Genomic DNA, 72,089 nt, shown 5'->3' with positions numbered 1-72,089 from the left:
ATGTGCCATGACCTTAGACATGTATACAGGAAAATCAGTGGGTCATGTACAGTTGTTTGGAAGGGCCTCTTTTGTGCATTTTTTCTTGGCCTCTCACTCTCTCCCCCCCCCCCCCCCCCACATTTTATGTGTATATGTGATATATGAATGTGACCTAAAAAAATAGATTGATTACACAGCAGCCTCAGTCTTTTATTGATTCTGCCCTTCCTTTCTTGTCTGCATCCCTCCCTTCCTTTGCCTCACCCCCCTTTTTTTTCTCCCCATCCATCCTTCTGGAAGAAATTTACTGAGTAAATATGAAGAATTGGTGTGATCATCACCACCATTAGGCTTAATGAGTTTTTGGCTCGGTCCTTCCACAAGGCTGTTTTGCACTTCTGCAGAGCTGGTGCTGTGCGTGCAGATGGGCACTTGGCGAGCAGGAGTACATCCGATGTGCTTTGTTTCGCATACCTGTGTATTCGCATTGCACACGGAGACGTGGTTCCCAGCTCCCTGTCACAGGAAATGTCCTGCAACATATTAATCATAAACATCCTAAAAATTGGAACTGATCTCCTTAATATCCTATTTACTACTGCAATGGAAATATTTCCTAATAAAAGTATTCAAGTCTGCCAAACCAACATACTGATCTCCAGTGTAACGCATTGCTTTCCAAGTACTCTACAATTTTATGATACTAATGTCATGTCGCCAAACTTGGCCACCAAGCTTGCTCCAAAATGTTGAACTCCTAGCAAAAATGCTTTTATAATAACTCCCATTCCCTTGCCCAGACGAACTCTGAAATCTATGAACGTGTCCAAATTTATTATTAACTTTTTTTGTTGGTTCTCATTGAGTGCTCTAATATAGAATTATCCATGTTAAGGCTCCTCATCTTTTTAGTCTGTTTTGTTTAGTCTTTTGCTTATTTTGTTCTTTGCAAATTGTTTTGAGGCCAGGGGAAAGGCGAGTTAAGGATTCATATTCACAGTCCTTTTTTTCTGACCACTGTTTGTATTTTCTTAGCACAGTGAGTCAGTGTTTATGGGGATGGCATGTTTTTGCTTTACTGAGTGGATGTTTTGGTCATGCACGTGTAAGGCATTGATTTGCGGTGCCAATGCCTATTATTCCTCCTTTGTTCTTAATGCTCTGTATCCTAATTTAAATATAATTTTCTCCAGCTTATTTTGAACACAGTTGTAAGTGAAAGCAGCCCCAAACACACAAAATCCCTAGAAGCAAAATGGTGGTGTTTATAGGGAGGAGATATATGAATTTCTAAGTGTTTTGGGCACTGAGGTGGAGAAAAATTAAAGAATGGAGGGAAGGCAAAAGAGATAATTAAACTGTTTTTGTTAAAATTAAAGTTTTATGATTTTGCTTCACTACTGGAGTTTATTGTAAACTAGAGGCCCAGTGCATGAAAATCATGCACTCAGGGGTGTCCCTTAGCCCAGCCTGTGCACTCTTGCAGTCCAGGAGCCCTTGGGGGATGTCCGACTGATGGCTTAGGCCCAGCAGTTGGACATTCTTAGCGCTGCTGAGGAGGCAGGAGAGGCTCCTGCCACTGTGCTTGCCAGCCGTGAGCCCGGCTTCTGGCTAAGAGCGCTCTCCCTGTGGGAGTGCACTGACCATCAGGGTACAGCTCCTGCATTGAGCGTCTGCCCCTTGGTGGTCAGTGCATGTCATAGCGACCGATCGTTCCGCTGTTTGGTCAATTTGCATATTAGCCCTTTATTATATAGGATATGAACAGAGGCATATAATAAAATGTGCCATTTTCCTACTCAAAAAAATAGAGGTGCTGCTCCTCCTGCAGCACTGAAATTTCTGACCATGAGTATCACTCCCTCTAATCTCAGAGAGGCTGCATGCTTGGGAAAGACCACAAATAACTATTTTGGTCTGAAATCACTTTGGGGTATTGCAGTGTCTCCATGCTTATTTGCTATGCTTACTTGGAATTATTCACTAGAATAGTTCAAGGACAAGAAGTTTGATGAGAAAAAGAGTGACACATAAGGTTGGCTGGTGCAGGTGGTATTCGGTAGCTGGGGATCGACTGAGGCACTGACAACTGTTAGAGTTCTCAAAGAGGAGGGACTTAGAGAGGAAACAATGAAAAACTGCCTTACTCAAGATTTTGCCTGAGGCCAATTTTTCATGGATTTATATTCTTTTATATATCTTGCTTAGAGTTGAGTTGGCCCATTAGTCTATGTAAGACAGTGTAGAACTGAGTTTTTATGACATCAATGTAGAGATGCATTTCAAATTTTCAGTTTTCAAATGATCATTTATGAATTGATATAAACCTTCCTTGAAATTAACTATATTTTTGGTCCCTACTTATTCTGGTGATTTTACTACTTACTGAGAGAAATTTTCTCTTACTGATCCCCAAATTACTTATTTCTGTGCCAAAGAAGCACTTCTTGGCTTCAGTGTTCAACATGATGGATCTGCATTCACCCTCGCTAGACTTGTTTGTAATATTAACAGTTTGATAGAGTGTTATGCTTATGGATATGTGGCGACAAAGAAAACATGGACCACCTCAGTCTAAGAGGCTACCTCACACTGAGCGAGACAACGTCTAGGAATAGAATGCGAGCAAGGCATTGTGTACTGATAACAAGTGCATGGTGCAGGGAGTCACTGGAATGAATTCAGGGAGGGAGAAATCCTGGTGGGTTAGGCAGAAGAGGAAGGAGTCCTGGGGAAGTCGGCCCTGGGTTTACCTAAAATGTGCTCCTGACAGTGTCAGAAATAAAGGCTTTCATCTCAGCACAGTGTAATAATTCTTCTCTCTCGATGCAGTTGAGGTATACCCTTTCCTTTTGCTCAGATAACTTCCTTCATCCTGGTAACACATTTAACTCAAATCTCTTTTAAGATTTTATCTCTCCTGAGTGGAATTCAGTTTTCAAGTCTTTATCAGCCACTTCATCTCTTCAATCATTTGCTATGTTTAGGAGGACTCTCTCCTGGTTGCTTTTTCTTGAAGTGTGGTGCCAACAGAGGTGCACAGTAAGTACTATATGGGTTTTTGTACAGAAGAACATGATATGTTCTGTTTTATTTCCAATGCTCCTCTTTGATTATATCTTGAACTTTGATGTTCTTTTTTTAATATAGAGAAATATTGAGTTTGTTCTCAGGTTCTTCCCTGGGACTGAAAATTTTTATCTCAGAATGTACTATCTATTAAATATAGATTAGATTTGGCTTCTTACTTTTCTAAGTTTCAAAGTAGTGCAGTGTCATCTGAAATCTTAGAGCTTCCTTTGTGCACACTCTTTTGAGATTATTTATAACTAAATCAATTTCAGGATGTCTTCTTGCAGACCCTATTGATCCCCCCCCCCCCTTTTTTTTTCCAAAGAAATAGTCAGGTCTTTGGCCAAAACAAGAAAGGTAACCATTTATCTTCTTGTTAATGTCTCTCTAAGCCAGTCCCCAATCCATGACAAATCAGTCCTCTTCACAATCCTTCCCTCAAAATTAATTCAGAAGTATTCTTTGGTGTAGAAATTGGTCAAAGGCATTTCAAGAATCAGCGTCCAACATAGTACAGTGTGTCTAATAGTAAAATTGTGGTAAATATGAATTAAGCCTGACTGGAGAGACAGCTCAGCAGTTCTCAAGTTAAGGGGGCTTTTCATAAGGTAAGAGCTGGAAAATGCCAAATAAGTCAATGTTCTATCCTGACAGTTTCTAAAAGTTGACGGACCAAGACAACTATATTCCACACTTGTGACTGGGATAGAAATGAGAAGAAAGGAATGCTGAAAAGGTAAAATACCAGCTAAGAAAGGTCAAAAGCTCTCAGAAACTGATGGAGAAGGGATAGATGAGTATTATAAGACTGAAGGTATAGTAAAAGAGTAGCAAAATTTAGAAATATGTAGTACTTATCTCTTAAAGTATATATTTTTGTTGATTATTTAGTTTATTAATTTTGATTTTAAAACTGTGGGCCAATTTTTTAAAAAGGGATTAGAATGACAGTTTAAAATTTAAGTCACAATGTTAACCTATTCTAAATGGACCCATTTGGCATTCCCTGTGCAGTGAAGCCAGCAAGAAAGTGAGGATAAAATAGGAGGACTGAACAGTGGAGCGTGGGGTACCACAAAATTTACTGAGAAAACCTGCCTGTCCTTGCTATCTCTACGTGCTTAACCCATATTCACTTCACAGCATCTGAGGCTCCATCTTCACCCTCCTTTCAGGTAGTCTTGCTGTGGTTAACAACAGCGCCCTCTCTGTAACATATGTTGATCCAGGTCAGTTCGACCTGACAATGTATAGACGTGGGGGTTAGAATAAAGTGAAAGTGACAGTCACAAATTAGTATTTCGGTCCACTCTTCTGAAAGTGAAGGACATCTAAAACTCCATCAAGATCATCCTGGGCCCAAACACTAGACCCCTCTACCCTTCTCTCCGTGATGGAAGGAGATGTGACTTTGGGTGGTGGGTACACATTGCAGTATACAGGTGATGTGTCAGAATTGAACACTTGAAACCTATATAATCTTATTAATAGATGTCACCCCAGTAAATTTAATAAAAAAGATAACCTTGGGAGCAGTGCTTCCTGTGTGCTCTGTTGGACCATTCAGGACTACCTGTGGTTTTCCTCCTTTGCTGCTCAGAACAGTCACTGGGCCTGGAGGAGGACATAGTCATCCTTGCCACCTACCCAGAGGCCCCTGTTTCAGCCTGCCTATGTCTCCCAGCATCCGGTGTGATAGGAACCGTGCTAATTAGGTGCTGCTAACTGTTGTTGCCAAAGCAGAGTGTTGTTGTTTTAGTCCCCATGTAAGTTGCTGACATTTTCAAGTATTTATGAAGATTATTATGAAAATGGGCATGAATCCTTAGGGACTGAACCTCGGAACAATCCTGAGTTATCACTCATTAGCAAAATATAGCTTTATTGAGATACTAGAAGCCCGATGCATGAAATTGGTGCAAGAGTAGGCCTTCCTTCCCCTGGCTGCCGGCATCGGCTTCCCTCTGGCACCCAAGACCTGGGCTTCCCTCTGGCTGCTGGCAAGCACCTGGGACCCGGGCTTCCCTTGCAGCCCTGGCTTTGTCCAGAAGAATGTCTAGAACGACGTCCAGAATGACGTCTGGTCTAATTAGTATATTGCCCTTTTACTATTATAGATGATTCATATACCACACATTTCACCCATTTGAAATGTAGCATTCTAGTCTTTCCTTCTTAGTTTACCTTGGCTCCTTTCTCACTAGCATATTCACAGAGTTGTACAACAGTGTAAACACTCAATTTCAGATTGTGTCAGCATCCCAAAACGAAATCCTGCCCCTATTAGCCATCACTTCCTATGAATCAAGGACCCCCAGCAGAACGACTGGGAATGACTGGTCACTATGACACACACTGCCACCAGGGGGCAGATGCTCAATGCAGGAGCTGCCCCCTGGTGGTCAGTGCGCCCCCACAGGGGGAGCTCTGCTCAGCCACAAGCCAGGCTGATGGCTGCCAGTACAGCGGTGGTGGTGGGAGCCTCTCCTGCCTCCTCAGCAGCACTAAGGATGTCAGACTGCAGCTTAGGCCTGCTCCCCGCTGGCAAGTGGACATCCCCCTACGGCTCCCGGGCTGCCAGAGGGATGTCTGATTGCCAGCTTAGGCCCAATCCCCCGGGGAGCGGGCCTAAGCCAGCTGGTGGTCATTCCCCGAGGGGTCCCAGACTGCGAGAGGGCACAGGCCGGGCTGAGGTACTCCCCCCCCCAACCCCCCGAGTGCACAAATTTTTGTGCACCGGGCCTCTGGTTCATAATAACCAAAAAGTGAAAACAACCAAAATGTTCATTAACTTATGGATAAAGGGAATGTGGTTTATCTATACAATGGAATATTATTCAGCAATAAAAAGGAATGAAGTATAGATATATTCTACAATACAGGTGAACCTTGAAAACATTATTCTAAATTAAAAAACCAGTCACAAAAGAACACATATTGCATGATTCTTTTTATATGAAATGTCCAAAATGGGCAAATCTATAGAGATAAAAAGTAAATTAGTGATTGCCTAGGTCTGTGAATCAAGGAGAAATAGGAAGTGATGGCTAATAGGGGCAGGATTTCGTTTTGGGATGCTGACACAATCTGAAATTGAGTGTTTACACTGTTGTACAACTCTGTGAATATGCTAGTGAGAAAGGAGCCAAGGTAAACTAAGAAGGAAAGACTAGAATGCTACATTTCAAATGGGTGAAATGTGTGGTATATGAATCATCTATAATAGTAAAAGGGCAATATACTAATTAGACCAGACGTCATTCTGGACGTCGTTCTAGACATTCTTCTGGACAAAGCCAGGGCTGCAAGGGAAGCCCGGGTCCCAGGTGCTTGCCAGCAGCCAGAGGGAAGCCCAGGTCTTGGGTGCCAGAGGGAAGCCGATGCCGGCAGCCAGGGGAAGGAAGGCCTACTCTTGCACCAATTTCATGCATCGGGCTTCTAGTATCTCAATAAAGCTATATTTTGCTAATGAGTGATAACTCAGGATTGTTCCGAGGTTCAGTCCCTAAGGATTCATGCCCATTTTCATAAATACTTGAAAGTGTCAGCAACTTACATGGGGACTAAAACAACAACACTCTGCTTTGGCAACAACAGTTAGCAGCACCTAATTAGCATGGTTCCTATCACACCGGATGCTGGGAGACATAGGCAGGCTGAAACAGGGGCCTCTGGGTAGGTGGCAAGGATGACTATGTCCTCCTCCAGGCCCGGGTCAGTTTGCATATTACCCTTTTATTATATAGGATAGAGGCCTGGTGCACGGGTTGGGGCCGGCTGGTTTGCCCTGAAGGGTGTCCCGGATCAGGGTGGGGGTCCCGCTGAAGTGCCTGGCCAGTCTGAGTGAGGGGCTGAGGGACGTTTCCAGGCTGGTCACACCCCCTTCAGGGTGGGGGTCCCCACTGGGGTGCCGGGCCAGCCTGGGTGAAGGGCTGATGGCTGTTTGCAGGCTGGTCAAGCCCACTCCCCCCCCAGTGGGGACCCTCACCCCATGGAGGTTTGGCTAGCCTGGGTAAGGGGCTGATGGCTCTTTTCAGGCTGGCCACACCCTCTTTAGGGTGGGGGGTCCCCATTGGGTTGCCTGGCCAGTTTGGGTGAGGGGCTGATGGCTCTTTTCAGGCTGGCCACACCCCCTTTAGGGTGGGGGGTCCCCACTGGGTTGCCTGGCCAGTCTGGGTGAGGGGCTGAGGGTCGTTTTCAGGCTGGCCAAGCCCACCGGTGACAGAAGCTCCCAGCCTCTCCTTTTTTATTTATTTTTTATTCTGGGATTTATTTACCTTCTATAATTAAAACTTTGTCGCCTTCAGTGGAGCTCAGAGTCGGCCGCGGCAAGCGGGAAGCTTGGCTTCCTCCATCACTGGAGCAACCAAGCCTCCTGCTTGCTTCAGCTCTGTGGCCACGGCCAGCTGAAAGCAGGTATCTGGGGTTTATTTTTCTTCTATAATTGAAACTTTGTTGCCTTCAGTGGAGCTCAGAGCTGTCCGTGGCAGGTGGGAAGCTTGGCTTCTTCCATCACTGGAGCAACCAAGCCTCCTGCTCGCTCCAGCTCCATGGCTGCTAGCTGCCATCTTGGTTGGGTTAATTTGCATATAGTCACTCTGATTGGCTGGTGGGCGTGGCTTAAGGCATAGCAAAGGCACAGTCAATTTACATGTTTATCTTTTATTAGATTAGATAATGTCGTAAACATTTGTGCACATGTTTTTGTGTTGACAAAGCAACCAATAAAATTATGTACATGTTTCAGACTCCCTTGGTAATATACCTAGAAATAGAATTGCTGAGTCATATGGTAGCTGTAGGGTTAACTTTTTGAGTAACTGCCTGATGGTTTTACAAAGTGACTGCACATTTTACATTCCCATTAGCAATGTAAGAAGGTTTCACTTTCTCTATATCCTCATTAACACTTGTTTATTGTCTGCCTTCTATTACAGCCATCTGAGTGGCCGTGAAATGGTATCTCATTGTGGCTTTGATTTGCATTCCATTGATGACTAATGATGATGAGCCTCTTTTCATGAGTTTGTTGCCTATTTCTTTATCTTTTTTGGAGAATTATCTATTCAGAAACTTTGCCCATTTGTCAGTTGGGTTATTTATCTTTTAATTATTGAGTTGTAAGAGTTCTCTATATATTTTAAGTACAAGTCTCTTATCAGATCTATGATTTGAAAATATTTTTTCCTGTTTGTGGGTTGCCTTTTCAATTTCTTGATGATATCCTTTGAAGCACAAAAGCTTTTCATTTTTTATGAAGTCCAAATATTTTTTCTTTGTTGCTTGTTTTTTTTTCATGTCATATCCAAGAAGGCTTTAACTAACCCAAGATCACCAATATTTAATCCTATATTTTCTTCTAAGAGTCTTTTAGTTTTAGTTCTTAAATTTAGGTTTATGATACATTTTGAGTTAATTTTTGTATATGGTGTGAGGAAGGAGTTTAAACTTCATTTTTTTTTGTTGCATGTATCTATCCAGTTGTTAGCCCCATTTATTGAAAAGGCCATTTTATACCCATTGAAATGTCTTGGCATCCATGTTGAAAATCCCCAATCCATTATTCTTAAGCCAAACTTCTGTGCCTCTAGTCTCTTGCTTAAGGATGAAGGTGTTCCTCCTCACTCCTCTCCCAACCCCTACCCCAAGGAGGCTTCTCATTCCTCCTCTAAATACTAGACTCCTCATCAATCTACACTGGTAGGTCTCCAGATACTCAGATTTCCATATTACCTTCTAGCAAACACATCCAGATACATCCTGGTTAAAATGCTGTGTTCCTTACCCCCTAGCACACTGATCATTTTTTCTCTTGGTTCTCTAGTCTTTCCTTCTCAGTTTACCTTGGCTTCTTTCTCACTGTGCACACAATTTCAGTTCACTTCCTGATTTCTGTGCTGGCTCCCAAATCTGTAATTTCAGTCCAGACATTTACTCTGAGTTCCAGACCCATATTTCCTGGATGCCCAGGGTTGAAATCAAAGCCAACGCAAATAAACCTGAACTCATTGTTATCTCTTCTCCCCCAAAGCTGCTTCATCTCTTCAATACCCTATTTTGATTAATGTCACCACTACTCATGTATTCCTCACCTTGGAAATCCTGGAGTTATTATAGTCTCATCTCTGTTTCATCCCCTAGTCATCAAGTTCTGTTGATTCTACCTTGGGACTCTACTATCTGCTCCCTACTGTCCATCTTCTGCCTTCCTTATATCTTGATCATTTTCGTTTCTTTTTGCATTGGCCTACTTAAACTTCTTGCTCCTAGCTGTACATTTTCCAGCCTATTCTTCATGATGGTACAGAGTTATTTTTCTTAACATAAATCTTATTAATTTGTTCTTCCCCACAAACACTAAACTTTCATGGATTCTTATTGCCTTTCCAGCTAATTTCCTGCCACTTTCCTCCGTAATCCATAGCCTTTAGCCATATTAAGCTATTGCAATTTGCTGAATAGGTTCTTCTATTTTGTGCCTCTATTTTTTGTATATGCTCTCCGTGCTATCTAAACTACTTTGAATCCTTAAAAATGAGGTATCATGTTTTTCTTAACTTTTCCAGGAAGTTAATTACTCTCTCTTTTTGTACATTTCCCTGAGTGCTTACTGATATTATAGCAATTACTCCATTGAACAATTGTTTGATCATTCATAAGAAATAGAATATAAATCAGTTTTGAATCAATATCTATTACTTTAAGTATATGATAAATAATTTAATAATTGATGAATAATGAATTCTACGTTAGATTTTCCTATGGTTTAGTTTATGAGAGAACTGTGTTTTTTTTTTTTAATTTCACACATTTTATAGAAATTTGCTGAAAACACAAATTCAAGGGAATTATAATTTATTAGACAGATTTCTACCAGAGAAAAAGTGTTCTAGTGGGATTTTTTTTCCTCTCCCTTAGTAATGTGAGGTTTGGGCTTTCTCTCTCTCTCTCTCTCTCTCTTTCTCTTTTTAAATTTACAATATGATGAAATCTTCAGAATTTAAAATAAGACAGAAGCTGACCAAAGAAAAATTTTTAAGTTTATCTAAAAATTTATACAAGTTTTCAAAGGCCCACCCTGAGCTGAAATTATACCTCAGATATTCTATATAAGTAGTTTCATGACCTTTCCCTTCGTGCTGTTTAAAGTGTCATATAAAGCGGCTCTTTACGTTTGTTTCCTGATTTAGCATTGGCCATGATTTCTGAATGAGTCCCTATGGTCTGACATGTCTGAAACTGAATGTCCCTGGAAATCTTGAGCTGTCTTCCTCACATTTGGCATTGAAATGGAAGTAGATTATAAAGATGGGGCGTAGTACTGACAGAATAACTGTAAAAACTCTTCATGGCAATCCATGATGAAAAGTTATTGAATTTACACTAAATCTACCTAGAATTTATTCTCAGATGCTAACTGCCATACTTTGATTAACTATAGTTTATCTTTTTCTAGTGTTTTAGTTCAGAGCATTTTATGCCTATGGAGAGATGATAAAATTTTATTGCTTGTTTCATGGAATTTTTGGCAAATTCCAGGCTCATATTTAGTAATCAAGTTTTTTTTTTTTTGAGGAAGGAGATAAGTATTTAGTATCCTGAGTGCTTGAGGGTAGTTTTATTGGATTAACTTTCTTTTACATGTTGCATAAAATTTGGTTATCAGCTCTGTGTACAAGAAATTATGCTAAGCAAAATAAGCCAGTCAGAGAAAGATAAATATCACATGATCTCACTCATTTGTGGAATATAATGAACAACATAAACTGATGAACAAAAACAGATCCAGAGACAGAGAATCATTGATCAGACCGTCAAACCCCAGAAGGAAGGTAGGGGAGGGTGGGGGTAAGGGAGAGAGATCAACCAAAGGACTTGTATGCATGCATATAAGCCTAACCAATGGACACAGACACCAGTGGGGTGAGAGCATGAGTGGGGTGTGGGGGGCAATGGTGGGATAAGGACACATATTTAATACCTTAATCAATAAAGAGAGGAAAAAAAATAGACTAGCCATTTTTAGGCTTCATCAAAACAAACAGAAAAAGAAAATAATACACACTTGATTTTTAATTTTGACATGTATTAATAATAAATTTTACTATGTGTCTGACCTGTGCCAGGCATTGTGGTAGAAGTAAGGTATTGTACATGAACTTAATAATTCACAAACCAGAGAGTAAGAAAAGGGCATTAAGCAAATGAATTCTAGCATAAAGTGGTGAATGCTATAAAATTATTTTTAAGAAGAACTTCCAGGTAGTTGGCTAGGACCTCAAGTTAAAGAAGCCTCTACAGAGAAGGTGTCTTTGAGCTGGATCTTAAAAAGGATGAATTGGAATTTGTCAGGTCACAAAAGAGGAAGGTTATTTCATGCAGAGCGAATAGCATGCTCATAAGCTTGGATTTCTTATGAAAGAGATTGTTGTGGCTGCAAAATGTTAAATTACTACAGTGACTCCTTGTTTGTTGGAGCAAATCTAAATACTTCAACAAGGCATTCAAGAATATTCTATTTAACATCCTCAGCAAATGTATATCCATTATTAATTCTGCTCGCTTCCTACTGTAGTCCCTGAGTTTCAATGGCATGCTTTCCTTAATGTATTCCACATGTGTGTGGAGACTTTCTTGACAAATCTGACGCTATTCTGAGTCTTCCCTTATTTTGGATACCCCCTCATAGTTCTATAATTTCTTGACATGTGTACTTAACAATATGAGCTTCTGTGGGCAAAGACTATGTACCTTCTATTTCTATCATTTATACTGCTCAGCAAAGGGCCATTAACCACAGGAAATGTATAAATCCTTGAGGACTGCTATGGTAGCTCTAAACATATTTTTATAGATTTAAGCTCTACATTAATTTAAAAAATTATATTTATTGTTGAAAGTATTACAGATGTCCCCCTCACTCCCACCCTCCATTGACCTCCTCCCCCTCCTCCCCCTCCCCCCTCAGGCCTTCACTACACTATTGTCTGTGTCCATGGGTTATGCATATATGCATACAAATTCTTTGGTTAATCTCTTCCTGCCCCTCCCCGCTTTACATTACTTTTATTTAGTTTAATTTTCAAGGGCATTTGTGTTTTGTATATGCACACATAGGGAAGAGTTGTGCTGCCTACCTTTGAGACTTGTCCCTGCTGCTCATTTATTGTATGATATGTACAATTAAATGTCATGAAATGGACTAAGTGATATACAGAATTCCTTCTAATTCAGAACATTCTTGTGGAATAGGGTAAGGAGAACTGTGGGTGATTTTCATAAAGGTATATATTTATATTCTGTGCCCCCCAACTCCCATACCCTCCATTTAGGATGATTTCCATATTCACTTTTGTGATTGGTTTTCCAATATCTGTAATGATCTCAAAGAGTGATAAGAAATTCTCAAATCAATGTTGCAGTTAATTCATTTAGATCTTTTGAAAAATATTCCCCACAGTGCACTCCATATATATAAAACCCAGGAAAAAAAGATCCAATAGACAAAGTTACAAGAAGAGTTGGGGAATCAGCATTCTAGGTTCTGGAGCAAAGTAAGATGCATGTAGGTGCCAGTTTTGGTTTTGATTCTGGTCATCCATTGTTGCATAACAACCTTCCCCCCTCCAACTTAGGTACTTAGAAAAGAACAACTATTATTTATTTAGCTTTCAAATTTGCAGGCCTCAGTGGGGAAGGCTCATGTTTTTGCTTCACAGAGTGTTAGCTGAGATGACTTGATGGGGGGGCTGGAGGATCACTTCCAAGATGAGTCACTTATATGGCTTTGAATCAAGTTGGCGGGGAGCTCAGCTGGGGCCAAAGGCCAGGCACCTTAATTCCTTTCCATGTGGGCCTCTCTGTCGGGTACTTGAACTTCCTCACAGAATGGTGGCTGAGTTCCAAGAAAGAGTGTCCCAAGAGTCTGGGAAGTGGAAGCTGCCAATTTCTTAAAGTTCTGGTATGGAAACCGGCACTACATTAGTTCTGGTGTCTTCTTTGGTCCATCAGTCACAGAGTCCAGGTTTGAGGGGAGGAAACGTGGGCTTCATCTCTGGATGGGAGGCCAGCAAAGTTATTCAAAAGAATGAAAGCTGACATAGGATTCTTCATTGAAAACAGTCTGACTGTTTTTATTCTGATATTTATTTTTATTGTAAAAAAGTAAAAAAATACAGAAAAACTTCAGGACTCATTTGATACGAGATTTGGGAAAACTCTAGATCTGCTTTAGTAAATTTTATACTGTGTCTAGTCATCTGTCTAGTCACATCTACCTTCATGCAGCCTTGAATTAGCTAACCACAATTTGTTTTATTAGTATAATATTTATATTTGAGATTTAACATATTATTCTTTATGCTTCCATTTAAGGCTTTTTGTTGATTTCAGGTTAGGCTTGGTAGTGAATGTGTGTGTGTGTTTGTGTGTGAACACGTGTGTACAAGCTGATCTTTATGGATCACTTTCATTCTTGCATTTTCAATTTCCTATGACCTTTCACTGTCTTTAAATCAAGCCCTCCTTTCTACCAGGCTTATCATAGGTACTCTGAGGGAACAGTGGGAATCCCATTGTAGGGAATATGTTGAAACCTCTGAGAGTATAGCATTTCTATTTTAGAACTCAGAAAGAGTACTTTGAAACTCATATAGTTCATCAACCAATTTCTTGAATTCCCTCTATAACATTTCTGCCAAGTAATTACCCAGCCTACACCAGAATAGCTCCATCAATAGAAGGTCTACTAGTCTCATGTGGTAGCTAGTTTCTTCTTCAAACATTCTTCATTTTAAAATATTTTCCTGTAATTGAGCTAAATTTGTATCTTTGAAACTTCTTAACATACCAAAAATTCTAAACCTTCTTACCCATTAAAAGCTTTCAGAATTGAGGCTATTTCTCATGGATTTTTTTTTCTATATTTCTATTGATTTCAGAGAGGAAAGGAGAAGAGAGAGATAGAAACATCAATGATGAGAGAGAATCATTGATTGGCTGCCTCCTGCACACCCCTTACTGGGGATTGAGCCCGCAACCCAGACATGCGCCCTTGACCAGAATTGAACCCGGGACCCTTCAGTCTGTAGGCCGATGCTTTATCCACTGAGCCAAACTGGCGAGGGCTCTCATGGATCTTTCTTAATCTGTTGATTTTTCTTTCTCTAAACTAAACAATCTTATCTTCAACTGTTCCTCTTGGCATAGTTTCAAATGACTTTCCACCTAACCACTTACCTCTGAAGATATTCTGGGTTGTTGATGTTCTTAAGTATTGTTTAGTATTTAAGAAGTACATAACACTATTGTTAAATACTAAATAGTATTTATTAGTAAGAACTGAACACACATTCCAGAAGCAATAGGATGGGAACCTTCCATGACGCCGTTAGCTGTTTATTTTCTATTTAGCACAGGTTGCAAGGTACCTGCTTAGAGTTCCAATAGTCTTAGCAACATGTATGACTCTTGCTCACTTTTTGTCTTCCTCACTTTTTGTCTTCAAAACTGTGTCTGGGTTGTGGATTTTAAATCTGGAAGAGTAAAATAAGTTTATGTCTTTACTTCAAATGTGATAGACATCTAGTTCCTTTTTCTTCTAGTCTGTCCAGAATTTATCAATTTTGAAAGGTAGTGAAGCATTTAGTAGGCTACATGGCTTTCCAATTCTGTAATTCTTTTCTTTGTCAGGTTCTTTTATTTTTATTTTTTTATTTTTAAAATATATTTTATTGAATTTTTACAGATAGGAAGGGAGAGAGACAGAGAGTTAGAAACATCGATGAGAGAGAAACATCGATCAGCTGCCTCCTGCACATCTCCTACTGGGAATATGCCCGCAACCCAGGTACATGCCCTTGACAGGAATCGAACCTGGGACCTTTCAGTCCGCAGGCTGATGCTCAATCCACTGAGCCAAACCGGTTTCGGCTGTCAGGTTCTTTTAAACAGTTTCTTTAAGGTAGATAGACAACATAACAGCAGGCATACTTTTAAAAACTTAACGATAACTTAGTAAAGGACTTGAATAAACATACATTTTATATATTTTCAAGTGACCAGGTAACAAATAAAAATAGTGCATAAAGATAAAGGAAAGAAAAAAAAAGATAAAGGAAAGGAATAATATCTGTATGTTGTTTTCAATGTTTAATTATGTAAATAATTGTTGAATGACTGGCTGGCCCCATGCTGGAATATTGAACCTGAATTGTTTTGATGTAAGACAGGCTTTATAACGTTCATGCATTCAGGCTGCCTTCACCTCCCCAGGTCAATTAATTTCTAATTATTTAAGCTAGTGAGTTAAATTCCCTAAGTCAATTGTGGATATGACCCTTTATGGAGACAACATGAAGGCAAATTTTTCTTGCATATTTGTAATGAGTTTATTTCAGTTTGCTTCTTTGTAAAGTTTGACAGTCCATGCATGTGATATGTGTGTAATGCTAACGTTTCTCTTTAATATATTTTTAGTAAACGTAGGGAACATAAAGTCTCTTTCTTAATGGTTAGTTGATTTTGAGGGATATTTTTAGTTACAAAAATATTAAAATTGGTAGGAAGAGGCAAGGAATCAGAATGGTTAGTTGAGGGCTGACGTATTATTGTGGCTGCTTGCAGTTGCCAATCCATGTCTCCTTTGTACAGTAATATGCTCGACAGAGTTAGCATTGATTCTATGCATAGATTGCATCGCCAGGGTCTTTTGCGGTGTGGATAGAAAAATATTATGACACTGTAACAAGTTAAGCTGTTGTTATAAAACAAACTTTTACTGCGCCTTAACGGCCCATGGAATGCAGAGACTTAAATTTATTGCTTCATCAGCCACTGATCTGGAAGCCCCTTATTAGAAAACTTGCATAAGGCATGTGCCTACCACCCTTTGTAAATACTATAAATGTAGAGCTAAAATCTTCCATCATGGAAATGATGATAGAAAAATCTGTTCGTATTAATATGAAAACTTTAGCCAATAAACTGTTCCCGTTTCTCTGAGATGAGACTATCTTGGATTTGCCAACCCAAAGTATAAGTAAGTAAATCTGCCACTGGTTTGTCCTGGACGGCTTTTTCCCCCTGCTTCAAAATGGTGACTTATATTGTAAACCGCACATGGAGAATTAATTATGTTTAACATAGAAGGCTTAAATCCAAGGAGCCCAGTTTTAGAAAGGAAATCAAAAGGCAAACTGTACAACATTTGGGGGTAATGTCCAGACGTCCCTCTGTTTCTTTTCATACACGACCACCTTCTGCATGAAGCATACTTTAGTCATAATAGATATTAGCTAGCACTGATCTGTGAATTTTGAAGCAGAAGAAATTAAATGTTTGTTTAAGGTACAAAGACAGATAGAATCGAAGAGTTGAATTCTCTAACCTTCCACGCAAATGTCATTTACGCCTCTTTTTCCATATTTCCAGAGGTGGGGAACTTTCTACCTGTGCAGCTAATTTCCTTTTTGGGAAATTGTAGTAGAAAGGCATTTCTCGCATGGAACTAAATATGGCATAATTAATGCTAAGTTTTGACCTTTCTACATATTTGAAGATCGCCATCATGTATTCTTAAATGTTCTTTTGCTTAAAATAAACAAATTTCCTTCAGCCCTTTTTCTATGACAGTTTTGATTTCTGTTTTATCTCTCTGGCCACTGTTCCTCTGAAAGTGTTTTACTAATATTATTGTTGGACTTTTGGGATAGTACCATGAAGAGTTAGTGATTTTCCTAAAAAACGAATTCTCATTCCAATTAAAATGAAAAAAATTCTAATTAGTATTATGTAGCTCCGTGTCTATCTTGCCAAGGTTGGAGGCTGGAAATAGATTAACACCAAGGAGAATTGAGGCTATGTGTAAGAGAGAATTTTAACTGAAAGTGACACAAGATCCGTGCTTGTAGTTTCTCTAGAATCTGAAGTAGAGGCCGCCTGCTGCAAAGACAGTGTAGGCAATTGCCCACATCCAGTGATTTTCAGGCAACTGATAATGACTCTTCTTCTTTCAACTGTCCTCCTTTTGTAAGTTTAAATTCTTTAGTTGCAATAGAAAGAGTCTCTGGCAAATAGCAAAAAATGGCATTTGTTGGACAACTGTAGATTCAGAATTGGAGACTAAAAGTGCAGGAAGCAGAGAAGCCCTGGAGTAGACAGGAAGGAAAGCACATCCATGCTAGGGTGCTTCTCTCAGCATCGGCATGGAAACCACAGGTGGTCAGCCTTGGAGACACTCTGCTGAAACCTTCAACTCTAGGGGAGCCAAAGTGGTCGTGTTGGTCCCACCACACCTTTGTTCAAATGTAAGGGTGGCGTTTCATGGCAGAATCTGAGCATCGTGCAGGGAAAAGCAACCTGTGATCACCAGACTCCCTGAATTGACTTCTGGATACCGCCAGTACCTTCAATTGGAACAGAACTTTTAGTTGTAAACACCTGCATTGTATTTGAACAGAAAATTCACCTAAGAAAGGAAATAGTGACACATTTACTCTAAGTTTTAAATAAGAGCTAAGAGAGCCTCTCCTATGAATTGTATTATTAAGATCAACATAAAGGAGGAGAAACACTATGCTTTGATTGCTTCACATGAGGTGCTCTGGTCTTTCTAGAAGGGCTCCACGGGAGAGGCTTGGGCCCTCCAGAGAAACTTCAGTTGGTCTAAAATGTTGTTTTGGCCAGCCTCTCCCAAGGCAGCTCTTTACTCTAATATTTGTGCTAATTTAAGGGGGACATGTAAAGCCACCTCTAAGGAATTTATCAGTGTCACTGTCTGTTGGCAGCTCTAGATTCTACGTCTGCCTGCCAATTGGTCTGGCTCGGGAGTCTGGCTCACTTTACCCCTGCAATGAGAACTGAGGTTGATCTGGACCAGAGAGATCATGGGTCAAATGATGGGCCTTGCATTTCTAGCTGGGGAAAAGCCATGGGGAGTAGATCAAAGAGACTGTGTAGAACATAAGAATGGGCTGGGAGAATATTTTCAGTGACTCCTGGTTAAAACAATGGTCAGATATTGATGATCATCAGGTACAGCAGCTGGCAGGCAGAAAGATTGGAATTTATTCTAGTTTGAAAAGGCCTGCTGTCTTTAAGACAGGAGAAAGGCTATGGATAGGGGATAAAGACGCACTGTTTTAAGTAGATTGAAGGTAAAAGTGTAGTTATCTTAGCAACAGTTTTTAAAAACTAGGTTAAGAAAAATAATGAAATAAATGGCCATGAATGAATTATAGAAAATGATCATTATGTACTCTCTGAATTCAGGGTAAAATTGTACAGCACAGCATGAAGTTCTACTGTGTGAGTTTAAGGAACTGTAGAGTAGCCACACAGGAAACTTATATCTAGACCCTGGTAAAGACAAAAGGTAAATGTTCTTTTACTAATGACAGGAAACTGGAAAAGTGTATCGATTTCGTGCTGTCTAGTAGCAAATAACCGGCATGGGAATGGATCTGTTACGTTCTGTGTTTATTGGTGCATTCTTCCACTGTATTGGACCCTAGTGGGCCATTTTGCTTGAAATATTCTTTGTTCCTGGGAAAGGAAATCAGTTTCACTTTGAGGGAATATATGTATACATTCCTCACTTTGTTCTCTTGAAATAGAAAAGAAAAAGCTTAGTCATGAAAATTTCTGACATCAGCATTCAGTCACTGAAACTCACTATTAATTGTCACTCCTGTGTTTTGCTAAAACTTTGATAGACGATGTTCACCGTGATAACCAGAGTCAGTGTAATATCCCCAAATTTCTCTATAATAATGAAGAATGATCAAATTGTGTGTCATAGTATTAGAGTTAAGTCTATTAACTAATTATTTATGTACTAATTCCTTGATTATTATTATGTCATGTGAAAGATAGATGTAAATCAGTCTGTAAATGTCTATAAAACAGAATCACTAATTAAAAATTTTACAATTCTTGCCCATTTTTGATAACTGAGCTTACTAGAAGTATAAGACAGCTTAAGTCCTGGGAGCTGGACCTGAGATTGGACATAAATTGTATCTGATATAAATTTACATTTACTCTCTCATGATATTTAGCTTCCACATTATAGTGTCTCTGTTTTTGAGAGAAAAAGGTGCTTCTATTTATCCTTATAAGGAGAAGTACAATTCCAATTAGTATAGTGTCTTCTTCAAAGCAATGGCCAGTTGCCATTATCTAAAACTCTTGAGTCAAGATGATTAGCGAAACAAACTATAGCTCTTGGTACTTAAGCTGGTCTCAAGGACATAATTGATATTTATTATTTCTTTCCTCCATAATCCAATTTAGTTTTCCCTTGCCTTTGCCTGGGTTGTTTTCCTGGTAGGGTGACCTAGAGTAAAATGAAAAGGAATAGCCACTAAAGGGACTGTGTTAGGGAACTACATTTAGACGGATCCCTGCTTCTTCATAACACTTATCATTACTTGACATTGTATTGCATATTTTTATTTTGTCTTTCAAATAAACCATAAGCTTCACGGTGGCAGAGATTTTATCTGATCCATTTATTCATCATATTTCCAGTGCCTACGATTAGGCTTGGCACATGGTAGGGGCTGAAGAGATATTTATAAATATGAATGAAGGAATGAATTTCTGAACAAACTTAAGAGCTCGGTTAAGACTGGGCAGAATGAGAGTATGGTGGGAAGTATGACCCATATTTTAACTCTTTCAGAGATTATTCTGTAGCCTGGGTACATGAGAGAAGAAAAAGGTTTATGTAGTTTATCCATGACTAGAGAACAGCACCTTGCCCAGTGCCTGGGACTTGGTGAATGGTAAATACAATGTTAATTCTGCATGGTGTGACACGGTAGTTATGGCAGAGGACGGATGGTGAGGAAGACTAGTGTGCCAGCCGGGGTTGTGTTGACATGACTAACCACTTGGTTCTAGCTGGAGGGATCAGTTGATTAAAGTGATTTGAAAGTCCAAAGTAAAGCTACATCAAACTAATATGATGCTGAAGGCTTGGTTTTGGTGTTCATGTCATAGTTGTCTAATTTTGCTGGAGAAAACATAATTACCACTAGATAAATTACTTAAATCCAGCTTTCTTTAGGTAAAGGTAGTAATGATAGGGCAAAATAAAGTCATAAGGAGATCAGGAGAGAAAAAAAAAGTAGTGCAAAGACTCTTAGAAACAAACACAGTGGGTGTGTGTAAGCAGTGTGAGTCTGGTGATGCAGGGACCTGAGCGGGTCTGTTATTGGGCCTTACTGGAAAGATGGAGAAAAGGAACAGTGACAGTTCTGATTTCAACCTGCATTAAAAACATACAAATAGAGAAGCAGTGGAAAGAATTTCTGAAATTGGGTGTTGAGTTTAAATTTAGTAAGTAGGCTAAAGAAGGTTCAAAACAATGGGCTACACTGTGGTAGCTGCTTATTTTTACTGGGTCTACTGGCAAAAGTCTCTCATTTCTTCACACTTACTTTTCAAAGGCCCCGGAGTCCCAGATTTCATTTAGCAGAGTAACAGCTTTCAAATAATAATCTGGTGTCTATCTTAGCCTCTGGTTCTCCCTTTCCCTTTTGTAGCTTTGCCTTTTTGTTATTTTTCTTCTCCCTCAGCTATTCCCCCTCTTGCTGCCTTTCCCCCCTTTTCTTCTATTCCATTTATCACCAGATTACAGATGTCAATAAAAATTGTCTCACGCATGGGAAACGTGTGATATAAAGTCTGGAGCTGTCACAGGGGATTCTGTTCCAGGGTGGCGAGCATGACCCTGCTATAGCGCGTTGGTTTTGAGGGTTGGGACCAACTTGACGGGATTGAATATAATTAGTCTCTTGGAACCTCTGGAAACCAGCAGCTACTCTGTCATTTCAGGCGGTGTTGTAATAGAAAGAAGTCCTTGTGATTACACAGAGCCAGTTCAAATCCTAGTTTCACTGTTTATTAGCCATATGATATTGCATAAGTAGCCTCAGCTATAGGGGCCTCAGTTTCCTCATCTGTAAAGTGAAGATAATAATATAGACTTCATAGTAGTTTGTGAAGAGTAAGTGGGTAAAGCCTGGAAAGTGGTTAGTCCAGCACACCTGGCAGGGGCCAAGAACTGACCAAATGGTAGCTGCTCCCACTGTTCTCTGGGGTCGATTCACGTGTCACCCATTCTCCTACCAGAGTCCCGAGTAGGCTGTCTAAGTGGCGCTGCTCTTCTGGAAACGGAACCTGGACTGAAGGGCTCAAAGTGTGTGCTGCCGGGGCTTCTGGGCAGAGGGCTGTGCTTCTGTGTTAGAGAGGATTTGGAGTCTGAGGGAGTATCCTTCGAGTGCATTGTAGACTAGGCTGCTACTCAGAATGCTCTCTTTCAGGTGAATTCATTTCTGCTCAGAGCCTCGCCTAGTCATTATTGCATCAGTTCATTTCCTCAGTACAAACTTACTGAGCACTTGGTTGGTGTCAGGATTGGATTCACAGTGATGAGCAATAAAATCCCCCTCTTGGGTAACATGGAGCTTATGTGGCCTCATTGTGGAACTGCAAGGTGGATGCACCTGCACAGCCACCTGGTGTGATCCTTCCGGCCAGTGTCGGTGTGAATCACTTTAGTAAGCATTATTCTAGAGTCTTCATCAGCATCTTAGTTTCTTTTTCATGTCCCTTTGTCACTATCAGTTTTTCATGATCAGGTTAATTCCGAGGGCTTCACTCCTAACCTTGCACAGTTTACAATAGCAAGTAGTGGATCTTCCTACAGAGCCACTACCCTATTGCAGAATGTAGAGCTCTATATTTTACTGCAATACCACCTGCCAAAAAACATGCTGATGTTAAAATATGGGAAAATGTCAGGCGTTTGAGCTTCTTTACCCTTTTAGTGTGCAGGCTGCGTGGCATAAAATTGTAAGGTCATTCTGGTAGGTTTAGATATATTTTCTCATTTCTAGCTTTTCCAAGAGATCAGGGGTCACACCAGAAGTTATAGCTCATATGTCAGTATTGCCTGGGAAGGGGCACAAAGCAAATTCTTGTTAGTTTTATTGATGCGAATGCTGTCCTGGTTAGAACTAAACGGCAGGAGCACTCCAGAATCTTGAAATAATGGGCAGTTTATTTGTTTTCAGTACTCAATGATTATTTTTGAAGTGGAATTGGACTTTTGAGGAAAGTTTTTTGGTTTTAGAAATTCATGATTGATGAGAAGTGTAATAGTTTGCCTGGTTTCCAAAAACTCACATTTTTCTTAATCTGCTACTACTCTATCCCCTTCAGTTTTAGTCTTAGAACGAGTTTACATTCTAGGTACAATCCTTGTGTAAGGCAGGGAGCTTAATAAGAGCTATAAAAGCAAATCAGTGGCCGAGGCTTGAATAAATTTTGCCCTCTGTTTTTGGCATTCAGGTGTCCAAATGATTTGGTTTTCTTTTAAAAGTTCCATCCTAAAATATTTGGCTGGTGATATGTATTCTGTGCCCTCCAGGGTGCGGGCTTGTGATTCGCACTTACCTCTGTAGTGTGGAAGCTCTTACCTTACGCTGAAGTGAGTTGAACTTCTTATCCTGAACCCGAGCCTCCCAGTGACTTAGTTTCTGACGTTTGTCGTTGGCCGTCACCAATGCCAGCTGCCTTCCTGTGCGAATGTCTGCTCTCTGTCACCTTTAGTGTGAGCTCTCACTGTCTGATCCACCATGGCTTGGATACTAAGATGAGTAATTTTGCTTATCGGTATTTATATCCCATCTGTTCCTTTTTCTCTTTGAATTGATGCCCAGAGCGTTGCCGAGCCATGTGGGCCTGCATGGTCTTCTCCTATATGAAATAAAAATATTCCCCTAGAGCCCAGGCTCAGCATTTTGTTGCGTTGCCAAAAATTTCCATCAAAACAAATCAACAAATCCAATAAGCAACATTTTCCTCAAGCTCTGCCATCACAAAGGCTATTCTGAAAGTATTGTCAAGTGCTGTAGCATTTCCTGAAATTCTCATGAGATGACAGAAGAGTAAGCAGTGCAATCCCATACTACGATGCAAAGTTTCTTAAAATACTCTAATCGTTTTCCTCCTCCCTTCCTATCTGTCCTATTCCTCTTTCTTTCTCCACAAGCTACACCACTAACCTCCCCCGTGCGGTGTCCCTCTATGGTGTTAAGCATTGTAACTCTTCCCCTCAGCAGGAGTACGTCACTCAGCAAAGCAAGAATCAGCAACATAGAACTTTTCTAGCCTGTTCCTTAGGAACCTTGGTATGTCCTACTTCAAAGAAAAGCCCAAATAAAACTGTAGGATGCGTATGATCCAGAGATAGGTGCCTTTTGCAAAAATGTCATTGGGAGTGTATGTCTATGTGTTTAGATAGGAATGTACATGCATGCATGTATGAGTGTTTTACAAAACTGAGATCATACCACATATATCATTTTATAAACTTCCCTTTAATAAAAATATCACGGACCCATCCTCAATCTTTTTTTTTCCTCTTTTTTTTTATTGCTTAAAGTATTACAAAGGGTATTACATATGTGTCCTTTTTTTCCCCCGCCCTTGACAATCCCCTGGCCTCCCCTACCCCCCAGTCTCTTATGTCCATTGGTTATGCTCATATGCATGCATACAAGTCCTTCGGTTGATCTCTTACCCCCCACCCTCCTGCCCCCCAACCCTCCCCGGCCTTCCCGCTGCAGTTTGACAATCTGTTTGAGGCAGCTCTGCCTCTGTATCTATTATTGTTCAAAAGTTTATAATGGTCTCTATTATCCATGAATAAGTGAGATCATGTCCATCCTCAATCTTCAGTTGTCTTCTATTACATAATTTTAGTGGTTTTAAGAATTGCACTGTATGGATATTTCATGATTTAATTAATATGCTATCCTGTTGGCTTGTTGAGTCTGTATACAATTTTTTTCCTGTTATAAATTCTGCAATGAATTTTTGCTTCATTATTTCCTTAAGATAAACTAATATAAGTAGGATTTCTAGGTAGAAATGTCTGAGATTTTGAAAAGTTTGATACATCACCTAGGACAAGAGGGACAATGAAAAAAATAAACAAATGGGACTACATCAAAACTAAAAGCTTCTGCTCAGCAAAAGAAACCAACATCTCAATGAAAAGGGAACCCACTGTATGGGAGAAAATATTTGCCAATGATACATCTGATAAGGGGTTAATTTCCAAAATATATAAAGTACTCATACAACTCAACAAAAGGAAGACAAATAATCCAATATAAAAATGGGCAGAAGACCTTACTAGACACTTCTACAAAGAGGACATACAAATGGTCAAGAGACATGAAAAGATGCTCAACATCACTAATTTGCCTCAGAGATATGAAAAATAAAACGACAATGAGGAACCATCTCATACCTGTCAGAATGGTTACCATTAATAAATTTACAAATAACAAATGCTGGCAAGGATGGGTAATAAAAGGAACACTAGTACACTGCTGGTGGGAATGCAGACTGGTACAAACATTATGGAAAACATCATGGAGTTTCCTCAAAAAATTAAAAGTGGAACTCCCATTTGACCTAGTGATCCCACTTCTAGGATTATATACTAAGAAACCTGAAACACCAATCAGAAAGAATATATGTACCCCTATGTTCATAGCAGCATTATTTACAATAGCTAAGATCTGGAAAAAGCCCAAGTGCTCATCAGTAGATGAGTGGATAAAAAAGCTGTGGTACATTTATACAATGGAATAGTATGCAGCAGTAAAAAAGAAGGATCTCTTACCCTTTGAGATACCATGGGGGGGGGGGGGGTGTGTGTGTGTGTGAAGGTGGGACCTGGAGAGTATTATGCTAAGTGAAGTAAGCCAGATAGAGAAGCATAAGTATCACATGATCACACTTTTATGTGCAATCTAATGAACAGAATAAACAAAATGGAACCAGAGACATTAAAGCAGCGGTTCTCAACCTGTGGGTCGCGACCCCTTTGGGGGTCAAACGACCCTTTCACAGGGGTCGCCTAAGACCATCGGAAAACAGATATATAATTACATATTGTTTACAGTAGCAAAATTACAGTTATGAAGTAGCAATGCAAATAATTTTATGGTTGGGTGTCACCACAACATGAGGAACTGTATTAAAGGGTCGCGTCATTAGGAAGGTTGAGAACCACTGCATTAAAGCATGCAACAGACCGATGTATTTCAGAGGGAAGGGGGATTGCGGGAAGAGATTAACCAAAGAACTTATATTCATATATGCATAACCTGTGGACACGGACAATAGTACAATTAAGACCTGGGGAGGCAGAGGAAGTGGGGTGGAGGGGCTCAATGGGGCGGGGGGAGGGGGAAGGGGACATAAATGTAATACTTTCCACAATAAAGATAAATTAAAAAAAAAGAAAAGTTTGATCCACGGCATGATATTGACTCCCAGAGTGATTATACCAATGAATGTTCTCATGTGCAGTATGTGAGAGTGTCTATACTATGTGCCCTCACCCACAATATGCACACCTCCTTTTTCATCATTGTACCAGATGGGGAGGAATGGAATATGATTATTGCCTACATGTTCACTGATTTGATTACTGCTGAGGTCAAATCTGTTACAGGGTTTGTCAAGCATCTCGTGCACTCCTTTGTTCCCTTGCCAGGGCACATCCCCAGAGAGGACTTTCCTGCTTGTGCTTGCTTCTCTGGCGTCTTACAGGTGACTTGTGATCTGATTCCATACCAGTCTTTGCTTTTGATTTACTTACTTTGTTTCATAGTCCTTTCTCATACTCTGCTTATTTCTCTTTCCAACTTCATTAATTGACTACCTCAACTAAAGCTTAAAGATCATCTCAAAGATAATGTGAGAAAAATGGATTTGTTTTTGTCCTCGCACTAAACTCATACCCAAACTACCCATTTAAGATTCTGAGTCAGTGGGTAGACTGAGAATAAATGGGCTTTACTGGATAGATAGGTAGAGGCAGGAAAAATATGAGGCCACAATTAAATGTCATTACCAACCCATTAGCATGACTAAGTTATCATATTCTGTAGTTATCATATGACTTGCTAATTCCTTTCCTAGATATTTACTTAAGAGAAAAGAAAATGTGTCAATGCAAAAACTTTTTTGAGTACTTATAGCTACTTTATTTATAATAGCTCCAATCAGGAAATAATCCAAATGTCAGTCAACTGGTGAATGGATATACAGAGAATGGTATATCCATATAATGAAATACTACTCAGCAATAAAATGGAAAAAAAAATCAATGATGCACACAACATAAATCTCAAAAGCATTCTGCTGTGTGAAAGCAGATAGGTACAAAAGAAAAGTCAACATGAGATTTTATTGGTATGACATTTTTAGGAAGGCCAAATAGTGACATAAAGAAGATGGGGAGTTACTGATCTTCTGTGATGAGCCTGTGGGAAGGGGGGTCTGACTTCAAAAAGGTATGAGAGAATGTTTTTGGAGTGATAGAAATATCATATGTCCTGATTTTCTTGACCATTACATGACTAAGCATTTGTTAAAACATCGAATTATACAGGGTGGGGCAAAAGTAGCTTTACAGTTGTGAGTACATGAAATACAGAGCTTATTCTTATATTATTTATTAATTATTGCATTATTTTTATATGAACAACTGTAAGCCTACTTTTGCCTCACCCTGTATATACCTTTAAATTTGGTGAATTTTATTATATAGAAACAATGCCTCAATAAAGTTGATTTAAAATAATAGTAGAAAGTATTTCCATAGTGTGTTTTTTTGAGATACTATTTTGAAAGCATGTTAAAGAGTATTAAAATGCCTTCTTGTGTAAATGTTGGAATCTTACTATCCTAATATAAGAAATATATTTGATTTAAAACCAGTGATACAGTTTCCATAAAGACTATATGACACTCTAATGAACTAGATTCTTTTACTTAGGCAGCACAAAGACCCAGGCCAGAGAAAAGTTGGAGAGAATAGTGACTAAAAAGAAGACATTTTATGTATTAGGTCAAATGAGAGGCAGTAGGTCACTATTTAGAAATGACTACTGGAAAAATAATTTTCATATCAGCAATTAGAAACACATTTTGGAAATATCTGTGCAAAACCACAGTAAGATATTAGTAGAGACAAGCATGATGAGTGAGGGTGGTTGGGTCTCTATAAGATATGAAACCCCGATATGGGTAGGCCATCTAATCTTAGGAGGACACGCTTGAGATGGTTTGCCAAGGATGGCTTGACAAGCTTTAGTTTGAAAATCTTGGTGAGGAAGCTGGAGCGAAGGCTGTCATGACAAAGAGAACTGTCATCCTTCTTTAATTCACACCACCAGCTGTATCCAAGTTTCCAGCCACACTATCTTGGGCTTTAGCCCAATTGCTGGCAACTCCATTTTTCTTTGCTGATATACAATCACTTAAAGTTATTTGTGTGGATATATTTTTCCTTTTCCATTGGCATTTTTGAGTTTTTAGATTATTAGCTTCTATGCCTCAATGTGAACTGCTTAGTGGTTTTTTGGTTTATTAGGGATGTGTGGCCACTGCCTCTGAAAGATGCCAGAGTGGTATATGTGGATCATGATGAGGTTTTAGCTGGGGATGGATGGTATGTTAGCTTTGGCCTTGAGTTCTTGAGGGATCATGATTAAAAGTTGTTCACAGAGACATATTGTTCTTTTTAGGTTGCCAGTTTTGTGGCTTTCCTGTGGAGTTTGACTATTTTTCATCCATAGCTATGGTTAATTTTCAGAAGCCAGTAGTAGCCATTTTGGAGGTGAATCTTCCCCTTTCTTTGAATGTGAATGAAGTTTTAGACTATTTGGTTGCTGTGGTGTGTACTTTTTTAATTTCCTTAATTGAGGGCTGATTAGAAGTGATAGGCTGGGACTTTGTGTAAGCTAAGCAGGGGCCTAGGGGATAGATGTTTTCATGTAACCAATGAGTAGCCTCACATCAATGGTTGGGAAGAGGCCATTTTAAATTGGGGTGTACTAGTATCTTATTGCAGTTTTAAGTAAGGGTATGTTGAACTTGAAGGTGATCTGGGAGAGCTCTTTTCTCTGTAATCTTAACATAATGATGACCCTTGGTCAAGATAAGGATGAAATCTCTAAATAGTGATTTATAAATTTGCAGTTTTAAGCCTAATACTTTCCTAGAATAGTTTCAAAATATGTTAAAAATTATTTGATATGCCCTCTTTCAAGCCATAAAGCTTAATTCCTTTGTCCCTTAGCCCCCTCCTCCTAAAAAACACAGTAGGCTGGCCTTAGTGATTCACTTTAAATATATTTTTATTGATTACAGAGAGGAAGGGAGAGGGAGAGAGTAACATCAATGATGAGAGAGAATCATTGATCGGCTGCCTCCTGCACGCCCCCTACTGGGGATCGAGCCCACAACCCAGACCTATGCCCTTGACTGGAATCCTTCAGTCAGCAGGCCAATGCTCTATCCACTGAGCCAAACCAGCCAGGGCAAGTGACTCACATAATGAATAGCACATGATGGAACGGATGGCGTGCAACACCGAAGACTAAAAGGTATGTGGCCTTCTCCTTGCTGCCCTTTCTCTGGGATCACTCTCTCTGGGGGAAACCATTCAGCTATCATCTTGTAAAGACACTCAAGAAGCCCTGTGGGAAGAGGGGGTCTTTGTAGGGAGGAACTGGGCCTATTTCTGAGAACCAATAGGGCACTGAAGCCTCTTGCGAAGAGTCACGTGAATGAGCCATTTTGGAAGTGGATCCTCCAGTCTCAGTCAGACCTTCAGGTTATTGAATTACCAGTCAACTGCCGGAGTGCAAACTCACGGGAGACCCTGAGCCTGGTCTCCCCAGCTAAGCTGCTCCTGAATAACTGATCCATAGAAACTATGAGGTTATAAATGTTTGCTGTTTAAGATACTAAGTACTGGGGCAATTTGTTACACAGCAATAGATAACTAATACAGATTTTGGTATTGGATTTTGTGTAACAAATACCTAAAAATCTGGGTATGGCTTTGAGATCAAACAGAAATTGGAGGGACTTTGGTAGAGTCTGGGGCACTCCCCAAATTATTGTTCTTGCATTTTAGCTTTGGTGTAGATATTAGGGTCTATCCGATTTTAGTGTCTTATAAATAAATAGGTTTTATAATGGATGACTCAAATTTTGTACAGAGGACCATTTGTTTTAGGACTTTAAACATGTCATATAGTTATGAAGTAAAATCATAAATCACAAAACACCCTTATACAATTTCTTAAATATCTCTCTTTTTAGTGATTACTGTAACAGTAGGAAGTCCTTGTCTCAATTTTTGTTTTAAATTTTAATCTCAGTATGAGGTTTTAAAGTAAAATTTTGGATGGAAATAACTGATTATTTGGTTCCATAGGACATTTCCAAAAGAGATCTTTTGGGCATAATCCATGTACCCAAGTTCTCACAGAGGAGGAGATTTACCACTTAAGGAGTTTAGTATCATTGGCGGATATTTTGCATGTACATTCTTTAAGCTTCAAATTTAATTTCTTTGGCAATCCAAGCTATTCTTTGCACAAGAGAAGCCAGATTCTTCTTCAATCTGGAGGCCCTAGGCTATACTAATATATCATACCTGCCTTCCATCAATTCCATTGTGCTACATAAATAGTTGAATTCTGATTTTGGCTTTTTCTTAGCCAAGGTGAGAAGAGGCCCAAGAGAGAGAGGAGAGTAAATCAGAATGTGTATACTGTCTTTTCCTCTCTATAGCTATGTCTGACTTAATCCTTGGCAGAGCCGAGGCACCCTTTTCCCCATGGTTGAGTCTTATTTCTTTCTGTTCTGGGGCTTTGATGCACATACTTAAACTTATATTGCATAATTAATACCCAAAATTGACAGAGGAAGGGAGAAAAGCACCGTGGAGCAGCTACCATATGCCAGATGTATATCAGATTGGCTGGCATAGTTTGGCCAAACCTGTGGTATTAAGTATTGATCAGGATCTCAGTCAGTCCAGCTATAACTATCAGCACTTCTCAAGTCAACTTGGAAGAAATTGTTGAAGGTTATTCTCATGGAATATATGAAACTGATCCTTTATACTTAGAAAAATCTGGCTTGTTTCCTACGAATCTCTGGCAGGACATGGTATGCAATATTCAATACAGTTTGAATATTAGCTCTGGGCCCCTGGTGGTCTATTGAGGTAGGCATCCAAGGCAGGTTTGCTAGACCCCTGACTCTGCTTTTGTGGGAAGTCAGTTTATATCGTTCCTTTATTGTCTTGAACTCACTGTCACTTAATGCCTTTTTCCAGTGATGGGTTCAGTAAATAGCAAGAATACATAGCACAAATAAAGCCAATATGTACAAGTGTGGAATATTCTGGGTTAGTTGTGCCTCACAATGCAGTGTTCTGGCTTGATTTTCCAGTCTAGTTTTCCTAACTTTAAGATGGAGTTAGGAGTGCAAAAGGTTTATTTGGGTCTAATAGCTATAAGAGGAAAAGTCCTTCTAAACTTGCAGCGGTTCTCAACCTGTGGGTTGCGACCCCTGAAAATACATCTTGCATATCAGATATTTATATTACGATTCATAACAGTAGTTATGAAGTAGCAACGAAAATAATTTCATGGTTGGGGGTCACCACAACATGAGGAACTGTATTAAAGGGTCGCAGTATTAGGAAGGTTGAGAACCACAAAGGAAGCAGAATTGGATAGGGTGAGCCATTAGATTGGGAAATGGACCTGTGAAAGTTTCTGCCAGACCACTGGGGACTTTGTCAGAGGAGGTATTATCTAGAATCCTTCCTCAGATAGAAATGCCTAGGCCAGTGGTTGGCAAACTGCGGCTCGCGAGCCACATGCGGCTCTTTGGCCCCTTGAGGGTGGCTCTTCCTAAGCCTTAGGAGTACCCTAATTAAGTTAATAACAATGTACCTACCTATATAGCTTAAGTTTAAAAAATTTGGCTCTCAAAAGAAATTTCAATCGTTGTACTGTTGATATTTGGCTCTGTTGACTAAATGAGTTTGCGGACCACTGGCCTAGGCCCTTGTACCAAAGCCTCCATCAGTCATTAGTTGGCTGCTACCTGGAGAAGAATGTGACAGTGGTTCTAAAGCTGAGGCAGACCCTACAGAGCTAACTGATGATGACTATCAGGCAACACCCTTTTTGGGCCCTGAGATTGAGTCTTTTTTTGAAGAGGGACCTGAGCAGCAGTACATCTCTGTGTCTGATGCACGGGGCTAAAGGCAGATCTTATTCCTGCTGTTTACTAGGCCTTCCTTACCTTAGTTAGGCTCCAGAGACATATCTATAACTATTGCATAGGCACATAGATTTAGAGATAGTAGTTAAGCCTTCTTTAACTATAGTTTATTAATCATTAACTAGAGGCCTGGAGCATAAAATTTGTGCACAGGTGGGATCCGTAGGCCTGGCCAGCAATCAGGGCCGATTGGGGCCTTCTGGCTGCTGGCCAGGACCTTCCTTCCCCTGGCTGCCAGCAGCCAGCCCGGGCCTTTCTTCATTCCATGCCACCCCTTGGTGGTCAGTGCATGTCATAGTGAGTGGTCGAACTCCCAGTTGGTCAAACTCCTGAGGGGACAATTTGCATATTAGCCTTTTATTACTAATATATAGGACAGCTTATAAAAACAAAAATCAAAGTAGAAAATGAGAAAATATTAAAAATAAATATTTCATTTTAATTTAATTAATGTTATTTTATCTGCCAGTCTTTTATGTAGGGACAAAGCCTTTTCTTTGAGTATGAGTCTTCAGATTAAAATTCCATTTTATATTCTACTAGAGGCCCAGTGCACTAAAATTTGTGCACTCAGGCGGGGGGGGGGGGGGTCCCTCAGCCTGGCCTGCACCCTCTCGCAGTCCAGGAGCCCTTGGGGGATGTCTGACTGCACCTTAGGCCTGCAGTCAGACATCCTTAGTGCTGCCTCAGAGGTGGGAGAGGGTCCCGCCACCTCTGCTGTGCTTGCCAGCCATCAGCCTGGCTTGTGGCTGAGCGGTGCTCCCCTTGTGGGAGTGCACTGACCACCAGGGGGAAGCTCCAGTCCCGCACCCCATTGACCCACTGCTGCTGCCTGATCACTGTCCCCTCCCTCTGCCTGCTGGCACCCACCTTGGCTGACCTGGCACTGCCTGCTTGCCGGCTTTGCCCCCTGCTGACTGATCATTCTGCTGTTCGGCTGATTTGCATATTAGGCTTTTATTATATAGGATATATAGAGAATACCAATAAAACATGGTCTAGAATGGGCAGTTTTGTTTTTTTATAAAGCAAAGCACAAGTTTATATGTTGTGAGACAATCTGAGTACAGGATTCCTTAGATTTTCATGATTTTCTGCCAGTATTTTATAATTGTTCTCTTACCAGTTAATCCAATCGTGTTTTAAAATGATTCACCTTTATGTACACTTTTTAAGTCATTAGATCTACTTTCTATTGAAATAACTTTCTCTCTTTTTGCCCTAATTTTTTAATTATTTTTTAAACCTTTATTGTTGAAAGTATTACGATGTCCCCTTTTTATCCCCTTGACCCCTTCTAGCCACCCCGTCCCTGCCCCAGGCCTTCACCACCCTATTGTCTGTATCTGTGGTGTATGCATATATGCATACAAGTTCTTTGGTTAATCTCTTCCCACCCACGCATCCTCCCCCCACTTCCCTCTGAAATTCATCAGTCTGTTCCAAGCTTCTATGTCTCTGGATCTATTTTGTTCATCAGTTTATTTTGTTCATTAGATTCCACATATGCGTGAGGGCATGTGATACTTGTCTTTCTCTGTCAATAAACCTGTTTTTTAAAAGCAGCAGCAGCAGCCCTGGTACAGGTGGAGCCAATCCTTTCAACACAACTGCGTGCTTTGAGCTTTGATTAACTGGGTTCATAGCAAACTGGTGAAGCCAGTTCCCTCTCTCCGTCCTTTAGTGTTGCGGGGGACACGGGTGGCTGTGGAGAGAACACTGGAGTTTGGGGAGCGGAAGCGTGGGAAGAAAGGTAAGTCCTGCTCTTGGGGCCTGTGCTGTGGTCTGGGCACCTGCTGCAGGTGAGTGCTGCTCTGAGGGCCTTGGGAGTAGCTGGTGGCTGAGGCCTCTGGCTGCTCAGGTCCCCCATCCAACTTCCTCCTTGTACTTTCCCTCCTGTCCTTTCTGGGTGGAACCACCACGGCCTCGGGACGTACCCAGCTTCAGGAACCCAGATGGTCTTCTTCAGAGGGTGTTGGGCAGAAGCAGAAATGACTCCACAGTTCCTGCTCCTGTTTGCTGGTCTGCAAGGGAGCAAAGGCAGAAGCAGCAAGACCAGTGGAGAGGTGAAAGATGATAGGGCTCCCCCTGCGGTTGGGCCAGCGGGGAGCCTGGAGTGGGCGACAAGTGGTTGGATGCTGGATGTATGTTGAGGATAGAGCCAGCAGGATTTGCTGATGGGTTTACTGGGGTGGGGGGTAGGGTAGGGGTGGAGATTGGGGGGTGTAAAAGAAAAGGCTTCAAGATTTGGGGAGTCACTGGAAGGGTGGAGATGATTAGCAGAGGTGGTGGTGGTGGTGGTGGGGTGGGGGGACAAGGGGAGTAGGTTGGGATAAGGGGGGAAATCAAAGATCTCAGAACCCAGAAACTAGAGCCCTGACGCCAGGTCTGCTGCACTCGCATTGTAGCATTTACAGGTTTTTGCCCTCGTTTTTGTTCTGTTTAGATTATATTTAATAAAATTCATTGCATAAGGTATAATAGGTTGGAGGACAAGCAGGTTACAGTTTGATGTGTGTCTGACTCAATAAGTGAGCACAGCAGTGCTCAGGCCTCTTGGCGAGGGGCCGTAGCTCTGAGCCATCAGTGAGTGGTGAGTGTTGGTCAGTACCTTCTGTAGAGGGGAAAGAGAGTGCCAGTGAATCCGGCAAATCAAAAGAGAGCTTTTACAGATGAATCTATAGCTCCATCTCTAAGTAAACCTGTAATTAAAGCTAAATTTGTGAAAGGACATTCTAGAACAGCAAGCAGTCCATTACTAAAGAGAAATATGGGCCCTAGCTGGTTTGGTTCAGTGGATAGAGCATCAGCCTACAGACTGAAGGGTTGCTGGTTCCATTCTGGTGAAGGGCACGTACCTCGGTTGCAGGCTTGATCTGTAGCCCTTGTCAGGGCATGTGTTGGTGGCAACCAATTGATGTACCTCTCTCACATCGATGTTACTTTCTCTCTGTCTCTCCCCCTCCCTTCCAGTCTCTCTAAAAATAAATAGAAAAATATCCTCAGGTGAGGATTAACAACAAATAATAAATAAACAAACAAATACAATAACATTTATAAAAAAATAAAGAGGAATGTGGGCCTAGGTCATTGCCTAGTATCTTACTATGGTGAAGTGGGCTGAGCTGTGAGATGCCTTTTGACTATTAGCATAAAGCCTGGACTGAGGTAACAGTAATCAGGTTGTTAGATTCTTTCTGCCGCCCATGCCCAGGCTCTGTTCTCTTTCTTGTTGGCCATCCAAGGGCCTCCCTTTAAGTGGGAGTCTTCCCTGAGCTCAGTGCCAACTGCCTGAGATAAAGAGAGCCAAGTGGGACTTTTAGAAAAGAGATGAGTCCAAAGAGAAGAAAATCTTTCTCCCAGATCAAAAAAAGGAAAATTATAAATTAAACCTCCCCAGTAACTTCTTTGAAAAAAATCTTTTTTATTGATTTCAGAGATGAAGGGTTAGAGAGAGAAAGATAGAAACATCAACCATGAGATCAGGCAACCCAGGCACGTGCCCTGACTGGGAATCGAACCATGACCTCCTGGTTCATAGGTCAACTCTCATCCACTGAGCCACCGCAGCCGAGCTCTCCAGTAACTTCTTGATTCTTAATCTTTGAACTGATATTTAAATAAAACATGATGATTGTCATGATTAGGTGGAAAGATTTTATGTTATTTTATTTTTAAAATATATTTTTATTGATTTCAGAGAGGAAGGGAGAGAGAGAAACATCAATGATGAGAGAGAATCATTGCTTGGCTGCCTCCTGCACACCCCTACTGGGGATCGAGCCCACAACCCAGGTATGTGCCCTTGACCACAATCGAACCTGGGACCCTCTGTCTACTGAACCAAACCGGCTAGGGCGGTTTTATGTTATTATTATTACAGTGGTCAAAGTGATCACCTGCTGTGCAAAGTTCCTGTACTTAGGTTTAGCCACAGGGATTTTAAGACATTTATAGTCAGAGTAATTCCTAGGGTCTACATGTGTGTGCCTGAGGGACCTAGAGCAGGTGTTCGTTGGGTAGGGAAGAGAAAAATGGAGAGTTTTATCAGAGTCGCTGTTGTGTTACTATCTTGGTTGTTACTATAGTTTTTTTTTTATTTTTTATTTTTTATTTTTTATTTTTTTTTTATTTTTCGCTTAAAGTATTACAAAGGGTATTACATAATACTATAGTTTTTTTTGAAAGGGGTTTAGGAGACCCAGAAGCAGTTTAAACTAATGCACAGCGTGGGTCTTTTCAATAAGGTTCACTCTTTAGAGAGGGGCAATTTTTTCCTGTGTATTAAAGGGTAATTGTTCCATAAACCACAGACAATCACTAGACAGTTTTTGTTTCTTCAGGGATAAAGGACTTTTGCAAAGTTAACAAAGTAAGAAAAGCTTGTGTTTAGAGGAAAGGGCTGGGAGCCATGCCTGTTACTATGGATTTCTATACGTGACAGCCGACCCTGTTCCTCGCAAGAGCTGTTGTCTTTTTAGGCATTTGACTCCCATCCAATGTCCTTGGACGGCCTTTTAGTCTTTACTTTGGTCTCAAGGCAAGAGAGCACTGTCAGTGGACTGCTTTCTTCTTCCTATAAAATATTTTAATTTTCTGCCTCATTTTATTTGTAGTCAATGTTTTCTTTTTTCTCTGGGTTGCAACATTAATTACATGTACCTACTTAGGGACAGGTACATAACAAAGGTTTTAGAGGCTGAATGTCGTTAAAATGAAACAATTTTTATGTCTTATGAAAATGCATAAGTGAGTCATTCTTTATTGGAATTGAAGGCTCAAGTTAACTTTTTTTCTCCACCCTATAATCTTTTAAACATGTGTTCAGCAGAGAGAAAAAAATCTGTTTAGGCTGGAATCCTCTACTCAGTTAATAAAATGTTAATATGTTCCCGTGTTATGAGTTCAGGCGTTTCTAGAGTCCTAACGTCACAGTGTCTAAAACTCCAAATGAGACAACAGTAACAGTGCAGCGAGGACTGGGGAAGGAGAGGCACTCGAAAGTCTCTTTCCATCTCTGCCATTCTCCCTTTCTCACATCGGGCCAGCTAGGCAGTTTCAGTTGCATAATTAGTCTCCTCTCCAGAATGTCTGCTTTACTCATTACACTGAGGAAGATTAAACAAATTGGTGCATAGCAAGGTGCCGGAAGCCGGTCCATCCTTGCTGCTTGACACAGTCACTGCAGGAAAGAAACATCTGCACAGCATATGTTTCAATGGACCTGGCATATATAGCATACTGTTCTTAATATGTTTGCTCCCCTTCTTGGTGCTATGTATTTTAACCAAGGTCACCTCTCCGAGAAAGGTTGTTTCCCCAGGTGGGGATTTTTCCCTGAGGTTAGGGAGGGTATACAATCCCTTAACTAAGTGCCAGGTGGGTAGTTAATCACTTTAACTACAAACAATCACGCTTAAGCTACATAATCTTTACTCCCTGGAATGGAGATAAGAAACGCCCTAACCTTTGCAATAGAAATTGACAGGATTAAAATCAACTGGTATAAATACAGATGTAACAAGAAAACAAGACAGAGAACCTAGAGAGAGAACCAAGAGACAGGACTTGGCTGGAGATCCTAGACAGAACCTAGAGACAGAACCTAGCGAGAGAACATGGCAAATGATCCTGGACAGAACCTGGCTACAGATCTTGGCTGGAGAACCTAGACAGAACATGGTGACCGAACCTGGCTAGAACCTGGCTGGAGAACCTGGCTGGAGAAGCTGGATGGAGAACCTAGCAAGAGAACATGGCTACAAAACCTGGCTGGAGATCCTGACCAGAACTTGGCTGGATCCTAACCAGAACTTCGCTGGAGATCCTGACCAGAACTCGGCTGGAGTTCCTAGCTTGAGATCCTGGAGGGAGAACCTCTCTATGCTGATCAACTGAACGCTGACCCCGTGCCATTCCTTCTTCACCGACTCCGTCCACACCTTGGGGACCCCTGGACCCGCTGGGATTGGACCCCAGCAGCAAGGGATTTGGGGTGTGTGTGTGTGTGTGTGTGTGTGTGTGTATGTGTGTGTGTGTGTAAAAGGACCTTCTAGAGCAGCAGTTCTCAACCTGTGGGACACGACCCCTTTGGTGGTCGAACGACCCTTTCACAGGGGTCGCCTAAGACCATCCTGCATATCAAATATTTACATTACGATTCATAACAGTAGCAACATTACAGTTATGAAGTAGCAACGAAAATAATTTTATGGTTGGGTCACAACATGAGGAACTGTATTTAAAGGGCCAGAAGGTTGAGAACCACTGTTCTAGAGACTTTGGAGTAAGAGAAGTTGACACTACATGTATTTTTTCTAGGAGTGTATAAGAATGCAATAATGCCCTCAGGTATAAAGTCCTCTAAGTTCTAGAAGTTAAAGTTTAGAATTTAAAAGAAAAATTGTTGGTAACATCATTTCTTATGATTCCTTTCTTTGTTGGATAACAATGCTTTGTTTTGGACTTTTGTTTTTAATGTTGGTGGTAGAATTTTCCCCCTCTCCCTTTAATTTAGAGAGCTTTTGATACGTATTGATAGCTAAGACTATTTTTTATCTTTCATCCCATATAGACAGGATGGACACCTTTGAGATCCCAGGCACACGTTTACTCCCAAATCTGCACAAAGCTTTTGGGGCCACTCTGTCACCGGGACACCTAATTTCAAGATAAACAGAAACCTTGAGAAGGCTAAGCACCAAAAATAAAATATTTTTAGAAGTTATTTTTTGGATACGTGAGACCTGAAGTGTAATATAAAACCAAGTGAGACTGGCTGGGTGCGGGGACCTGAGGAATAGGAAGGTTGCATGGAAGGTACAGAGGAAAGGAGAATCAAGGACTAGAGAAAATGACCAGATAGAGACCAAGACAGCATGGGAAGGTAAAAGATCACAGCGAATAACAAAAGAAGTAGGGGGTACGCTTCTCATTACCTCACTTTGAGCTCCTACTTCCACCAATGTAGTTTAATTTATGGATTGTCCCAAAACCTATAGGTTTTTAACTTATTTTCCTAACCAAAGCTGGTTCTCTTCTATATTGGTTAGTTTTTGCTGCATAACAGATCACCTCCAAACTGAGTGGCTAGCTGGATTGTTTGAAATCTGGGCCGGCTTGGGTGACCTCTGCTGGGCTCTCATGTGTCTGTGGTGGCTGAATGGTCCTGGATGGCTGCATTCATCTGGCAGGAATGGGTAGACGGGTTGTTTTTTAGGGTGAGTGGCACTCAGCGGAACAGCTTGAATATGCTCTATTTAGTCTCTCATCCTATAGGTAGCTAGTCTATGCCGGTCTCAGAGTTCCAAAAAAAATCACAGTGCTTAAGGAACTTTCTTATCCTTTGCTGTCACAGTTGCTAATGCAAAACTGTTCACATGCCCAAGGCCAAGGCCAGTGTGGGAAGGGCCAACTCCAAGAGCGTGAGACAGTGAGGGAAGCTGTTGTGGTCATTTTTTCAAATACTTTACCACCCCTTCCTAAGAAAAAAATTAATGTCAGCTGCTAAATGCATGTGTTTTAAACTCAGATCCTTATACTTCCCTAAAGACTCCATTTTTCACTTGATCAGGAAGTATTTTCTACTTCTTTTGTTTCTCTTTTGAACTACATGTACAAAAGGACATACTTGCTTTTGAATGAACTTTCGTCCTCCTTCACTGCTCAGGGTGGTAATTCTATGGCAGAGGAAAAGGAGTACTAGACTGAGTAAGAGGAAACTGAGTTTCTGATCTTATCTGTGCCACACTCTGACTGCATGACCCAGAGCAAATCACTAAAATATTCTGGATTTCTCACCTTAAAGTAACAGGGTTGGGTGAGTTGATATATAGTATAAACTCATTTATGCACTTATTTCCCTCATCATTCCACAGCAAATTTGAAAGGGCATGAAAAATGCATAGGGCACAACATAAATATTCGAGGAAACCTAAACGAAGGAAAACAAGAAGGGAATAGATAAGAAAAACTGGTCCACACAGAACATACTTTGAGAACTCATATGACTTGTAGAAACGGACCTCAGGTTTGGCTGTAAGTTTCCTAGGAACCTAAGAAGGAAGAGGGAAACTTGATTGTTGCAGGAGTCACAGCCTCTGTACAATGAACATAGAAGTTGTTCAGGTGGAACAAAGTATTTATTACTGTGATTTGAGAGAGGTTATCCCTTAGGGTATCATAAGGATGTGTGGAAGACCATAATCTGGAAAGTGTGCAGTAGATATGTTAAACAGTTTCTACAGAGTGACTTCTTATCACATTTCTCAATGCAAATTGCTGCCATAACTCCAAAGGGACCAAAACAGTGACCTCCGAATATACACTTCTGTCGATTTGACTTGTCTCAATGGTAATATGTAGACTATTTTCCAGGAGAATGTTCTTAATGGGGGCCCTTCAGGATGCCCTCAATGAATATTATTTTTCTCAACTGGATCTCATTGATCTCAACATCCTTTCTACCTCTATGGTTATAACATGCTTTGGGAAGAAAAAAAAGACTCATGGCTTATATTAGTCTGCTAGGGCTGCCTTAACAAAATACCACAGACCAGATGGCTTAAGCAACAGAAATTTATTTTCTCTTCTGGAGGCTAGAAGTCTGAGATCAAGGTGCCATCAGGGTTGGTGTGTAGTGAGGCCTCTCTTCCTAGCTTACAGACAGCTGCCTTTTCACGGTGTTCTCACATGACCTTACCTCTGTGTGCATGGAGAGAGGGGCCCACAGAGAGAAAGTTCTCTGGTCTCTCTCTTCTAATAAGGACACCCATTCGATCAAATTAGATCCCCACCTTTACTTAGGACCTTATTTAACTTTACTTGCCTCCTTAAAGGCCATGTCTCCAAATACAGCCTCCAAATCGAGGCTTCAAACATAAGAATTTTGGAAGATACAGCTCAGTTAATAACATAGTTCTTTAATAATCAACTGGATGAATTATTGAAGGTAAGGATACATGTAATAGATTTCATTTTATTTCTTTGTTTTTCTTGGAACTTTCTGTTTGAAGTTAACTCAGTTATTTCATTTTCCCCCCCACCAACATGCTCTATTTTGTGTGCACATGAAAGAATTCCAGTGATTTGACATCTGTATTTAAAATAATAAATGCAAATTATTGTAATTGGAACCTCGGTGAGTCAGTTGAAGTAATTTCGCTAATTGTAGATGAAAGTCACCCTTTGGCCTGCCTTGAGAGGGCTTCATGGCATTACATGACTTTTGGGATACCTGGGAGGCATTCATATCTTGAGAAGCATATATGTGTGCATATGTGTGTGTGCCATATATGTGTGCATATGTGTGTGTGTGTATGTGTATATATATATATATATATATATATGCTTAGACACTAATACTAAAAATACAAGTAAAGTGAAATAAGTGCACATAAATTATGTACTGTTTATTGAGGGGTGATATACACCTATGCAATACTTTTTGGCAAAGGGCAGAATCTAGTCCATGGTGTCATCTTCATTTTATAACAGACAATATGTTTTAGGGCAAAGCATAAACATGCTTTCTAGTTTATCCAGTGGCAACCTCATTCTCTATTTCCCCAGCAACAGCTGTGTCAAATGAAACCTAAGTAGAGAAGAGGAGAAAGAGGGGAAGAGTTAGGGTGGAGCTGGAGGTGGGGGTAGCAATAAAAGGAGAGAGAAAGCATAGTTATGAAGAAAATCGACTTAGGGTGGTATTTTCCTGAATCTTTATTATATTTATGTTAGGGTGCATTTTATTGGCTCGTAAAATTCAGTCACATGAGTAGATTCAGAAGGAAAGCGGTGAGCCTCGGTCTATTTTTTATCATTATAATAGTGTGAAAACCTTGTCTATTGCAGGTGTTTCAAAGATCCATACGGGTTACATGACTTAAACATTAACATATTATTCTCATAACATGAAGCTGCTACCCTTTGACCCATAAGCTTTTGACTTTAATAATTTCCAGGTTATCCCTTAGCCAAAATAGGTTTTCCCTTCCATCTTCACACTGGTGCACTTTCTTTAAAATAAAGTACTGATATAATAAATAAATTATATCCAGATGAAAGCCTGTCATCTGATACTTCATCCCAGCACAGTGCCTGCAAATGCTAAAGCAAGCATTTCCAACACTGGGATGCCTGTGTCAGGGACAGAAACCTGGGAATCTGGCTGAGCAGGTATTTGATAAGTGGGAGAATGAAACAAATGGAAGAAGTCAAAGAAAGATCACCTTGGATAAAAGTCTTAGAGGTTAATACTAGGTTTTTAAATTTTGCCATAATGTTGGGGAAGGTGTTGGGATGAAGAGAAGAAAGCAGAGTTCATCACAGATTGACAACCTCTGTGTCAGATGTGGAATAAAGCCCCCCAAAGTGAAGTCTTCATCATGAAGTGCACCCTGCACAAGAAAAAGAATGAATGCCTTGGCAGCGTTTGGGAGTCCTACTGCTCAACTCCTGCATTTTGTTTAGATGGCTGCAGTTTGGTTTTCTGTTTTGGTAGCCGTTCAATCTGATTTCTTAAAGCTGTTACTCTTCCTGAGGCATTTCATCCCTAAAAGCACAATGCATATCTAACAAGATGCTAATTACTCAGGTTCAGCAATCTTGTAGTCAGTGATTTCTAAGAAGGAATGCTGACACGTATTTGAACATTATGTAATACTCTGCATGGATATTCTGTTCATATCTAATGGTTATTACATATTTTCCTCTTTTCTAGTGAGACAACCAGATTCTTTTCTCTGCTCTTCTCCCTCTCTCCTTTCCATTCTTCCTTCGATTTTCCTTCCTTCCTTCCTTCCTTCCTTCCTTCCTTCCTTCCTTCCTTCCTTCCTTCCTTCATCTCCCCTCCCTCTACTTTTTTTCCTCTGTTTTGGTAGGATAGCAGCCTGTGAGCTGAGGGAAAATGGGAAGGATCATCCATGGTTAGTGAAGAGAGGGAAATACAGAAGGCAGAGGAAAAGTCAGAGTATTAGCGTTCACTGAACTTCTGTGGACTAGACTCTCTTAGATTGTTTCATTTAATCCTCATCGCAACACTACAAAGTTCTGATGAGATTAGTAACAGCATATGGATAGTACCCAATGTCTAAAAACTACGTTTTCTTTTCACTATATTAAACCTCTCAGCATATAATTAAAAATATGTGCTAACATAAATATAGTGAAATTTATGGTTAAGTAACTAATTTATCAAGAAAGTATTGATGGATTTCCTACACTGTCCAGGCAATGTTTTAGGCATTAGAAATACCGTGATGAAGAGGGTAGTCATGGTTATTGTGTTAAATGAGTATTTATTTGTGTGTGTGCATGTGTGCACATGTGCATGCATTTATTTGGCTTATGAACACTACTATGAAATTACAACATGGAGTTATGTAATAATAACAGTAAATAACATTAATGGGGCACTCTTTATGTCAGGGGCTCTAGTCTGCTGAACAGTGACTGCATATTAGATTCCTGAGAAATGGGAATTTCTATGTGACTTTTATTTTAATTAATTAAATAACTAATCATAGCCTACCTCATTCCGAAGGCAACTTAAAAAGATTCAAATAACATGGCAAAAGAAAATGATTAAAAATAAACAAGAAATATGAGGTAATGGAAAACCACGGTGAAGAAAGTAAGTAGAGCCGGGTGTGAGGCTGTGAAACAAATTACTGGCCACAATCTCCATGCACTTTCCACCAGAGACGTGGGAAACATGGTGAGATTCCGGGCCCATAAGATAAAAAGGAACTAGTTGTTGAGGAAACATGTGGTGTCTGATGCTGAGTCGGAGATCAAGTTCTTTTGTTGGCCCTCATGCATGATACTGCATAGTCAACAAGGTACTTACTGAAACCACCGCTCATCTTTCATTATAGACTGATGGCCTCAGTGCACTTAAGTCATGAGCAACTCAGGAAATGCAGTTCTAACAGGACAGCGGGAGTGCTTGAGTGTAGGAGTAGATGGAATAGAAAGGGTGGGGCATGTAAAGCTGTCCATTTATGAAATTTTCCAATTTTCTGGCTTAATCCAAGAAAAAGATTATATCAGAGGAATGTGTACTCTGTATACTCTCATGTGATGCTTCATAAAATTTATCTCTTTTAGTCCAGTGTTTAAAAGGCCTCCACAGTGAGTTCAAGATTAATTCCAGTGTCAAATATTTGGACTGTAGATATTCTGGATTAGCTCAGCCTGATGCTTTAATAGTCAGTTAACCTGGGGATAGAGTTGACATTTACAAGTGGGCACAATTTATGAATTCCAAAAAGTTCTCATTACAGTGTCCCAATTCCTGCAACAAACTCTAATCAAGTTGCTTATGCTATTTTTACCTTTGTATTTGTGTTTTTATTATGTGAGTCCCTCAACCCTTTAAAGTTATATATGCTTCTAGTCATGAATCTTGGACAAGATGGTATTCTTTTTAACAAAGTCACATCAACTTTTATCAGTATATATGTGTGAGCCAATCCATTTACATTTTTAAGACAAAATAACCCACTCATTGTCATGCAAAGTTAGCATTTAGATAACCATCTTTCTATCGTTTTCTAGGAATAAGTTTAAAAATAGCTCTTAAATATTATTTTGTTCCTTACATTCTTTACCTAGTTTACCAAACCTTTCTTCCTAGTACAGCATGGTGGTTTTTTTAAAAAAAATCTTTGTTGTTGAAAGTATTACATTTGTCCCCCTTAATCCCCCATTGACCCCTTCCTGCCTGCCCCCTGCCCCGCCCACTGCCCCAGGCCTTCACCACCCTGAGTTATGCATATATGCATACAAATTCTTTGGTTGATATCTTCTCACCCCCACCTTCCCTCTGAGATTCCACATCTGTTCAGCATGGTGTTTTTTTGAGGTTATATAATATTCCATCCATTGATGCATTAAAATTTATTTAACTATATACAGGGTGTCCCAAAAGTGAATATTCACTTTGAATAGTTATTAATTGCAATGGTTAAATCTGAAAAGAAAGAAACATCAATTGAGCTACCAGCTCAAATGTGTATATACATTTTTTGGGGGGATACCCTATAGTTTACTGAACCACTTCTCAGTGTTGTGGTGTTAGGGGCAGAGAGACAGAAAAGAAAGGACACAGAAGAGCTAAGGAGGGTTTTTGCAAAGTTATGCCAACAAATGCCTTCTTTTAAGAGATCAGAAGAAACTCAGAGTATCACAAATATGATAATAAACAATAGTAAGTACAAAATGTGAAAAGTTTTCTTTCTCAGGCTTTTCCTTCCTTCATGTGTTCTGCTTAACTAGTAGACATGGTAGAAATATTTTATGCAAAAAATGGAAACTGAGCATAAGAGAGGTGACAGAAAGTCCAGCCAATTGAGAGATCTGATGTAATCTGTAGTAAAATCTTGAACTCTCTCTCTGTGAGACCTGCTTCACTTAGGGTAAATACCCTCTAGGTCCATCCATGTCGCCACAAATGGCAAGATTTTAATATATATATATATATACACACACACACACACACACACACACACTACTTTATCCATTCATCTATTGGTGGACACCAAGGTTGCAAATGAACAGACAAAACAAAACAGAAATAGACTCATAGACAAAGAGAACAAACTGATGCTTGCCAGAGGGGAGGAGGGATGGAAGTGGACAAAAAAGTGAAGGGGATTAAGAGGAACAAACTTTCACTTATAAAATAAATCAGGAGGATTTAATGTGCAGCATAGGGAATATAGTCAATAATGTGATAATTATATATGGTGGCAAATGGGTAGTAGACATCTTGGTGATCATTTCATAAGGTACAGTTGACCCTTGAACAACACCGGTTTGAACTAGATACAAGGTCTACTATAGTGGGTCTACTCATATGTAGATTTTTAAAATCAATAATGAAAATGTATTTTTCTCTTTCTTATGATTTCCTTAATAACATTTTCTTTTTCCTATCTTACTTTATCATAAGAATGCAGTATACAATACATATAGCATACAGAACATGTGTTAACTGACTATGTATGCTATTAGTAAGACTTCCAGTCAACAGTAGGCTATTAAGTCTTGGGGGAGTCAAAAGTTATATGTGGCTTTCTACTGCATGTGTTAGTGCCCCTAACCCTGGCGTTGATCAAAGGCCAGCTGTATGTAAATGTTGAATCACTGTTGTACACCTGAAACTAATATAAGAGTGCATGTCATCTACAACTAAAAAATAAATAAATTAATTTAAAAAGTCCTAAACTCAGATCTAATATAATCCAACTTGGTAAGGTTTGGATTTGTTTTTAGTATAGTTGGAAATTTCCACAAATTTCTAAATGTAGGTATACTTAAGAAAATTGCATTTATTAGTATTTGCAAGGAGCCACTGTCTTGGAGGAGATGTGTTGGATATTATCTATATATATAAAAGCCTAAGCGACCGTTACAACCGAACGACCTGAATGACTGGTTGACCAATCACTATGACATGCACTCATCACCAGGGGGCCGATGCTCAACGCAGGGGCTGTCCCCTGGTGGTAAGTGTGCTCTCACAGCCAACATCCTGCGGCCCCTCCCCCTGGCCAGCCTGCCCTGCCATCAGCCCCCCAATTATGCATGAATTTGTGCACTGGGCCTCTGGTCTATATATATAAAAGCCTAAGCGACTGGCTGGTAGCTATAATGTGCACTGACCACCAGGGGGCAGACGCTTAGCGCAGGAGTGGAAACCACAGGCATGGAAACATGAAACAGACTAATTAATCTCAGAGAGAAGGGGGGGGAGGGTAGGAAGAGATTAACCAAAGATCTTATATGCATACTAGAGGCCCGGTGCATGGATTCATGCACTGGTGGGGTCCCTCGGCCTGGCCTGTGGGGATCAGGCAGAAACCAGCTCTCCAACATCCCCCAAGGGGTCCCAGATTGCAAGAGGGTGCAGGCCAGGTTGAGGGACCAACCTGGTTATCAATAATAGAACTGAACTTACAAGGTATTTGAAGACATCGTAATGGATTATGAATTTGTAATGAAAATGTGAACCTGGTCAGCCACATTTCTTTTGTGACCTCTCTTGTCTAATATATTTATAGCAGAACAAAACAACTGCTAAAACAGAAAATGTTATCTAAATTCAGACCTCAGTTTTCCCTAGACTGCAGTGGACCCTTCAAGGTCTGGGATGGGACAACACATTTTTTCCTGATAACTGTTTCAGCTCTATCTCACAGATTCTGACATGTCCTCAAGGCTGCAGTGAGGGTTAGAGTTAGGTTTAGAAGGGCCAAATGATACAATTTATGTTTCAGAATGATATGCTGGCTTTAGTGGAAAGGCAAAGCCACAGCAGGAAAACTGGTAGATCAGGTAAGTGATCATGAGAACCTGAGACAAGGCTTTGGCTCAAGTGATGGAAAAGAAGAAATAGTGTAAATATTTGAGAGGTAGATTTGAGAGGGTGCAGTGACTAAATAGACAAGAGAAAGACAGGAAGAATAAAAATTAGTTCTTATATATAATTCCAATTCCAACATGTGGGGGTTTCACTCTCCCATCAAGCAATTCTCCTGTACCATCTGGGTTTCCTACAATTCAGCTCAATTCTGACACGATCTACCAGGAGATAGCCTAGGATTCCATAGGTTAAGGGTTCAGTCCTACAAGCCTGCTCCTCACCCCAGTTTCAGATGCCAATCACCTTAGTCCAGATTGTCACCTGTGCTTCTAATAGGATATAGATTGGAGGTTCCCTCTCCTTGGGTTTAATTAATTTGCTAGGGCAGCTTACAGAGCTCAGAGAATCATTGAACTTACTAGGTGACTGGTTTATTATAAAAAGATATAACTCAGGAACAGCCTGCTGGAAGAGATGCATAGAGCAAAATATAGGAAAAGGCTGTGGAGCTTACATGCCTCTCCAAGTGCACCACTCTCCCCAAATCTCTGTGTGTTCACCAGCCTGCAAGCTCTCTGAACCACATCCTTTTGGATTTTTATGGAGGTTTCATTATATAGGTATAAATAATTAATCCATTGGCCATTGGTGATTGATTCAACCTCCAGCCCCTTTCCTCTCCCCAGTGGTCGGGGAGGGAGGGAGCACATGGTTGGTTCTCCAGATAGCCAGCCCTCATCCTTAGGTGTCCCAAAGTCACTTCATTAACACAACGAAAAAACACCTATGTTACTCTCCTCTCAAAGTTCCAAGGGTTTTAGGAAGTCAGTTCCAGAAACAGTGGACAAAGACCAAATATGTATTTCCTATTATAAATCACAGTATCACATGTTATGATGCTGGTCTATTATCCAAACTGGAGAATTCGGGAAAAGAAGCAAGTTTGAGGATCAAGAAGTGGTAAGTGGGAAACGGGAAAGTTTGGTTTTGAGCATGTTGCATATGAAATCCCTGAGGGACATGTTAGTGGGAACATCTAGTCAGAAACCTTATTCCAGAGCCCAGGAGCTAGGTGTGAACTGGGTGTGTGGTTTTAGACAATAGTTGCAGCTCTGCCTGCTCACGAGAACTTATCTGTCTGTGTATGGCGAAAAGCAGGCGGTGGTTGGAAACAAGGCTTCCTGCCTAAATGCAATATTTTTGTGCTAAAATCCCTGTCAGGACCACAGGCCCTGGGAACACAAAGAGAAATGCCGTCATCTCTGCATCTTTTGAGAGAGGGTGATCTGTTTAGTGTCCAAGGCAGAGGAGCTTACTTTGAATGCACTAATTAAGTTAGGAAATGTAAATAAAATTTAATTGGTGGAACCTCAGAGGAAGTTTTATCCCAAATAAATCTTGATTTCTTGATGAATTGGCTTGGTGGGATAAGAAGGGAAGAGTAAATAGGATTTAGGTTCAGATTCCTCTGGGTTAGTTCTGCTGGGATGTCATAATACTTATTCAAATGCACAAGTTGAGGGAGTGTATCACTAGGAGGGAATGTGCTCTGGGGACTGAGAACAGTCGGGAGGGGTGAGCAGTGGTGGCCAAGGAACATTTAATGTATCCCTTATTATTTGGAGCTTTCGTTGGACCTACTTTGATTTGGGATTGAATTCCACAAGAGGTCCTTGGTTAGTCAGTGACTGGGTTTCTGGTCTGAACTGCTTCCTTCTATGTCATGAAGCTCAAGGGACGGCGACAGAGCACAGCAGCCTCATGGCCGCGGCATGGCTCTCGTGCTGTGGAGTGAGGGAGGACTGGAAGGCGTGCAAAATAGGGCCATCTCTAAATATAAATGGTTGTTGTTGTGGTTAGTGTTCTCAGATTTTCTCCTCTCAGCATTTCTTATCCCATTGCTCTTTTCTTCTTTCATCTGGTACATCTGGGAGCCACAAGAAACTAATTTTCTCAAACTTTGGTCTTTCTGAATCTTTGGTCCATGAGTTAACAAACACCATTTGTGCGCGCACTGTTCCATTCTCTATCTTATTTCATCTGCAGACTCACCCCATGAGGAGGAATTATCAAGTGTCACTTGTTATTTGAGGAAGCCAAGTCATAGGAGATTTTAATAACTCAGTTAGCACTCAATGCTAGTGAGGTATAGGACTGGAATTAGCATTGAGATCTGAAGATAGCACTCCTTACTTGACTGCATCTACCTTCATTCATAATATAAGCAAAGGTGAAGAGGAAAGTGGAAGGGAAACACTTTATCCAAAGGATTTCTAAGCATCAGAGAATGCTTATTGAATGGCCAGAAACTACCATTCGTTTTTCGTAGAAGAGATTCTCATATGATTTCTTGGGCCTAATTATTTAGGAAAATCACGTTGCTATGCCCTGTTACAAGGCAAAATCCTTAATAGCTGAAACTAAAGGGACGCTCTTTGGGGTAGGGTCAATGAATCTCTTTTAACTTTTCACGTCCCCTTAAAGGGGCTACAGCTAAGAGTGCAGAGGTGCGGGAACCATAAATCATGGATGTTGAAACAGTGAAAGCTGCGAACATAAATGTTTCAATAAATACCAAGTGGTATCAGATTCTGTTGTGAAATTCCAAAGTGTAATACAATCCTTTCGCGTTGAGGAAAGAAGTCTCCAAGCGAGCAGCAGCTGAAGGTGGTCGCCTTGGCTTCTGCACTTTGAAGAGGGGCAGAGCCTGAGACTGCTGCGTGTCTGTCAGCCCAAGAGCAGCGAGGGAATGGCTTTTTCATACCTATGGGCTTTTTGTACTCCCCCCCCCCCCCCCCCCCCCCACTTTATGCCTTGCTTTTTGTTCAATGTATATATTTATACATTATATGCCTATTCCATACACAGAGGCCTTTTTGACATCAAAGATTATGGTTCTGCAGCTTGGATAATCTATAAGATTATACCGACCATAACGTAGCAGGCACATGCCAGATACTTGACCCCTAAAAGGGAGTCACAGGCCATGGCGTATTTAAACACAGCGAGAAGGGAAGCTAGCAGCCAGCATACTCTTGAACAAATGCGCATTGTTGTGACAATTGAAACCACATGCTGAGCAATATAACATAGGTGCAACCTAACTGAGAATGTGTGGACAGTTGGAACCATGAATGTATTATTATTATTTTTCTTATTTATATTATGTCTGTGCGTCCCGGGACCCCTCACTCTGTTTTCTTAGTGGACATTAACAGTGCAAGCCCAGCTGCATGGATGGAGCTGGGTGCCGAAGGACTGGGTCTACTCTAGCTGTTGGGGCCTTAGAAAGATTTCAGCTGCTGCAACAAGAGCTTAAGGACCCCAGCTTTCTGAACCATGTCAAACCTGAACTTACCTAAGGGGCTAACTAGCAGCCTGCTGAGCCAGACATTTCTGAACACAGAACTATTTCAGTGGCTGTTTATTACTTTATGGAAAATTCAGCCATAGGCAATTGTATGAAGAGATATTCACCAAACTAAACGTTTCAGGCTTCATTTAGTTTGATAAAACACACATTTCTTCTTCTGCGTTCCAATTTTTAGCTCCAGCACATCCATTTTTTTTTTTTTGTTTATTAGCAACCCAAATTAAGCCAGGTTAGAGAAGTTGAATGTTCTCTGCAGGCAGATGAGAATGATGAAATAATGATTTATTTGTGTGCTCTCTGTGCAGTAACAGAGTGCTCTGGAAATCCCATTGGTGATTTCTTCCTGCTTCTGTTCTATATCTTTACTTGTAGTCAGCGATAGAAAACTTGAGGGGAAAGAGGAAGGGAGCACACAGGGCGTGTCTTCTGTTTATTGGCAGCATTCCCCTCCTCTTGGAAGGAGGACAGGGTGTGTGGGAAGAGTATAAACTCCTGCATGGGAAAGGAACCAAAGGTACCACCTGCTCCCATTCAGCATACTTTCTGCTCACATATTTCTACGATTACTACTTTCCCCACGTAAAAGCAAAGGCTGAAATTAAATAACCAGTCTCCCTGGTAATACAGTATTCTGACTTGATTTCATACCCATAGCCCATTTCACACCCACAGATAATAGTTACCGTTCATTTTTAAATCTCCTACATGGGCCTTTTCCTGCTTTCTAAGTGTTCATTTATTTATTTAGCTATTTATTTATTCAACACATATTTAAGGATCTACTTTGTATACAATAAGTGCATTTTTGGGGGGACAGAGATCAGGAATTATAACACAGTATTTTTATTCACTTATTTTTTAACTTAGAGGTAAAAACAAAACAAAACCACCCCCACACACTCATAAGGATAAATTACATTAAAAAAAATGAGTTCCCATAGCAGCATTAGGTGAATGGAATAGAAAATACATTATGTGGATTCAGAGACAAAGGAGAGTCAGTGATTCATCGTGGACAGGGAGGACTTGGAGCAGGAGAGGCCTTGTGCTGTGTGTGAGTGGCTCAGTGGGGCAGGACGGGAAGAGAAGACTGAAGTTCTTTCCAGGAATAAGGAGAGATGGGAGCCAAATTGCAGAGGTGAAGAGAACATGGCACAGTCAGGGAAGATGAGTGGACTAGTGTGGCTACATTGGAAGTTTTGCCAAGGGGAATATCAACTTATTCTTTAATTCTAACAAATATTTATTGAGTTCCTACTACTCTTTGTTAGGTGCTTTGGATATGAAGATGGAAAAGACAGGCCATCAAATCAAGTAAATGATGTGGACAATAAATATGGGAACAAAATTATGAAGTAATGATTAAATTAGGGAAGAATTATTAGGAAACATACAATGGTCTGTGAGTGAAAACAGGAGAAAACAATTGGAAAATAAAAGAACTTTGTGTGTCTTGCAGCCCATGGAAGGCAATGTGATGTTGTACAGATAGTCAGTCAACCTGGGTTCAAATCCCAGCTCTGCCATTTATTGGCTGTGGGACTTGGTAAGTTCTCAAACCTGTCTGAAAATACGTTTACATCCTTGTCAAACAGGAATAATAAGGTCTATCTCATAGGATACCATAGAATCTAATGAAGTAACATATACAAAACAGCATGTAGCTTTTGACATGTAGTAGGTAGTAAGTATTAAAATCTATCCTTCATTCATACCCAAAATACCGGAGAAGTAAAGAAATGCTATTTTTTTTTTTTTTTTTTTTTTAGAAAAAGACTCTGGAATCTTTATAATGAACTAGAGGCCTGGTGCACGGATTTGTGCACATTGAAAGTAAATTAATTAGAAGGTGGCCAGCACCAGTGGGCCGGGACTGGGCAAGACGGGCCAGACATGCCCTAGAGCCAAGCTCCCACAGTCCCTCCCTGGCTGGCTGCACCTGGGGCAGTGCGGGGGCTCGAAAGGCGTGTGTGGAGTGAGCAGGGTCCTTTCAGCAAGTGGAGTCCCTCAGCCTGGCCTGCAGGAATAGGGCCAAAACTGGTAGTCTGACATCCCCCATGGGGTCCTGGAGTATGAGAGGGCATTCTGCAAAGTTGCTGTTGCTCAGCAGCTCCTGCATTGTCTGCCTGCCCCCTAGTGGTCAGTGCATGCCATAGCTACCGGCTGGCCAGCTGGTCGGCTGGTCCACCAGTTGCTTAGGCTTTTATATATATAGATATGAGTTAACATTGTTAGTTAGACAGTCACAGACCAGGCCTCCTCTTCACTGATTATAACTGTTAGAATGGCGGTGGCATGGCTAATAGCCAAGTCTTAGTCAACAGCCTTAGAATATGAACACTATTCTCCTGGAGGCCACACTCATGCTTTTGGATTTGTCTTTTCTACTATTATTTTGGTTGTGAGTAGTATATACTTTTTTCATGAATAAATATAAGACATTTTGGTTTAATGACTAGAAAGTGACAACCAATTAAACAGGTGCAATTTTCCCTTTGATCAAAATAACAACACCATACAAAACTGCCATCCTGAAGTCCTTTCTCTGGTTCAGGAGTCCCTGAATCAAGTCCAAGTTGTATTAGGACTCTGTATCCTTTAGTGTCCTTTCTTTTTTCATTAAAGTGGCGACTCTCAAAATTTGGTGGAAAAACTTCATCTCTTTGTCCAACATGACCTGTTGTGTTCCACTAGCATATTGATGGAAGCCCTGTGATGCCAGCGGGATACTCACGGTGGTGGGTAGTATTAGGAACAGGATGTGGTTTCTGATGCGCTTGGAACAATAACTTTATCCCTGAAGGAAAAATTCATACTTTCCTGTGTGAATATTCATGGTGCCATTATTTTCCTTTAGTGGTATCTTACAGGAAGTTATTGCGTCTTGGCACACATGGTTCTGTTGTTGTTGGAGGTACCATGAAATTGGAGAGGCAATTTTATAAAATAGTGGGAATTTAAAGAGCAATTAACCTTCAAGAATCCCTGAACTCATGAATCTGGGAGAAGGTATTATGGTTTCCAAGTGGTCTGGACTAGAGTTCTCAAACTGGATGTCAAAAATCAAAACACTAAATCAACAAAATATCAAGTTGGAGCCATTTTATTGTCAAAAGAAACTTCACTTGTCCTTCACACAATAGGATTTTAGTCTTTGCTGATGACTGCTCTTCTGTTTTCATTTAGTTCCTATGTGGACATGACACCTCCTTATTCCAGAAAATGTTTAAGGTAGATAGTGGACATAAGTTTTCAAGGCTGTTACCCAGGAAAAGACAACTCAGAACTTCTAAAATATTCTGTGACACTGGATCCTGGGCCTAAGTCATATTCTTGCTGTTATGCCTCATGCTTTTATTTCTATAGCTTTCCTCAATGGGTTCCAGCTGTTCCCTGTCCCTTTGGCTGCTTCCCTGCCCTTTCCATTTCATGTGGTCACTAACCACGATCACTGGACTCAGTAAAGGCTTTGTTCCGAGGAAACGGGAAGGGTTCTGAAGTGGACATTGACACTAGACTGAAATGGAAATGAGCGGGCTGCTCTTCTTGCTTAACCCAAGAGAAGTAAAACCAGCAAAGCAAATGGTACTTCTAAAAGTTCATACTTATTCTGACCAATTATATCCATAATAATTGTGTTACTGAAATCCAACTCCGAGAACAAAATATGCATTTAAAAATATTTTAGACTAACTCCACCTGCCAAGAAATAGATATAATTTTCCATCAGTAAATGAATGTGCTTCACCAGGGTTCAGTCCTGAATTAAGGCACATGTAAGTTTTCACTGACTGTCTGCCCTGAAAGGCATTAGTTCAAGAAGGCAGACTTGAAGTCTGTTCACTTGAACACACCTCCCTCCCATGCAAATGTTAAAATGAGAATTAGGTAATGATAATGAAATAAACACATAATGAGAAGAATGGGAAGGGGTTTCTTGAACAAACAAAATATTTTAACAAGTATCTGGAAGGCAGAAAGCAGGTGGAAGAGTGATGATTTTAGCCTAGAAGACAAGCTAAGGGGCCACAGCTTATCTCTGTATTTCTAAGTACTATTTATATGGTATCTGGAAGTCTTCCTTGATTCCTTCTTTGTCTCCCCACAATAACAAAGGACCCATGATTACTGGTTTTAGCTCCTCGACCTCAACCAGGAATTGCCCTCAAACACTTCCTGAACTTCCTCTTCTCTTTATCATGTCATTGCCCCACCTTAGTTCAAACTTCTCTTGTCTCTAGTTTTGATCATTGCAGCAGCTTCTTTCTAGTTTCCCTACCTCAGGTCTTGGTTTACACTAACCAGTGGTCGGCAAACTCATTAGTCAACAGAGCCAAATATCAACAGTGCAACGATTGAAATTTCTTTTGAGAGCCAAATTTTTTAAACTTAAACTATATAGGTAGGTACATTGTTATTAACTTAATTAGGGTACTCCTAAGGCTTAGGAAGAGCCACACTCAAGGGGCCAAAGAGCTGCATGTGGCTCATGAGCCGCAGTTTGCCGACCACGGCTAACCTTTCAAAATGCAAGTCTTACTAACTAAGCCACCCTCCTGGTTAAAACCATGTAATACCTTCCCGTAGCTTTCAAGAGAAAGCACCTTGGCAGAGAATGTCAAGTCATCATAATCTTCACCTTCATTCCAGTGTCATTAACGCTAATCCATGACCACTCTCACCATCACTGTTCATACTACTTGCCCTTCCCTACATACTACTGCAGCTGCACATCTCAATGCTTGTGTTGATGCCACTTATTTTGATTAGAGTGTCCTCTTTTGGACCACTCCTCCATCTCCATGACTTCTTTTCCTGCCAAATTTCAGTTTATCTTAAAAAATCCACTCAGTGGTTAGAGCATCAGCCTGCAGACCAAAAAGTTGTGGGTTTGATTCTGGTTGGGGCATGTGCCTGGGTTGTGGGTTCCTTCTTGGGCCCTGGTTGGGGCACGTGTGGGAGGCAACAATTGATGTGTCTCTCTCACATCGATGTTTCTCTCTCTTTCTCTCCCTTGCTCTCTCCCACTGTCTCTGAAAAAGCAATGGAAAAAGTATCCTAGGGTGAGGATTAACAACAACAAAAATCCCACTTAGCTGTCACCTTCTCTGTGAAATCTTACCTCCTTGTACATTCTTCTGTTATTGCAGATAGCACATTTTATTGTGCTTATTTGTTTTAAATGGGTGATTCTCTGATTAGAATGAGCTCTTAGAGCAGGTCTATATAATTTCAGCTCCCAGAACCTAGGTCTTTTTTTCCCCTTCAAATTTATAACAATTTTAACTCTAATTTTTTTAAATATATATTTTTTTCTGTTCTCTCCCTTTGCAGAGACTCCAGCTAAACCTATATTAGGCCAGTTGAAGCTACCCACAGCTCTCTGATATTGTGTTTTATTTACTTTATTCCTTTTTATTGCTGTGTTTCATTTTGCATAGTTTCTATTACTATGTCTTGAAGTTTACTATTTCCCCCCCAAAATCTAATATTTAACTAACCCCATTCAGTATATTTTCATCTCAGACATGATGGTTAGCGTCTCTAGAAGTTCAGTTTGCATCATTTAAAAAATAACTTCCATGTCTCCACAGAACTTTCTGAACACATGGAATGATGTTATAACTGTTTTAATGTTATTATCTGCTAATTCAAATATCCTTGTCGGTAGTGTTTTGCTATCAGTTGTTTTTCTCCTCACTTTGGATTGTATTGTTCTGCTTTTTTGCATGGTTGTTAATTTTTTAGTTGGATGTTGATCATTGTGGGTTTTTACTTTATTGAGTGCTAGGTATAGTTCTTTGTTTTCTTTAAAAAACCTTTATTGAAGTGTAATTGATATACAGAAAACTGCACATATTTAATGTGCACAGTTTGGTGAGTTTAGACATATGCATACACCCATGATACCGTCGCTGCAATCAAGGTCATGAACATATCCCTTGCCTCCCAAAGTACGTTTTCTTTCAGTACTCTGACTCTATCATGCCACTTTCTTCTGGCCTGCAAAATTTCTGCTGAAAAATATGCTGCTGGGGGTCCCCCTCTCCATAACAAGTTGTTTTTATCTTGCTGCTTTTAAGATTCTCTCTTTATCTTTAAAACTTGACCTTTGAATTAAATGTGCCTTGCTTTGGACCTCTGTATTTTTTACTTAACTTTGCTGTGAACCTAAAACTAGTCTAAAAAAAAAGTCCATTTAAAAAATAATCCAAGATCATCAACCAAAGAAAGTTTGAACCATTTTAGGGAATGATTGTTTTTATTAGATTTTATGATTTAAAAAATATCAATTCTCTATTCCATCCCTGTTACAACCACCCACTTACTTCTCTCTCCCAAACCTAATGCTAGAAAAAATATTTTCTTTCTTTTGTCTTTATTTACACACACACACACACAAAGAATATCATGTTTCATTTATGCTGAAATCTGATGAAAGGCATCAATCATTGATTTTACCTGTTTCTCATCTGATTCGTTGGTTTAGGTTTCATAGAGGGCATGATATAAATAATAGACACACTATAGGTTAGCGGTTCTCAACCGTGGGTCGCGACCCCTTTGGGGGTCGAACGACCCTTTCACAAGGGTCGCCTAAGACCATCAGAAAACACATATATAATTACATATTGTTTTTGTGATTAATCACTATGCTTTAATTATGTTCAATTTGTAACAGTGAAATTGGGGGTCACCACAACATGAGGAACTGTATTAAAGGGTCGCGGCATTAGGAAGGTTGAGAACACTGCAAAGGTGTAGTTGAGTATTCTGTAAAGCATATCAATATGTAGTGTGAATACTGATTGTGTAGTGCTGAGGTAGTTTAGTTGTGACCCAACCACCTTTGCATGCTGAATATTGTAAAGTGGGGTTGAGGGAGTGTTTTGGTTCAGCTTCAGCTCAGTAGTTTTGCTTAATTTCATGAATAAATGTGTCAGCTGAATACCTTTCTAGATACAAGATCAGAGTTCTGCCTTGCCTCTGTTTTGTTTTCTGTTAACAACTAAAGACAGAGAAGTGGCTGTGAGTGAAAGAAGAAAATAAATACAGGTATACCTCATTTTACTGCATTTGGTTTTATTGAGCTTCACAGATATTATGGTTTTTACATATTGAAGGTAAGATCTTTCACCAGCAAAAAAAATGACAACTCACTGAAGGCTCAGAGAGATGATGGTCAGCATTTTTTAGCAATAAACGACTTTTAAATTAAGGCACATACATTGTTTTTTAGACATAATGCTATTTCACACTTAATAGACTACAGTATAGTATAGACATAATGTATATGCACTGGGAAACCAAAAATTTGTATGACTCACTTTATTGTGTTATTTGCTTTAGTATGGTGGCCTGGAACTGAACCTGCAATATCTCCGAGTACCTGTGAAGAGAAGTAAATGTTTTAGCCCATAAACAAACCTAGAAATGGCTTTGTGCTGACAGCCAACTCGCACGAGTACTTAAGAAGGAGCTATCTCAGTCTCCCTACTCAGGATTAATCTGGTTAGGCTGTTGGAAAACTAGCTGTGTATATGCAAGGTTAGGTGAGTGTCTGAGTTTGTAAGATTCTGAACTACTTTTGACCACTATTGAAATGACTACAGTTTGTGACATTATATGGTCTTATTTACTTTGTTGCTGAATTCTTACAAAAAAGTCCCTAAATTTTTTGAAAAACTGTAACTATCAGAATCTTTAACCAGAATAACACAGGAAGATAATTTACATATTATGTTGTAGAATTGTTAACATTTTGTTTTGCTGATCATTGTCTACTTCACAAGATACTGGATGACAGGGACATAAACAAAATTTTGTATTGATTAATTTAATTAGTGTTCTAGATGATAGAGTTTAGCCTATTTTATGCTTGAATTTACATTACAAAGATAATTTCATGGAATATTATTTTCTAATGCGTATTAATATTTAAAATAATAAGCTTTTTTAGACCAAATTTTGAAAAGAGAAACAACATTGACAAACTGTTAGCTAGTCTCCCCATGACAAAAAGAGAGGAACTCAAATAAATAAAATCAGAAATGAAGAGGAGATATTACAACTTATATGACAGAAATATCATGAGAAATGTTATGAACAAAATTATATGCTAATGAAATGGACAACCTGGGAGAACTGGTAAGTTCCTAGAGACATACAACCTATCAAGAATGAGAGACTTTGGAACGATAGTTGGTTGTTTTAGTGTGATCAAATCTTGGTTGTATTATTTCAGACTCAGAGATTAGCCTTCAGATTTTAAAGCTCTTATCTCAAGGCCAATGTTAATTGATGTTTGCTAATTGCAAATAAATCGTAAACTTATTTTGGAGTACAGCATTTCCCAGTGACTGAAGTTGGGAAAGGCTTTGAATGCCAGGATAACCATTATGTGCCCTATGTAATTGGGGACTATTAAATATTTCATTGTAGGTTTGTGGAATAATGACAATATCTTGTTATTTCTTTTTTTTCAAAATCAAGTATAGCCATTGGTTCCACAAACTTCTGGCAGTTTATGCCATGGAGAGGGTCTATTATGTTCATAATAAAAACATTAAAGACATGAGCTTAAATTCAATCCTTTAAAAACTATACAAGGAGCTATTTTCTTAGGTTTTAATGAAGAAGAGTATATATAAATGAATTGCTTTTTAATCTTTGACATCTTTTACAGTTTTTGTTGTGTCACTGTTTATGTTTTGGGTATTAATCAGAGAGTTAGTAATAACCTTACATTCCATTTCATGGCAGAATTAGAATAACTCCGGAAAGAGCTAAAATCTTTAGGAATGAACTTAATGGGTCTTAAAAAGTTCTAACTAATCTTCTTTCCCTCTTTCTATGGATTAGTTTTCTTTCATCTGAATCCTGAGCCTCTGCTGTCTTTCTATAATAATAAAAGCATAATATGCTAATTAGACTGGACAGCCGAACGACCTTTCAGATGTCATTCCGGACATCCTTCCGGATGAAGTCACAGCGGCGGGGGCGGAGGCAGAGGTGGTTAGGGGCAATCAGGCAGGCAGGTGAGCAGTTAGGGGTGATCAGGCAGGCAGGCAGAGTGGTTAGGGGCAATCAGGCAGGCAGGCAAGCAGAGTGGTTAGGGGATATCAGGCAGGCAGGCAGGTGAGCGGTTAGGAGCCAGCGGTCCCAGATTGTCTGAGGGTGCAGGCTGGGCTGAGGAACCCCTCCATTACTCCCCCTCCCCGTGCACCAATTTCATGCACCGGGCCTCTAGTATTAATAATAAGTGCTAAGGATGGTCTTTCTAATATTTTGTCTTGGAGGTTTGGGGGGGCGTCGCAGAAATTAAAATAAGCTGGAGTTTATGCGCTTATTTTGGAATGTACTTCCGCATATTAAGAAACCTTTAAATTTTTCTTCTTTTCAAATCATCCTAAGGTTGAGACTATATTAATAAACAATAACAAGGATGGAAAGGGATGAAGGAGGTGCTAGTTGGGATAAGTAATGACCAAGATGGAGAATGGGGTCTTGGGGAGTAAGGCATGTGATACTGTTGATAGAAGGATGGGAATACAATTGTGCTATAAAATGGCACTTTCAGACTTCTTGGTAATTAAAAAATTGTTCTGTATTTGTTAGACTAGCCCACGCTCATTATAAACAGTAGGGAAAATGCAGAAGAGATAAGGATGAAGAAAATACCAAGTACCATTTATAACTGTTATCCACAGGTAACCATTGCTATTATTGTCCTGCATTTTGTTTTCTATTTATCATTTTTATAACCAACACATATGACTAACTTGCATCATATTGAACAGTCATTTTATACCTGACTTTTAAATTTTATTACATTGTGAGCCTTGATTTTAATGTCATTGAAATTTTTTTAAGAACCTATTTTTTAGTGACTGCATAATATTCTATCAGATTACTCATGGCCCTCCCATACTTTGTTGGGCCATTTCTTTTTTATTGTTATTTAGGCTGCTTCCAATTTTTTTTTTCTGTGGAACATATGATGAATGCTTTATAGATAAACATTGGTCAGTTTGACTCTTTCCTTAGGGATAAAAGCTACAAAGTCAATTTCCATGTCAAAATTCATGGATTTAAATATGGCCCTTGATAGATTTTTTAAAATGATTTCAAGAAAATGTTGTTCTGAAGTATGGATCTGAAAAACCTCCCACTTTGTTTTCACTAACAAGGAAAGGGAATCTCATCTTACTCTTGTCAGAACTTTTGAAAAATCTATAATTTTATTACATTTATTTGAATGTCTTTGTGAATATTTTTGTTGGTAATCATTAGTTGTGTGATTTTGAAAATATTTTTGAAGATAACTATTAATCAAATGTGGTATGTGGCTTGTTTTACCTAACAAATATTTTTTAAAAAATATATTTTTATTGATTTCAGAGAGGAAGAGAGAAGGAAAGAGAGATAGAAACATCAATGATGAAAATTATTGATCGGCTGCCTCCTGCACTCCCCCCACTGGGGAACAAGCCTGCAACTTGGGCATGTGCCCTCACCGGGAATCGATCCGTGACCTCCTGGTTGATAGCTCAGTGTTCAACCACTGAGCCACACAGGACTGGCAAACTAACAAATATTTTTAATGCAGAAATAGGAGATCTTAAAGAGTTTCAAGTAAGACTGTGGTTTATTTCTGGATCCAGTAACAAGTTCTAGGTAGCAGTCCTGATTTTGCAAGTAAAACTAGCTTGATAATATTAAGGAAGTTACTTGGCTTCTTTAGGCTTTCCTTTTTCATCTGCAATATGGGGAACGTGACTAGAATATCCAAAGATGTATTTATCTCTATAGTTCTATGACTGCAAGATTTTCAGGGAGTGACTTCAAAGTAATGCTGTTCAAATTTCTAACAGATAGTGAATTGTCATGTTGCTTATTTTGGCAAAAAACTTTAAGTGAGTCTTGTGGGGGGAGAGGAGGAAGATCCATGATTCACAGGGGACCAGGCTTCCTGAAATGGCCCTGCCTGCCATTAGAACAGGTCACAGTTAGATGCAGTGTTGTGGGCTGGTTTGGTTGCTGACTGTGCCAAAACTACTCACTGCTTCCAGGGATGGCTGGATCCCTGGAATAAAGTAGATTGACTATGACCAGGCTGTGCCAGAATAGAGAACAGAGAAAACTGGGTTTCTGTAAATTTATGTAAAATGCATAAACAGCATTGTATCTCATGGGTATGGTTTAGAATAAAGCAATGACTAAAAGTCAAGAAAACAGACAATGGATGTAGAGTCTGTTTTAAGATAACAATAAGAAACCAAACGTGGAAATAAAAAGCTTTAAGAAAAGCATGGAGTAAAAGGGGTATCATTGGGTCTTAATTCCTAAGTTGATGAAAAAATCATATAGTTTTAAAAAGACTGTTATGTGCATTAGACATTAATACCATATTATTGAAGATAAGTAATTTCATCTCTTTGAAAAAAAATCCAGCAATAAAGATTGAGATAAGCTTTGGGCTTAAGATTTAAACTGGACATTGTCTCATAAAATGTCAGACTAAGAGCCATGTTTTAGAGAAACGACTAATAAGAGTTTAGGAAATTTTCTAGTAGCTGCCACGAAGCCAGAAATCTGTCCCTTATTTTTTTCTGAAGTCCTGAGTAATATTAGATGTGCTTTATTCACCTTTTAGGCTGACTTACATAAGAAAGGTTATTTTAGGAAAATAATTAAATTTTTTTATTTACCATTTCCACATATTTATATGAAATGTAGGTTGTAGCTCAACCAATGGACTGAGGCTTAGAAAAAGCAATATTTGTATTTAGAGAGCTTGTTCAACTAATAAAACTATAACTCATCAGGATTATCTAAAATCATATAAATTAACAAGAGAGCTTCAAATTGGAAATAGGGGAACAGACATGAGGTGGAAAGGTATGAAAAGAGAATCTATAATCACTGAGGACTGAGAAGATGGACAAAAAGCTATCTTTAGTAATTTGGCAGTGGCCAAGAACCACCCAGGAAGAAAAACCAGGAGGCACAGTAAAATAGCGGACAAACCAAGGAGGAGGGGAGCTGTGAGCACAAAGCAAATAGGGGAGTGGATACGGAATGACTAAGCTGGTACCTGTCGACTGGACTGGACGTGCTTGTTTGACATCAGAGAAGGAGAAGCCTATGCAAAAAACACGTCGCATGTGGTGGAGAGTAGTGATGTTTATTTATAGTAAGTAAAAATATCACGTGACATCCATAAAAATCTGAACATATAAGCCAATATAAACAAAAGTATACTCTATGGGTTAATGTAAAAGTTAGAATGACAATAAAATGTTAAGACAAAAAGGGCATAGTTAAACGTCAATATGGACCCCATATGACTCCAGTGCTTACACGGGAAAAAAAAGTGCTTTTATATGAGTAACTTTGTCTCTACCATGTGACAGGAAGAGAGTTAACATTTTGATTCTAGACCATAGTTCAGTGGAGTAGTTAACAGGACGCTCAAAACGGAAAAAAGCTAGGCTTCTTCAAGCAGTCATTGTTTCTGGTTTATTGACTAGAGAGACTTTTTTTTTTTTCCAGACCCCTGAAAATCTCTGTTATTTATTCAGAGGCATCTGTGAAATCACTTTTCTCTTGAAAGACTTTCCAGAATAGTGCGTAGAAGAGAGTTCTTCTAAATGGAGTACAGAATTTCCTATTCAACATGTGCTTTCATGTCAATTTTAAAAAATGAGAAATCAATAGAATGCGTGCTTATTAAGTGTTAAAAAAGAAACTTTTATCTCCTGCTGATTTTCAATGATGAATATCAGAGCCTTAGATGAAGTGGTAGATTCTGCGGCTTGGAATTGGTTATCTGTAACATGCAAATAGTCTTAGCTTTGTTAACTTAAGAATTCCACCTGGAAGGAAGTTATAGAGCTGCCAGAATTTGTCTGGTATTATAATTTCATAATGCCTTCATAACGTCAACATTTTTTTGGGTGTGTGTTGAATGTTAAATTTAACTCATACTAAGTATTGCAGATGTAGCCTGGCCGGTGCTGCTCAGGGTTAAGCATTGACCTATGAACCAGGAGGTCATGGTTCCATTCCCACTCAGGGCACCTGCCCAAGTTGTAGGTTTGACCCCCATTAGGGGGTGTGCAGGAGGCAGCCGATCAATGATTCTCATCATTGATGTTTCTATCTCTCCCACTCTCTTCCTCCCTTCCTCTCGGAAATCAATGAAATATATTTAAAAAATAATAATATTGCAGATGTAAATTGTATTCAATTTTGGTTGAAGCCCTATAAACTTATGAATGAGATAGAAGACTATCATGGTTTAGATCTCTCTGGCTTCCTGGGAGCATTTAGAGAGCAATTCAAAAGCAGGTCCTTGTTTTCAGGATGACAACATGACACACAAACACTATTTAAGTCTCCTCTGTTAAGAAGTCCAAATATCTTAAATCAAGTAGACTAAAAAAAAAAAAAAGCTTCTATTTTAGATCCAATAATTTGGACAAATTGGCTGAGTCTTGTTTTCCAGGGAAATGATAGATTTATCTATGATCCAAAAGGAAATCTGTTCCTTTCATTTTTCAATGTGTAGTACAAATGTGTTCATAGTATGCATTATGCATTTATTTTTGGGAATACTTATTACTATGCCAATGGCCATGCTTTATATCAAAGATGGGTGTGTCAGCAGCAGATGCTTAAATTAAATTTTTACTCTATGGCAAGTAAAATCATTTGTGAGTGTCAAAATAAATACAACAGTTTGATATTTCCCAACTAGAATCTAACCTGAAAACCTTTAACACAAGACAAAAGAAACTTAACACGATTTCTGAAAAGTATTATAGGAAGGAATTGCCTAACACACATAAAAGATGGCCTTACTCAGTGAGTCTAAGTAGGATGGATACATGTGATCTGAAGGACACTTGGTGAGTGACAATCTGAAATTGGGGGGGAGATATGTGAAAGGATGAGAGTAGGACAATAAAGATAGACTTACAAAATATTGGAATCATTTTTATGGAATGGTCACTGTTCTTGTTGTACCCAACATGTTTCCTTTTGCTAGTGGGTACTATATGCAAGGATTATTAAGCTAGAAAAATAAGTTGTTTCTATATTACTATCAGTACAGTTAGCTCGCCATTGTTCATCTGTGCATTACCCACTTAGGTATTGCTTGTGACTATATTTCACTTCTAGATGTAATTGGTCCCAGTGCATAAGATGCCCCCCAGTCACACTCATCTGCTCAGAATATGCTGTATACTATATTGGATCCATTATTTCATACCAGTATTTATCCTTGTGTTTCCTTCCAGACTATGCAAATTGAAGACTACGTAGTATGAATGTTTTCTTTACTGGGATCAGCAATACTTATATTTAGAACTGTCAGAAAATTGACCTCTTCAGCAAATTTTTTTTACTTTAATTTATTTATGGTGGCCATTATCTGGGTAGGTTTGGGTTCATTTATTAAAAGAAAACTCCATGGACATCTAATTGAACTTTGTTTCTATCCTGGCATTCGCAGGAGGCAATTGGAGCATTACAGAGTTAGGATAGATGGAGCTCCAGTGGCGCAATCGGTTAGCGCGCGGTACTTATAAGACAGAGTTAGGATAGAAAGAGAGTGTGCAGGTGGTAAGACCCAAGACTTAATTCTAGTTCTGCAGCCATGAAGTCCCATTTCTTTTTGATCACGGGTCATTGCCAATGCTTTTATTAAAAAACCATAATGAAACTGTGTGAGATAATAAATGTTTGTGGTTTAACTTGCAACATTTTGGGGGTAATTTGTTGAACAGCAATGGATAACTAATACAATATTTTTGCTCATAGAAATTTTAAATTTTGGTGTGATGAAAGAAATCATAAATTTATTTTATGAACTTTTGTCAGATAAATAAATTTTAGCCTGAAATTTATGAAGATATTTGTATTTTCTTTGGAAGTTTTGTTTCTCATGGATTTTTTTGTTATGTTGCACTTTGAAATTGATTATGGTATCACAAGGTTTTATATTTTTTCAGATAATGTTGTTAAGTTGTCAACAACAATGTTGACTTTTAAAAAATTTGAATGCTTTTTGATAGAGTCTCTTGGGGTTTCTATGTAAACAAAGGTAATGGGCACATAATGACTATTTCAGATCCCTTTGATATATTTTAAAAAATAAGCTCTACTGAGATATGATTTATATTATGAAATTCAATTTTAAAGTTTTGATGAGTTTTAACATATTGAGTACAGTATCTGATCATTACTCTCATCATGATATAGGACATTTACATAACCCCCCAAAAGTCTTTATTCCCTTTTTGCAAGTAATTGCCTCTCCCTGCCCTTGGCTCCTGGAACCACTGATCTAGCTTTTAACAGTATAGATTTAACTTTTCTAAAATTCCATATAAGTGAATGTACAATATATGGTCTTTTCTGTCTGACTTATGTCACTTAGCATAGTGTTTTCAGATTTCCCTGTTACTGAGTTTATCAGTACATGGTTTCTTTTTATTGCTGATTAATATTCTATTTTATGGGCATACTGCAATCTTCTTATCCACAGAAGATTGACATTTGAATTATTTCCAGTTGGTGGTTGTTATGAGTAAATCATATATAATAATTCAAATTCAAGTCTTTATGTGGACATATATTTTCCTCTCTCTTGAGTAAATACCTAGGAGTAGAATTTCTGGGTCAAGTGGTAAGTGTGTGTTTAACTTTATAAGATACTGCCAAACAGTTTTCCAAAATGGTTGTATATTTTGCATCTCTACCAGCACTTGGAGTTCCAGGTGTTCCACATCCTTGCCAAAATTTGGTTTTGTCAGTTGTTTGAATTTTATCCACTCTTAATGGGTGTATCATAGTATCTCATTGTGGTTTTATTTGCATTTCCCTAATGACTCATGATGAGTGTCTTTTCATGGTTTATTTGCCACGTGTATATTTTCTTTGGTACGTTGCCTATTTAAATCTATTACTCATTAAAAAATTGTGTTGTTTGTATTCATAAAATTGAGTTGAAAGAGGCATTTATATTTTATATTTACAAGTCTTGTTAAGTGTGTACTTTGCAGATAGTTTCTCCCAGCTGTGGCTTACTGTTTCATTTTTTAAAGCAGTGTCTTAATAGTGGCTATAAAAGAGCAAGACAGTTAATGTTGGTGTAGTCCAATGTATCAATCTTAACATAATTTGTGCTTTTTGTGTCTTATATAAGAAATCTTTGACTAACCCAAAGTTATTGAAATTTATCCTGTTTCTTCTGGAAGTTTCATAATTTCAGTTACACTTAAGTTATTTTCATTTCAAGTTAATTTTTGAAAATGGTGGGTACTATGGTTCAAAGTATGTATTTTTTATTGTTATTTGTTTGGGGTTTTTTGCATATAGATACTTGTGCCAGTGCCATTTGTTGAAAAGACTCATTTTTCCTTTGAATTGCCTTGGCATTTGTCAAAAATTAATTAACCAGTGAAGTGTGGGTCTATTTCAGGACCCCCTATTCTGCTCCATTGATATGAGACCAAATATATGTTTTTAAACTGTCAAAATATAAAAATAAAATTATGGAGGTCCCTTTAAGTTTCTACTTCCATACTTATAAAAATATTTTTCTTTTTAATCTTTCTGGAAATCATATTTGTCTACAATGTGATATGAGACTCTTAACATTTTTATATGCAATTTATATTTTCAATTTATTGATTACTTTTAACTCTGATTTCAGATCTCACCCTAACCAAACATTTAAATTTATATCTGTATCTATCACACGTCATAGCACACACACTGAATAGGTGTATTTCTGTTTCTAGGCTATCAGTTTTGTTCTGTTGCTCTCATTTTCTCTTTCTGCTCCAATATCATCCTGTTTTTATTTACATCACTGTAGTTCTGGTTTATGGTAGAACAAATCTTTTTAAAATATTCCCCTTCTCAAAAAAATGTTTGGCTATCACTTCACATTTACTCTTCCAACTAATCTTTCTACATCTTGAAAAAATATATTGCTCCGTAATTTTGTTCCTCAGTAGAGAATTGCTAACACTTTCCTTTTGATTGAAATTTTCAGCTTATGCACATTGAGAGAAAGCAACTCCACAGGCTGTAAAGGAATCAGGCAGAAGAGGTTTGGGCATGCCTTCATAGTGTAAATAGATCCCTCTACAGATGTGGTTCCGAAATAATGCATTTAAAATATAGTACACTGTAACTCGGTGTCCTACGGCCCCTAGGCATCCAAGGACCTGTAACTTAAGAGTGCTTTTCAATGCAAAGGGCAGAAGGGTTTAATAAAGACCAGGACTCTAGAACAGCTTGATTTCCTACATGTCCTACCACATGATTCATAAATATCATGTAAAGTATTTGAAACTAGAAGATATTTCATATCTAACCAGCATTTCCTGATCAACTTTTGAATTTGGGGCTTTCAACGTCAGTAGCTGCAAATTGATCTTCATTAGTTATTTTTCATCATTTTTCAAAGATAGGTCTGAAAATCAATAGGAATTCTGAGTGGTTCACTGAGTCTTAAATGCTGTGCTATCTCTAAAAACAGTGGTTTTTCTGACCTGAAATTCCAAGGTGTACATCCTTTGTTAGTATGGATGCGCAACGTCACACACTGATCACCAGGATGCACCTGCTGAGGCTGTCGACCTTTAGAGAAGGGGTCAACTGTGCTGCACTCACTCAAAGGCAGGAGGAAGGCAGGAAGCTGAAGTAAATGAGTTAGATAGAGCCTTGTAGGCAAGACTTGCTCATTAACTGAGAGTGGAAGCCATGGGAGGGTTCTGAGCAGAGGGGTCATGTGATCCACCTGGCATGACCAAAGGATCCCGCTGGCTGCTTTGTGGAGAAAGTCTTCAAGGGGAATCAAGAGTTGAAGTAGGTAAACTAGTAGCAGGCTATTTTAATAGGTTAGGAGAAGAGATGCCATCTTGGTCCAGAGCAGTAGCTGTGGAGGTGGTAAAAGTGTTCAGATTTTGTATATATTTCAAAGGCAGAGCTAAAAGGTTGTTTTTGTTTTTTTTAAAAAATATGGGTTTAAGAGAAAGAGGAGTATCAGGAATATAGTGGGGGGGGGGTGCTATATCCCATTTGGGGGAAGGTGTTAACTAATTCAAATAATCAACTTGCCATTTATTGGGATGAGGAAAACATACTGGTGTATGGTATTTGTGGTGTTGGGTAAGGAAGGTAAAGGTTTGGTTTTGGATATGCACATTATAATTTAGATGTTTATTAGATATCACAGGAGATATTAAAGAGAAAATGGGATGAGTCTGGAGGTCATTCACATAGAGACAGCTTTTAAAGCTAAGGGGCTAGATGAGATCACCTAAGGAATCAGAAGTCCAAGTACTGTGTGTGTGTGTACCTTTAGCAAGTAAACAATTGTACAAAACCATATACTGTGTAATAAAGTCAAACAAAAATGGTCCATATTGGGTCTGTATAAAAAATTGATTAATATTCCTACTATCATCTGTATTCAGGACACCATCTTGTAAAATTTAGCCATATGAAGCAATTTTAGAATTACAGAATTTAGATTGGGAGTGACTTTGGAGATCATGGTTTTATAGGTAAGGAAATTAAAGCCCAGGCAGATCTTTTTTTCTCAAAGTCACATTGTAGAACACTTTGCACAGTAGTATTTCTCCTTTAGGCTTTTAATCTTTATTGGGGATTTTAGCATTTGAGGATATATGTGATTTGGATGCAGCAGAGATAAGAATAGTTTGAAAGCAAAATATAAATATGTTAAATTCTTTCAACTCCATTTTATATGGAGCCAGTCTTTAAGAGTTAGTCATCTGCAATTCATTCTAGAATTCAGTCCATTACCAGCTCCTGCAACTGGGTTACTATCCAATCTCCTCATTTGTTGACCTTTATTACCTCCCAGATATGTCAGCAATTAGGTTACCTTTCCATTAAAAAGGAAACTGCATACCTATGATAGTAAATGTATTTTGTTCACTGTATTAGGAAGAGAACTTAAGGTATGTATAATGGATATCAGTATCTAGTTATATTTTACAATGCAACATTACTTCAGAAAAATCTATACATAGAACAGGATGGATCTTCAGGAAACAAATGTACTAAGGAAAATTAAGTATGAAATTGATGGTTGCAAACTCTTCAACTAGGTTACTAAAGAAAATAAACATATCTTCTTACTGCTTATTCTACTATTCTGTAAGGGGGAGAAGACATATTTCTTCCAGCTTCCCCTTTGTTCATTCCTTTCTCTGGGAAAGCCCATTCTTCATGGTCCCTCCATTGGCTGGGGTTATTATGGTGCTTGTTAGATGCAAGCATTTTCTTTCTCTCCACATGGCAAACAAATGTTTCCAAGGGCATGATTAGGGGGTACCATGATGGAAGAGCATACCAGAAGACGTGCGTTTGGGTGTGATCTTTTATCCCCTTTCTCTGTGTCTGTCCCACAAATTAAACGAGGTGGAATCCCTAGGGTAAAAGTGTGATCAGTTAAACCCATGAAATAAAGTTTCATATTATTAATTTATGTGCTATCATACATTTCTTGGAAATTCTGTAAGTGTGAGATTATTATTCAGTGGTTGGGCCAGAAAACCCAGGCAAATCATCCCTCTGGTGAGTTCCTGAGGAGTGGGGAAGCCACATTGAGCAGCCAGAGTTGGCAGAATCCTAGGATTGGTTCTTATTTAACAGACATTAAACAGAAGGGTATTAGCATGGATTGTAGAGAAACATGTCACCCCTCAAAAAATATTCTTAAATCTAATAGATTTACTGACTACAATTTAAAAAATATATATTTTATTGATTTTTTTACAGAGAGGAAGGGAGAGGGATAGAGAGGTAGAAACATCAATGAGAGAGAAACATTGACAAGCTGCCTCCTGCACACCCCCTACTGGGGATGTGCCCGCAACCAAAGTATATGCCCTTGCCCAGAATCGAACCTGGGACCCTTCAGTCCACAGGCTGACGTTCTATCCACTGAGCCAAACCAGTTAGGGCTGACCACATTTTTTTTTTTTTTTACACTAATGTTGACTTTCTTGACTTCTGAGTGAAATATAAAAAATCCTGATGTTAAGAAGTTAGAACAACATTTGGAGAGAAGTGTTAGGGGCAGGAGAGCAGGGAGAACAAAATGTTTGGTAACATTCATGGCAACATTTATAAGCACATTTAAATAAAATAAATAAAAATAAATAGAAGCATATCCTACTACTCTTACACAGACACATAATTTCAAACCACCTCTACTTGAGGAAAAGCATTGCTGAAGTTGGAATTGATAGAGGGTGATTGTGCCAAAAATGTGCTTCATAGCTCCAGTGGTTTTTGAGTTATAAGTACCCAAAAAAGAATTTTGAGTATTTTCTTGAGTGAGAGAATTACCTTTACCCTTTTTGCATTCTTATTACTTGAAAATGACGATTATAGGGCCTAAGCTATACTGTTTTGTGGTACCATGAGGATATGAGCAGTGTGCCTTGAAAAGAGTAAGTTATTATTTCATATATGGTTCCCTACTGCCAGGGTTCTTGTTCTAGCATCAAGAAGTGTTCAGGAAATCTGGAGAAGGCTGTGCGTAGATTAGATAGGAGTCCAGAGACGAAGCATAATTTTGAAAGGCATTAGGGGTCAGAGGAGCCTAGTTTAAAGAAAACTAAGAGCTAAGATCTCCTCGTTTCAGGACCCCATGCTTTTTATTAACACAAATTGTCCTGAGGTGAGGCATAGATATACACTTCAAAGGGTCAGGGTTTCTGTATACAGAGGCATTGTCAGATTTGGGGGAATTAGCCTACAGCTGTTCAGGTGTTTGGCCAGTAGGAGGCAATAACGTGGACATTAAGATGCCCTGAGCTGTCTGGCAGCCAACAATCAATTTAATGTATCCTATTCAGGTTTGGGGAAATGCCATCAGCCATTCCCAGATTCAGCCCTGCTGTCATGCTGGAATTGGTTTCCGGCACCCTACCTCAAAATATCAAGGACATTGCTCTGTAGCATGTAGGCTTTGGGTTTGAAAACTGCAAGGAGCTTTTTGAGTTCACTGTCTTCATGTCTTGGTTGAATTCAATGGGCTGTCCCTTGAAGATGCTGAGTGGGCAGTCCAGGCTCTTGGAACTTCAATACATTGTTTTGTCTATAATGAAGCTTTTCTCTTTTTGTGGAAATGACCACTTTTCAGCTCTTTCTCCAAAGTAACCACTATGTAATACACATGATACATCAAGGATGGTGCAGCATAGCAAGTTGTTAAAAGTTCTAGTATGGCCCACCTGGTGTGGCTCAGTGGTTGGTCAGGCCATGAACCTCGATTCCTGGTCTGGGCACATGCCCAGGTTTCAGGCTCGATCCCCAGAAGGCAGCCGATCGATTGATATTTCTGTCTCCCCCTCTTTCTTCCTCTCTCTCTAAAAAATTAAAAAAGTGAATAAAAACATTTTTTAAAAAAGTTCTAGTATGTTAAGAAGAGCTTAAGGGTATTTGTACAGTATTTCCTCAGGAGATGCAAAAATCTTTAATTTGTATGAGCTAGAACTGTTTTTTCTCTGAAAGAAATCAGCATGTAGGAAAGGATATTCCTTATATGGGGAATCAAAACTATCCAAATGATCTAAACTGTAACAGGATATATTACTATCTAGGAAGGCCTTTTTTATTGTTGGTGTTATCGGCTAGCAGAACCTATTTTCATATAGAAACACCTGGGGCAAAAATAAGAAGCAGGTCATTTGTTTTGTTAACAATTTGAACCAATCTATTTCTTTTAATGGTAAAAAACCAAAATTTTGTTTTCTCAAAATTTTTTTTTGTCATGCCACTTATATTGAGGATTTTTAGGATGATTACCACAAGGGAAAATGATTTAAAAATTTATTTTAGTAACTGTGAGGCCCAAATGAGAGAAAGAAAAAAAAAATCAACTTTTGCATTTTTGTTTCGGTGGGAAGTGGGGAGTTCTATTCATAAGCATATCGACAAATGTATTCTGTTAAAGAATACAGCCGTGGGGATGTTGTGTCCATGTCTTGTGCAGCATTGAGTCTGAACAGATTGAATCTGAAAGTTATGGGGATTAGGTCAAAC

The sequence above is a fragment of the Myotis yumanensis genome, unplaced genomic scaffold (genome assembly GCF_028538775.1).
Source record: "Myotis yumanensis isolate MYYU_CA2020_CCGP unplaced genomic scaffold, mMyoYum1.0.hap1 SCAF_5, whole genome shotgun sequence".
Taxonomy (NCBI): domain Eukaryota; kingdom Metazoa; phylum Chordata; class Mammalia; order Chiroptera; family Vespertilionidae; genus Myotis; species Myotis yumanensis.
The sequence above is the reverse complement of the archived record's forward strand: the minus strand, read 5'-3'. Positions refer to the sequence as shown.